The 72,089-nt window shown below is 38.5% G+C and overlaps 3 protein-coding genes across 3 annotated transcripts in view; 2 read left to right on the top strand and 1 right to left on the bottom strand.

Annotated features, from left to right (window-relative positions):
* Positions 1 to 10,041: 10,041 nt before the first annotated feature.
* On the bottom strand, positions 10,042 to 28,200 carry smim29 (small integral membrane protein 29). The gene is made up of 6 exons (XM_079803181.1): positions 27,975 to 28,200; positions 25,171 to 25,349; positions 24,882 to 24,907; positions 18,482 to 18,587; positions 13,852 to 13,928; positions 10,042 to 13,742 (listed from the first exon to the last, which is right to left on the bottom strand). Exons 2-5 carry the CDS (start codon positions 25,276 to 25,278, stop codon positions 13,860 to 13,862), a joined length of 309 nt encoding a protein of 102 aa, XP_079659307.1. The 5' UTR covers positions 25,279 to 25,349; positions 27,975 to 28,200; the 3' UTR covers positions 10,042 to 13,742; positions 13,852 to 13,859.
* Positions 28,201 to 30,510: 2,310 nt separating this feature from the next.
* nudt3a (nudix (nucleoside diphosphate linked moiety X)-type motif 3a) lies at positions 30,511 to 55,889 on the top strand. The gene is made up of 5 exons (XM_079803180.1): positions 30,511 to 30,828; positions 32,894 to 33,004; positions 38,295 to 38,339; positions 46,588 to 46,672; positions 51,941 to 55,889. Exons 1-5 carry the CDS (start codon positions 30,730 to 30,732, stop codon positions 52,111 to 52,113), a joined length of 513 nt encoding a protein of 170 aa, XP_079659306.1. The 5' UTR covers positions 30,511 to 30,729; the 3' UTR covers positions 52,114 to 55,889.
* Positions 55,890 to 67,585: 11,696 nt separating this feature from the next.
* Positions 67,586 to 72,089, top strand: part of pacsin1a (protein kinase C and casein kinase substrate in neurons 1a) — a 90,389-nt gene continuing 85,885 nt past the window's right edge. The window contains exon 1 of the mRNA XM_079803179.1: positions 67,586 to 67,688. The gene's annotated coding sequence lies outside the window, so the exon portion shown is untranslated. The remainder of the gene's footprint in view (positions 67,689 to 72,089) is intronic.

Genomic DNA, 72,089 nt, shown 5'->3' with positions numbered 1-72,089 from the left:
CTTAAATGAACTTTAAAGAGTTGTGAGGAAATGAGATGCGCGGGACCGCGCGTGAGATCCGCGGTTGTTCTTAAAGTGACAGGAGCACTGAAGATGCCTGTCATTAATGTTCATCAAAGAACAACGGGAACAGAGAAAATTGTAGCTTTAATGATGATTCATCTATATTTCATTTATTATTTATGCAGTTAAGGAAGGTTTGATAACTATTACATTTCTGTATAACAGGGAAGGCCATGGGTAAATATAACATTTATTATTTTGGGTTTATGTAAAGATTTTTTTAAGTTCACTTAAATTAAAAGTTGTTTTTTAAAGCCTAATAAATGTTGAAATTGGGAGCTTTCAGTTATACTGTAATGTAACGTCATTAATGTTTCATAGAGTAAATACTAAAGTAAATAAAGAGTAAATTTCATAGAGTAAAAATAAATACTATCGAGCAAAGATACTAATAAAATAAACTATGCTTTTCAGGTTTTTCAGGTACGTCTAACATTAGTTTTCAGGTACAGAAATTGATCAAATGTAAAATAACATTGCATATATGACTGTATAAATTAAAGATTAATCCCATTAAACTTACAAAAGTTATTCAATCAAGAGCAGTGAGTGATGCCCTTGTCTTTTGTTTGACATTAAACAGACAGCAGTAAAGGCTACTGCCCCTTTAAGACCTCGGATATGCGTCATCTTTTCTGGACTGTATAAAGCTTACTTAAGCCATATACAGATGTCTGCTAGAATACTCATCAATATGTTGACATACTTTTTGCGTGAGTTTGTCCGTTCAAGAGCAAGACTTGAAAGAGAACTCAATATTTGCGCGCTGAGAGACGTGTGCGCGCTCTCGGATGAGTGCACAGAAAATTTTCTCACAGTGCGCGCGACTTCTCATTCGCGTCTTCTGGCACTAAACCAGATAGTTGCGTGTTCTGAGTTAACACAATCAGAACGTAAAAATACGGGATATTTTACGGGAAAATACTAAAACGGGAAGACAGCGGGAAAAGAGCTAAAATATGTGAGAAACCTGGAAAAAACGGGAGGGTTGAACGGGTTATTTTTGAAACTCTCTTTCTCTCTGTGTGTGTGTGTGTGTGTGTGTGTGTGTGTGTGTGTGTGTGTGTGTGTGTGTGTGTGTGTGATGGGTAGGTTTAGGGGCAGGGGCAGTGTAAGGGGATAGAAAATACGGTTTGTACGGTATAAAAACCATTACGCCTATGGAATGTCCTCACATTTCACAAAAACAAACGCGTGTGTGTGTGTGTGTGTGTGTGTGTGTGTGTGTGTATGTTTGTGTGTCCACCAACTGGCAGCAGGAAGTGTGTCACTTTCAAAAATGCTAAATCACTGTCTTGTTTTCACCCGATTTACTTCAAACTTCATCAGTATAATGACAAAACATGGCAGATGTAGACATACGAATGGATTCCTGATATTTTACATACTGTTGCCATGGCAGTGTGTCAAAGTTTAATCATCTTTTGGCTGTTTTTGAGGCTCATAGCATGCTTGAAATTGCTTGAAACTCAACACACACATCAGAGATGTCAGTCAGTGGAAATGGGCAAAGCCTCAGAAATGGGTGTGTTGGAGGGGTGTTTATTACAACATAATCATGGTTTATGAAGACATTTCATGTGTCCCCGTAAATCAAAATAGCTTTAAAAGCATACTAAACAATGTTTTAATAAAAATGTAAAAATGCAGAATGTTTTCTGTGATGGTAGGTTTAGGGGTTGTGTGTGTGTGTGTGTGTGTGTGTGTGTGTGTGTGTGTGTGTGTGTGTGTGTGTGTGTGTGTGTGTGTGTGTGTGTGTGTGTGTGTGTGCGATATGTAGGCTTAGGGGTAGTGTAGGGGGATAGAATTTACAGTTTGTACAGTATAAAAACCATTCAGTCTATGGAATGCCCTCTGCATGTCTTTCCCCTTCCCCCTCTCTATCACTCTCTGTGTGTGTGTGTGTGTGTGTGTGTGTGTGTGTGTGTGTGTGTGTGTGTGTGTGTGTGTGTGTGTGTGTGTGTGTGTGTGTGTGTGGAGGGGGGGGGGGTCTCTCTCTCACCCTGTGAGTATGTGTGTGTGTGTCTTTCTCTCAGTCCTTCCCCTCCCCCCTCACTCTCCCTCTATCATTGTGTGTGTGTGTGTGTGTGTGTGTGTGTGTGTGTGTGTGTGTGTGTGTGTGTGTGTGTGTGTGACTTTCTCTATTTATTTTTTATATTGGACCACACATATTGATTTCAAATATATTCAACATATTTTTTTCAGAGAGTGAAATAAAAAAAACTTTCTCCCACCATTTAGATTTTATTTCTTTTTGTTGTTAAAATCTTGTGAACCTTGTTCAATGTGCAGAGTGCCTCTCTCTCAGTCCTTCCCCTCCCCCCTTACTCTCAGGCTCACCCTGGGTGTGTGTGTGTTTGAGTGTGTGCGCGCACGTGTGTGTGTGTGTGTGTGTGTGTGTGGGGGGGGGGGGGGGTCTCTCTCTCACCCTGTGAGTTTGTGTGTGTGCCTTTCTCTCTCGGAATGATAATTTACCCCTTTCGTATCATAGACTATCACAAAAAACTATCACTTTAGTGTGAATAAGTAAAAAAGAACTACAAACACCTTTAATTAAATACTGGCCTTCTGGACTTACAAAATTTTGAGCAGGAAAATATAACTTTTATTTATTTTATCCTATGACATTAAAATTAATCTAGATTTAAATTACATCATGGGTGTGGCTTGTGGTGATAGTGGCACCAGTTGCTGCGGTAAATGTGGCATATTCGAGCGATTCTAAAATATTCTCCTGTTTAAATGCATATTGCCTGCCGTGCACAGTTAAGCTGATGCCACCGGCGTGGTGGTGCCACCGGCTTGGGCCCGTCATCGCTGCTCGCAGCTTTAATTAGGGCTCAAGCCTGAAAGGGCGCAGAGCCCTATTGTTTTCCTTAGGATTATTATTATTATTATTTTTCTTATCGACTATTCGGGCACTTTTGGGGCCCTTACCATGCTCGAAAACTCTTGAAACTATGCAGATACATCGGAATCTGCGGCCATCAGAGCCGGGCTGAAGCTGATACCCGGGCGTGGTAGGGGAGCTCAACAGCGCCCCCTACAAAAAAATTGGTCCATATATTTATTATTATTTTATCGACTTCTCGGGCACTTTTGGGGCTCTTACCATGCTCAAAAACTCTTGAAACTTTGCACACACATCGGAATGCGCGGCCATCAGAGCCGGGCTGAAGCTGGTACCCGGGCGTGGCAGGGGGGCTCGACAGCGCCCCCTAAAGTGGTGTCTGAAAACTTGGTCTATATATCAAACACACTTGCACGTACATGTATGAAACTCGGTACACATATAGACCTCATCGGGCCAAACAACTTTCGTGCTCTAAGTTACGTGTCAGCCCAACAGGAAGTGAGCTAATATGGGTTGTTCTGAAAACACATGCTCTGGAATTTAATATACTCCTCCGAGGCCATTGTTTCAATCAGTGCCAAACTCGGTCAGCATGAAGTCAAGACACAGAGGATGCTAAATTGCGAACGGATTTTTGATATCTTAAACAGTTTGGCCGTGGCGAAGCAACGAATTTATGGCGAGAAAAGGTAAACAGGAAGTGTGTAATAACTTGTGCAAACATTGACTGATTTGGATGAAACTTCAGCTGTGTGTTCGTTGTAAGAGGCCGATCACATGGATATGACTTTTGTGAGTCAAAGTTATAGCGCCACCAACTGGCAGCAGGAAGTGTGTCACTTTCAAAAATGCTTTGAATCACCATCTTATTTTCACCAGATTGACTTCAAACTTCATCAGTATAATGTGAAAACATGACAGATAGAGACATATGAATGAATTCCTGATATTTCAAATAATGCTTCCATGGCAACATGTCAAAGTTTAATAATGTTTTTGGCTGTTTGTGTGCCCTCCCCTCTATCACCAAAAGGTGGCAGTGTTGTATTATTTTTGAAACTCCCTTTCTCTCTCTCTCTCTCTCTCTCTCTGTGCTTGTTTTTGTGATTTATGAGGACACAAATGTGTATGATGACATACACTGGTATTACAACGTAGTGGTTAATGTGGACATGAACTATGACACTATATCACTACTAATACAGGACTAATTTTCTAAATGACATTTGAGTTCCAATTCTTATCATCTGACAGCCGTGATTTCATGTACTCATTCAGACAGAACTCTTTTTTAAAACAGTGTGTGAGTGTGTTTTCTATACATGTGCTTTACAGAAGGTCATGTGCTGTGTTTGCAAAGATCACTTTTGACACATTTGTCTTTAAATTCATTATTTACTGACATAGTTCAAATTTATTTTAAAACAAAATTCACATTATTTTCTACAAGTGTCTGTTTATAAGTGTCTTTTTTCACAGAAAGTTTTTGTTTGAACGTGAATATTTGTATAATTCAGGGTCTGAGTTTTTACGTTCTCTTCGTAGGCGATTTATTCAATCTCAACCAAACTCGGTCAACGTGAAACGGAAGCTTAACGCATTAAAAATATTTAACGCAAATAACGCAGCGTCCGTTATTATATCCATTTTTGCTTAGCGTTACATGATCACCACGCTCCTATTCATGTAAATTCTTCCAAGCGCAACAAGACACAGGAGAGCGCGCTGTATGCCAGTGTCCTGTCTGTGTGTGTGTGTGTGTCAGTGTCCTGTCTGTGTGTGTATGTGTGTGTGTGTGTGTGTGTGTGTGTGTCAGTGTCCTGTCTGTGTGGATGCGTCTCATGTCAGCTAATCAAGGGACACTGACACACACACACACACACACACACACACACACCAGGCCCGTCGCGACAAGGCAGGCAAACCAAGCAATTGCTTGGGGCCCCGAGCTGGCCTGGGGCCCCAAGACAGCGACAGGTTAAGAATAAAATGAAACGACAAACTGTGTGAGCGCCCCATTGATAGTCAATGCAGTAAAGTGCAATGACACTGTTATCGGGATCCCCCTTAAAAGGCCCCCTCTCAGTAGTCGCTGACAGCAGCCAGCCAACCACGCGATCTCTGCTGCGGCAAAATACAAAACATCCTCGGATTTGAAGCGGAATTTTATGCTTCAGGAAGCCAGAAAAGAAAATAGAGAAAGGAAGAGGAGGATAAGAAAAAAAACAAGATAGTGGTATGTGATAAATTACACTGGATAAAATAGCTCTACTTGTCTTGTACAAAAATGGTGTAAGTTTGCAGCAGGTAGGCTAGCAAAAATATGTTTATGTTAGCTATCGTTACCTGCCTGACGGCAAATGCTGCTTATAACGAACAGTTAGAGCAACTTTTTTTTTTCGAACAGACGAAATTACATGAGATTGCTATAGCTTTGTAATATGTTTTGATGAAAGTGGCATAGCATGCTATACTAACTATTATTTATGCTATGCAAAAATAACCTGGAATAGTTAATATAGCATGCTATATTAACAATTATTATAAACATTATTTAACCAGAAAGAGGCAGAGGAACATTATTTTTTTCATAGCTTATCTTAGTGTGCTAGTGTCGGGATATATACGGTAGTGACAGTTTGCAAATATGACATTATTTTTTATAAGTTACCAATGGATCTTGAACAATTACTTTATTCTGTGGCAATTTTTACACTGTTACATTTTGAAGTACAGTATCAGGACAACCCACATGTTTTACTGGTACTGTTTATTAACTATTTATCAAGGTATTATAGTCATCTGTTGCAACTTTATAATAACCATCTAGATAATGTTTATAGACAGTTTACAAACCAACTAGTAACCCTTAAGTATTCCCAAAGTGTTAGGAATATCTGGTCCGTCTATCTATGTAATGTTTATAGATGTTTTAAAAATGGTTAAAGGTTTACACATTTTTTTTTAATGATACAGTGGTGTTTTTTGCAAATGTTTTCAAATTTTATGGACAGTATATGCAACAACAGTATTTGCACTGTCTCTATGTCCATTTTGCTTGGGGCCCCCAAATTTCTTCAAACGGCCCTGTGTGTGTGTGTGTGTGTGTGTGTGTGCGCGTGTGCGCGTGTGTGTGTGTGTGTGTGTGTGTGTGTGTGCGCGTGTGCGCGTGTGTGTGTGTGTGTGTGTGTGTGTGTGTGTGTGTGTGTGTGATATGTAGGTTTAGGGGTAGTGTAGGGGGATAGAATGTAGTTTGTACAGTATAAAAACTAGGGGTGTAACGATTCATCTACTACATCGATGTATCGATTTATTTTCCTATGATCGAACTACATCGATCTGTGCTCGGCAAGTTGTCCTTCCGGACGACATATATCGATCTAACATCGTTTTAAAAGGTAATCAATCGATTGTATCGATCATAGGAAATAACGCATTGGATTTAAGCACGTCAGACTTTATATTGATGTTTTTTCTTAGCACTTTTAATGATAAAGGCGTTAAACGTTACTCGATTCAGTCTGCCTATCTGTGACATCATCGCAACGCACCAGCAGCAGCGCTCATTGAAATGAATGGGATCGTGTCGCTTTGTCGCTGCGTGTCGCTGGCGGTGTGAACAGGGCTTGAGAAAACAAAACATAGCATGGCGGATGGCAGAGGAGAAGCCAACGAGCGAGAAATTATCAAGCCACCAGGGGAAAGCGCTACCTGTACTTTCAACCCTTGCTTGTTACCTGTGCATTCCTGGCACCAGTGTGCCAGCAGAGCGAGTTTTTAGTACTGCTGGCGACATAGTGAACGCACAGAGAAGTGTTCTGCGGTCAGATCATGTTGATATTTTTGAAAAAGAAATCTGTAGAGTCATTGAAGAGTAGTTGGTTACATTTTATCTTTTGTTAAATATTGTTTGTTTATTAAACTGAGAGTAGTAGCAGGCCAGTTTATTCAATCTGAAGAAATGTTGGTTGCACTTTATTTTTGATATTAATATTGTATTTGTATTATTTTAATGTTGAAAAACAACAGCAAAAGTAGCAGGTAAACTTACTATTAATTAAACCTGAAGAGAAGTTAGTTGCACTTTATTTTTTATATTAATATTGTAATATTTTTATGTTGGAAAACAAAAGCAGAAGTAGCAGGTTAACCTACTGTTGAAATGTTGGTTGCACTTACTGTGCAGGGTTTTTCCTGGGTCAAAAATGGTCTTCGGTGGTGGCTGACAGACATGGTCATCCACACATACACAGTAAAAAGTACCCTACCCACGTGATCTGCGATCGCAATACTGACAATAAATTTAAAATAAATTCAAAGAAACAGTTTGTAATTTTTGCTTATCTTATTTCGATACCTTGATTTTTGTTTCTTTTTTTCCTCATTTTTACACTATTTACAAATAATTGTTTTGGTATATAACCATATCAATATTAAAAAAATAACAAATAGCCTAATTTTCTTCCATATACAATTTCTTAAAATTATCAGCTAGCTAATAACTTTGTTCTGGTTTCACCTCACTCCAGTCTAAACTAAATGATTTTAGGCTATCTATTTACTACACATTGTAAACAGAAATAAGCTGAAAGACTGTGGATAATTCAAACTAATTCTTACTATCCACTCTTGCTAAATTGTGTAAGCACACTTGTGTTCTCATTTCAGATGTTCTGAGTAAATTATTAAACTGATTCGTGAGTTCAGTGTTGGACAGTTCAGTTGTTCTAACCAGTCGTTAAAATGATTCGGTTCAAAGGAGTCAGGTCGCGAATCGGACACCAGCAGACGCTTTGTGTGTGAATCCCGTCTGTTAGAACATCGCGAAAGATTTGTCAACACACAGAAAACACTTCATAACTGGATAGGATTTGTTTCCCGTTTATTGAAAGTATGGTTTATGTCAGCTGGTCGGTGAAGAGTTAGCGTTTTTTGAGCGCAATTCACATCCAGCGGTAGTTCAAGGAAAAAAATGTCCGAATTCACCACGTGCAACATGGATTCGGTCTTCCGACCTTTTGATTAACGTGATATGTGATATATTAGAATGCTAAAACGGTGCTTATTTTGAAGACCGAGAGCGTGCGCGCGGGATAGGGCTCTCCGCTCGTTCTCTCTGTCATCAGTTAACATGCGCCGATCACAAGCGCAGTAGATCTACGTCACTCATAAATCACAATAACTGATCAAATAAGGCTTTGGCGGGGCAAAAATTTGTTTTGGCGGCCGCCAAAAAATTTTCAATGTAGGAAAAACCCTGCTGTGCTTTTATTGAATATGTATTGAATATTGAAAATGAGAGCAGAAAAGGTTATCTTCCTGTTAATTCAACCTAAACTGTTGGTTGCACTTTATTCAAATAAAATTTTAATGCATTTGCCATTAATTGTTGTTTACTTGTTTGTTTATATCCATAATTAATTGATATACCGGATTCCCTTACAAGAAACAACAGGAATCTTGGAAATTTCACCTGCACTGACCAGTATCCAGATATTTATTTCAGTCACACAATTTTTGGCTAAAAAGTTACTGAATCGATTTCAAGTCACTGAATCGTTTCGGATCGTATCGTTCTAAATTAACCAATATCGTCCTTGAATCGTATCGACAACCTCAAATCGTGATACGAATCGTATCGTTGTTAAAACGAATCGCTACCCCCCTAATAAAAACCATTAAGTCTATGGAATGCCCTCTGCCTGTCTTTCCCCTTCCCCCTCACTCTCACCCTGTGAGTTTGTGTGTGTGCCTTTCTCTCAGTCCTTCCCCTCCCCCTCTCCCTCACTCTCACTCTATCACTGTGTGTGTGTGTGTGTGTGTGTGTGTGTGTGTGTGTGTGTGTGTGTGTGTGTGTGTGTGTGTGTGTGTGTGTGTGTGTGTGTGTGTGTGTGTGTGTGTGTGTGTGTGTGTGTGTGTGTGTGTGTGTGTGTGTGTGTGTGTGTGTGTGTGTGTGTGTGTGTGTGTGTGTGTGTGTGTGTGTGTGTGTGTGTGTGTGTGTGTGTGTGTGTGTGTGTGTGTGACTTTCTCTCTTGATGATGATAATTTAACCCTTTTTATATAGGCTATCACAAATAACTTTCACTTGAAATAAAACATCATGTGATGTGTTTGCCAAGATCACGGATGATGCATATGTCTTTAAATTAATTATTTACTGATATAATATAAATGTATTAAAACATAAATTTCACATGATTTTATAAAAGTGGCTATTCATAATAAACTTCCATAAAATGTAGACACGCATCTTACTCTTACCTAACACTGATATTAAAATCATCTTTGCTGTTTCTGTGATTTAGTTCCATTTATTAATTTTGTCATTTATTTTTTATATTGGACCACACATATTGATTTCAAATATATTCAAAATAATTTTTTCAGAGAGTGAAATAAAAAAAACTTTCTCCCACCATTTAGATTTTATTTCTTTTTGTTGTTAAAATCTTGTGAATCTTGTTCAATGTGCAGAGTGCCTCTCTCTCAGTCCTTCCCCTCCCCCCTTACTCTCAGGCTCACCCTGGGTGTGTGTGTGTTTGAGTGTGTGCGCGCACGTGTGTGGTGTGTGTGTGTGTGTGTGTGTGGGGGGGGGGTCTCTCTCTCACCCTGTGAGTTTGTGTGTGTGCCTTTCTCTCTGGGAAAGATAATTTAACCCTTTCGTATCATAGACTATTACAAAAAACTATCACTTTAGTGTGAATTAGTAAAAAAGAACTACAAACACCTTGAATTAAATACTGGCCTTCTGGACTTACAAAATTTTGAGCAGGAAAAGATAACTTTTATCTATTTTATCCTATGACATTAAAATTAATCTAGATTTAAATTACATCATGGGTGTGGCTTGTGGTGATAGTGGCACCAGTTGCTGCGGTAAATGTGGCATATTCGAGCGATTCTAAAATATTCTCCTGTTTAAATGCATATTGCCTGCCGTGCACAGTTAAGCTGATGCCACCGGCGTGGTGGTGCCACCGGCTTGGGCCCGTCATCGCTGCTCGCAGCTTTAATATAATGTTATTTTTAAATTCAATCTAGGCTACATTGATTATGAAAAGTGAAAATATGCGCAATATGTCAGAAGACAGAAAGTCAGAAATAATTTTGAACTAAATTTTTTATGATTTTGCTTAGAAAGCCTTTCTTTAATGGGAATTTCGTTTCGTATAAATTGTATCTTAATTGTAATCAATGTTTAATCAGATAATTGCCTGGATTTAATAAATAAGAAGCAAATAGTCTATATAGCAGACAATAATCGCGGGAGCGATCACATGCTTTACACATGAACTGAAGCGGGTCTCAAATAAACCCAAACTCAGCAGATACTCGTCTCACAAACATGTGAAGTATGTGTATATAAAGCTTGAAATGTCCACTTTTAAACGTAACGGATAAAAAATAGTCAAGCAATGCGCACTGTTCAATAGTGGCGGTGATATGCGTCCGTTCATTCTTGTCAAAGACGCTGACGTACGTTTATAAACCAATCACAGTCCAGATGCCACATAGATGAAGACGAGTGGACGCAAGTGCGTCATGTAAAGTTCTTTAGTCCGCTCACATAATTGCAATGTGAAACCAAACCAAAACTAACCGAATGTATAAAAAGTATCAAAACATGAACTTCGGTTCGGACCTTGGTGCGGACTTTCAGGTGTGAAAACGCCCTTAGACCCCGGTTCCTGTGGTTGAAACACGTTGAGTACCAGCCCAAAGTCCCTAGTTCCTGGGGAAAGTGGAAACACGGCTTATGAAATAAATGCTTTTCTCCAAAACACGTTGGCCACAATTATTGGCACCCTTTTATTAAATACTTTTTGCAACCTCCTTTTGCCAAGATAACAGTCTTCTCCTATAATGCCTGATGAGTTTGGAGAACACTTGACAAGAGATCGGAGACCCTTCCTCAATGCAGAATCTCTCCAGATCCTTCAGATTCCCAGCTCCATGTTGGTGCATTTTCTATAGGGTTCAGACTGGAACGGCCATGGGCATGGGGTGCTTTTATTCCTGTTTGCACCAAACTCATCTGGTGGGTTTGCAGCCAAAAAACTCTTTTTATAGTTTCATCTGACCACAGAACAAGGTCCCGTTTGAAGCTCCAGTCGTGTCTGACACTGAATCTGCTGGAGTTTGTGTCTGGATGAGCGAGGAGGATTTTTCTTGAATCCCTCCCAAACAACATGTGGTGACGTAGGGGCTGTTTGATCATTTTTTGGACTTTCTGACCCCAAGATTCAACTAATCTCTGCGATTCTCCATTTGTGATCCTCAGAGAGTCTTTGTCCACTCAAACTCTCCTCCTCTCGTGCATTAGGATGATATAGACACACGTCCTCTTCCAGGCGGATTCATAACATCTTTAGTTAACTGAACTTCTTAATTATTGCCCTGATGGTGGAAATGGAGATTTTCAATGCTTTAGCTGTTTTCTTATGTGGCATTCACACCGGACGCGATTCGCACGAAGGTGGACGCGTGTAAATTTTGAGTTTACTCGCGCGAATCGCGTGTGAAATCACTGCACAACAGATGCGAATTCGCGTCATGGGCGGGGCTTCCGCCAGCAGCTCGTCTCGTTGAGAAATGGCTGACATGGGCTGTGTTTACATGTCTTTTTTTTGTTAAAATCTACTGTTAATGTGGGACAAAACGTAGTTTTAAGACTTTTTCAGTCGATAATGTAGTTGTTTAAAGCTCAAATCTGTGGTTTATTTATATAAAGAGTGCCTATTTGAACATTTTATCTGCCGTTGTCGGAGTTGTGAGCTCCAGCGGATCAGCGGCGGTCAGCGCTCGTCAAAGCCGGCGAGGGCAACCTTTCCTCGGCCAGTCCTTCTGCCGTCTGCCGCTGGCTCTGATGTCTCTGTGGTGTCTCGAGCTATAATTCGTCTTGTAATGGCCGATCTTTGGTCTCATGGATCTATAATTTGTTCCCTGGCAAATCGTTTAGGCTGAGGGCAAAGTGAAGTTTCCTTACTTTATATTTTTAGGCTATAACTGTATGTTGCAGTTGTAACGTTAGCCTACTAGCACTGACTTTGAATGTTTGACTGCATTGTTTGCTTTATTTCATGTATAGCTTGTTATACATTACTTATACTTTTGTATTATTGATCATACATAAACTTGCATTTAACAAAAAGAGACTGGGTTGTGTTTCATGTCATTTAATGTTATCACAGTGATAATCATATTGTCTGAACCAGATATTAATATACAGATTTTCTCCTCATTGTTGTCACTACTAGAGCAAGCTCCTGATTGGTTAACGCGGCGCGAAATATCCGCCAAAGTTCAGATTTTTCAACTTGAGCGATTCGCGCGAATCGCGTTCAAAACGCTCAATTCGCGTCCTTCGCGCCGCCTCAATCGCGCGAATCGCGCCGCAGAATGCCATTTCGCGTCTCTGCATTGACTTAACATGTAAATCACTCGCGCGAATCGCGTCCGGTGTGAACGCACCATTACAGCTCAACAATCTTTTTCTGCACATCAGAGCTATATTCTGTGGTTTTACTCATGATGAATGAGGGAATTTGGCCTTTGCGTTTCGTCATATTTATACTCGTGTGAAACAAAAAAGTCATAGCTAGACGATTTCATGCTCCTAGTCACCCCGGTGTGCTTCACAATGTAAATATTAATGGGAATACACTTCCCATTATTTTACTCATTAAAAATTCTAGGGGTGCCAATAATTCTGACCACAACTCAGATTCACTCGCACACTGCACAAAACCTCACATTTAACAATCAGTTTTCTGACTGCACACAGAGCCAAAGAAGAATGCATAACAACAGAATTTGTGAATACATACTATCAGCAAATATATGTTTGCAAGTTATGTAATACGTGTACATTTTCCCAGCAAAACAGGCCAAAAAATACTGATGCACTCACGGGTATATTCACATTTTTGTCCAATAAAATGCTCTCTATAATGAGAACGTCTTTTGCTTCTGCTTTCCACTAGCAATGTGTTTGTTGGTTGTAAAAACGCTTACACTTCATTTCCTTTCCCAACCATCAGCTGCTAGAGGGAATGGAATTAACCCATTTTGAAAATGTCATCACCGCTTTTGCGCAAAGTGGTTTTGCAGAATTATGACATAAACTAAAGGCATTCTGGAAAAATGTCCCATTATTGTTATTATTATTTGAAATGTATTGTTTGGACTCCACCATTCTTCAAAATATCTCCTCTTGTAGTCCACAGAAGAAATAAATAGATACAGGTTTAGAACAACATGAATGTGAGTAAATGATGACGACGTTTAACTGCTTAATTTAGCCCTAAGTTCAAATCGAATGCAGGTGTTCTCACGAATTTCCCAGAGCATGAGTACGTCCAGCGTAAGGAAACAAATGGCGGCAAAATGCTTTGAACAAGTGGTGATTCGCTTGACAAACTCGTTTTCTTGGAGAATAAAAAAAACTATGCTATGATGGTTTAGCACGATGACCCAGTTTGGTCTTGGTTTACTCACAGCGAGCAATCACATTCATGCGTACTCAGTAGAATAAACGGCTCTAACAAAGATTTTATAGCACAGAACATCAGCAAAATACATACGACTAAAATAAATAAATAAATTGTAACAGTGGCAAATTAACATCCATTCTTGAGTCTTGCTATTCAGACAGCAAAGCTGCTCTTTAAATGCACTATGTTTGCAAGAGGAGACCTGAGGTGAACAAGTATGATCCCAGCGCTTGAGTCATTTCTCATTTCACTAAAGCTCTTCTAGGTTCATCGCTTCAAACTGCCGTGGAAAAATCAGTAGCTTATTGCTCAAAATTGTCCATCTTGTGAATCTGCAATACAGGACGACGAGACAACATATAAAGCGGCTAATTATTGACCAGGTCCAGAGATTGTGTGTAGAATCACAAAAAAAACGTAAAGTGTTTTTTTGTGGCAAACCTTCATTTTCATGCATCAGGATTCTTTGAAAGCAAGGGTCTGCGCTGTTGATAGGTCCTCATCCAACCCTGGACCACCTGGAAACACAAAAAAGAAAAGCGTCTCATATTTTAATGCAGCTTATTACAATAACTGTGTTGTGAACTTCTGTTGTTCCTTGAAGTAGAGACCAGGAGACGTCGGGATCAAACAGGAGATTGATTTAACAGTACACCTGATAGGTTATATACATTCCAAAGGGGGAGGGATTTACATTGAGAGGAGGAGACACTCATAGGTAAAAAGGACACACCCTAAACATTCCTGTCTCATCAGCCGTAATTCAATCAGCATAACAGTGTCATTCAAATGCATAGATGCTAATCCAATCACTCAGGCAGTATTGCTCTAAACTTGTCATGGTAAATAGTCAGGAAGTGCATAAAGACAAAAGACTTAATGTATCAACCACATACACGGTCTGACGTAATCTCCTTAGAATTTCCTCAAGTTTACTTCAAAATGTAAAACACAAATATAGATAATGTTTTCAGTTATATTCTATTACATTGGAACCTATATATAACAATGTATACATTTGTAATCTTACAACTGGGATTAAAGGGTTTATTACACTGGATCATTACAACATGAGACCAGGTGGCTGTAAATAATTGGAAATGTGTGTGAATCCACTCTCTCTGCGTTTCCATCTCAGTCTAAAGTACTGTGAAGATTATGCTAATACGCCGGTGACGTATGACTCCACGCGACTTTCCAGATCCCGCACCGCAACAGACTTTTAAAAATGCTGGTTGAAATAAAATGCTGTGTGAACTGAACCAATCAGCATGTCCAGCGCCCAAGTCCCACCCCCGAAAGTTCCTGAACGTTGAAAAAGTGCAATCTCGTGAGCAGGGACTTTCTGAGGGGAAATTCTTACCCAGAACTTAATTTAGACCCTGCGGTCGAAACACACCGAGTACCAGCTCAAAGTCCCTAGTTCCTGGGGAAAGTTCCCGCGGTGGAAACGCGGCTATAGACTGAATGGACATGATAGTGACAGAGCAAAAGACCTTTGGATCCATTGTTTAAAATCCAGTAAAGACATGACTTCTTTCTGAATAATAATGTCAGTTGTAAATCTTTATCATAGTACATTTATTGATAGGACACAGTCAAAATACTGTATGTGCTGTGCACACTGACCTTACTGTAGTTATTTTGGTTATAATTTAAAGGTCTTGTGTTGTGTGAGTAATCCGTAACCGTCTTACATTTACTGATGAAATGTAAAATCACTGAAGATCGGTAAGGCTGCGCATTTATAGGAGTGAAACACTATTGGCCAGTGTTTCAGTTTCATTGTCCAAACCCTGTAGTTGACCACATGTTGACAGTTTTTGTAAAGAATAATTCTGCAGTGCATCAAGTCAAGTATTCATTATTCGGGAGACTGTTGCTGCCATTAGACAGTTTATTGTTTGAAAACTTGAGAACAATCTCGGATGAATTTAACATTTTATTCTCTTTATCGCAATGGTACCAGTACCACTGCTGTTCAAAAGTTTGGGGTCGGAAAGAGTTTTGAACCAGCCAGTGTTCAAAACGATCTCCTTACTTTAGCCCGACTCACAACGATAAGCTTGTAATAATGTGTTATAATTTGAGAGGTACTTCCGCCGTTCGTCTTTGCGTCATTACGTCACATCTGTGCACATAAAGGAGGAGTCCGGCTAGTGGGCGATCGCATGTGAGGATGCTGCAGGTGGCGGATCATTTGTGGCCTGTTCTTACAGCAGCTGGAATAATTAAACTTGTCATTTTGATGGTGGATTGTAATCCAGAAAGTTCAAAATGACAATCATCGCTGAGGAGCCGCCAGGGCTTAATTTGAGCCGGAACATGTTCCGGCACCTCCGATGTTGGATCCGGAACCTTTTTTATTGAATCCGGCACCTCATATGTCACTATTCAAATTAATCGTCAAAAAAAATTTGTTCAATGTTATTGGTCGTGTTCGTATTTATTCAAATAAATAAAAATTGCCTTGAATAGGCTACACGCAGCTTTGTTTGTTTTGCGGTCTATTGCCGATGCAATGCTCTGCTGATGCGAGCCGCGGGAAAGCCCTGGTCTGTTGTAGAAAGGATACTGATCCATCCAATGCAACAAATATATTTAATGGCTAATGTATGCATAGGCCTATGCTGAGTTTAATTTATTTATGATTAGATGCGTTGTAGGTCACGCGCAATGCAAGTGAATGTTATTATATTGTCTGTTATATTTGCTTTTTATTTATTAAATACAAGCAATTAGTTGATGCAACATTTACTAAAATTAATATACAATTTATACAAAACAAAATTCGTTTCAAAGAAAGGCTTTCTACAAAGCAAAACTTAATGAAAGTGGTAAAAAAAATCATGTCACCCGAATTTGCGCATCTTATGATCCTATCTTTTATTACAATTGTTTTTTATAGCAAAAATGTTATAAACACATCTATATATCTACCCCAGATCTACGTCATATTCTCGCGCATGCGTCGTGGAGACACACACGGAAGACAAGAACAAGTTGGATAAAGGTGTTATTTAGATTTTTTTTTCGCACAAAAACTATTGTCGTCGCATCGTAAAATTATTGTAGAGTCACTGTGGTGAGATGGACTTTGTAACAACGTTTTAAGTGCCTTTTATGGGTCTTGTGAGTGTAAATGTACTGAATGCCAATGGAGGCCTATCTGAAGCCTTTCTCAGCATCAGCTTTACACTAAAATATCTTCATTTTCATTTTTGGGTGAACTAACCCTTTAATTCCCCTCAGTGTCATGGATGTTTACAGAGCAGAGGTCAACTCTCTTTAATTCCAAAGGGAGAGATGGACTTTTGTCTTCATTATTATTTTGTGCAGTATTATTTGGTTACTGTGTTATTTCAGGTTCAAAAGGTAGCAAAAAATAACACTTTAAAATCTAAAGAGTGTTCATGTGATTTTATGCAATGTGAAATTAATGAATACATAATAATCGCAAAACCATGATTATTAATCAGACCATAATCGTACCAACAAAGTCTATAATCGTTGCATCCCTAGTGGTAAACATAGCACTGGCATCTCACGTGTTTGGAGAAATATTACAGTGACAAAAGACTCCTTATGTTCAGCCATTTCAACTAAAGCACAGTCGACGGAGGTGTTGTGTTTTGCTTATGCTTGGAAAGGCTGATTCACTTATTATAAGCGTTTTTAGGGTTGTTGTTTAATTAACTGTCACCCCCCTTTTTGAGAATACACATGAAAATGCACTATCCAAACTTAAGGGCTGTAATTCAAGAATGCTTTGGAATATAGACCAAAGTTTGGTCTCGTTTTAAAGACGACATTCTGCAGATTATTGCTGAAGTGAAAGCAATTCAAAATATGAAAGTTTGAAATAGTTATGGAAGTTTAAATTTACTGTAAATGAAAAATACTGTACTAAATATTTTTTATTTCATATAAAATATATATTTTACAAAAAAGAATTTACTCTAAAATTACTATAAAATCAAAGCCATATGTCTAACCAATTTGTGTTCCAAATTTGAAGTTGATATCACAAAAATTGAAGTCCCCATGAGATTTTGTTTAGGGTGCTGTACCAAAAATAGCCACCGGGTGTCATTCAAATTCCATTTATTGTTGTTTTGATGCATTTTCCTGTAAATTTCTGTCCAAATATTACTTCCATCACAAAACAGTCACCAAATATGGACCCTTGAGACTCAGACCTTTCCGACAATATGCGTTTTGTCAAGATTGGAAAAGATTTTGAATATAAAGTAGTTAAAATAATTGTTGTAATATGAAACATGACAGCGCCCACTAGGGGAGGAGCCCGCTAGAATAATTTAGAGTAACGTTTCCATGGCAACACAATGTCCGATTTCAAAACGGTTTTTCACAGGATGAATTTTGAGTTTGTAAGCTTTCAAATGATACCTAATTTGTGATAATTACTTAAATATATGATATGAAAAAAAGGCGATCAAAAAAAGAGCACCAGGCGTCCCACCTGTGGGACGGTGACAGTTAAGAGGTTAAGCTCGACTCATACAGCGATCGAGTTTACAGAGTTATTATGCGAGCAGGTGCGGGTCATGATATTTTGGTCTTATTTTCAGCAAAATGTAGAAGAAAACATTGTAGAATGCGGTTGTTAATCCCGTAAATGACTGAACTGTGTGTGTAAACAGAACAAGATTAAGCACTAAAAGGAGAAATTAAACTCTATTTAGCTGCAGTGTGTATGTGGCCCATGACATGATCCTTCAGAAATCATTCTAATGCGCTGATTTGCTGAGGCAATAAACATTTCTAATCATTATCAATGTTTAAAAACAGTTTTGCTGCTTCATATTTTTGTGGAAACCGTGATATGCTCTTATTCGTGGTTCTATGATGAAAAGAAAGTTCAAAAGAACAGCATTTATTTTAAGTAGAAATCTTTTATAGCATTATAAATGTCACTTTTGATCCATTATTGTGTCCTTGCTGAATAACAATATTAATATTGGTAGTGTATATGTTTACAATTGCTTTCAGTAATTTCAGTAAAAAGAGTCAGCATCAGCGTTTTTCATTTCATAACAGGATGGATTACCTTTGTGTCTTCCTCTTTCCAAAGAATTTCCTGTTCTGCCTCGTTGAGCTCTTCGGTCGGGTCATACGTGTAGACTGGAAGCAGCTGATGCCGCAGTCTATCAATCCTAAACGTGCATCAGACACACAAGCAGCAAAGAAGAAGTCATTCTGACCCAGTATTATTTCCTTCATCACCCACTAACCTTGTATTGAAAACAGAGATTCAGACATTCTGCCTAATATCTGCTGTTGTGTTTCTCAGAAGAAAAACACATGGGTTTGCTCATTTTTAAGTGAACTACACTAGTGGTCAAAAGTTTGGAATAATTATAGCATTTTTGACAAAAGCCTCTTCTGCTCACCAAGGGTACATTTGTTCCATGAAAAAAACACTCACATTGTGAAATATTATTAGAAAACTTAAAATAAATCTTTTAAATGGTTCTAGTGATGATAGAAGCTGCATTTTATGCATCATTACTCCAGTCTTCAGTGTCACATGATCCTTCAGAAACCATCCTAATATGATAATTTGATGCTCAAGAAACATTTATGATTATTATCAAAGTTGAAAACAGTTGTGCTGCTTCATATTTTTGTGGAAACATAATTCAAAAGTGTGGTTTAAGTCACATTAAGAATCAGCAAGAAGGCATTCATTTGATCAAAAGTGGCAGCAAAGATATTTATAATGCTATAAAAGATTTATATTTCAAATAAATGCTGTTCTTTTGAACGTTCTATTCATCAAAGAATGCATCAGTTTCTACAAAGATATTAAGCAGAAAAAAACTCAAAAATTGATAAAACTAAGAACATATAATAATATTTGAGCACCAATAATAACTGATAATAACTCAGCAGCAAATCAGCATATTAGAATGATTTCTAAATATAATGAATATTATTTATTATATTTAGAATACAAATAATATAATATTAATTATAATACACTTCAATCGTCTTCATTTGTTACTCAGATTAAAGTCATTTCACCTTTGAAAAAATATTCTAAATAATATCTAATATATCTAAATTATATAGATTAATATTAGCACAGAATGCATCTACCCACCTAAAAGAAAACTTTTGAATTTGAAGATCAAGGTTAAATTGTACTTAATTTGTCTTCCAGGAAACATTTCAAAAATGTGGACATCTTCATCCTGTTCATAAGTTTTCCCCGGCTCTTAATGCATCATGTTTTCTTCTGGAGCATCAGTGAATGTTTCAACCTTTTTTAATAGTTGTCTTTGAGTCCCTCAATCGTGAATTTTTTATAAATTCAGCATTTTTTTTGTCTTGTGGACTCTATGTAGACATCTTATGTAAAATATCTTAAGAAAAATAACATGCATTTTGTAATTATGTAACTTATTTTGTTAATATAACTGAAATAATAGAACAATTTTGCAGATTCTACAAGGGGTGTGTAAACTTTTGAGCACAACTGTAAATTAAGTACAATATATATATATTTTTTTACGTATGTAGAATTTAGACACACCTGCTATATAGAAGAATTAATTTAAGGGCATGACTTTATATTTGAGGTATTAATGTCTGTAATTAATTTTTGTAACTTTTGTAAATTGCAGATTACATTGAGTAACTTGCAGTATGTGTTTTGTTTTATTTCTTGTCTTCTTTTTCCTAATTTTTTTTGCCAAATTGTCTAACAAATAAATAAAATGTTTTCTTTGATTAATAATTCTAATTTACAACTTCAATACAAGACCATGCATGTATGCATATTACACAATATAAAATAAACAAAACAAATTTTTCTAATTCACCTATCTGTGTCCAATGTCACCTTGACAGCCCGGACACATATTGCCAAAAGTATTGGGACACTCCTCCAAATCACTGAGTTCAGGTGTTCAATCACTTCCATGGTCACAGGTGTATATAAATCAAGCTCTAGACATGCAGACGCTTCTACAATCATTTGTGAAAGAATGGGTCGCTCTCAGGAGCTCAGTGAACTCAAGCGTGGGAACGTGATTGGTTGACACCTGTGCAATAAGTCCATTCGGGAAATTTCCTCACTACTAAATATTCCACGCTCAACTGTTAGTGGTTTTATAACAAAGTGGAAGCAATTGGGAACTAAAGCAACTCAGCCATGAAGTGATAGGCTACGTAAAATCACAGAGTGGGGTCAGCGCAAGCGCATACAGTGAGCAGAAGTCACCAACTTTCTGCAGAGTCAATAACTACAGACCTCCAAACTTCATGTGGCCTTCAGATTAGCTCAAGAACAGTGTGTAGAGCTTCATGGAATGGGTTTCCATGGCCGAGCAGCTCATCCAAGCCTTACATCACCAAGTGCAATGCAAAGCGTGGGATGCAGTGGGGTAAAGCGCGCCGCTACTGGACTCTAGAGCAGCGGAGACGTGTTCTCTGGGAGGACCAATCACGCTTCTCTGTCTGGCAATTCGATGGACGAGTCTGAGTTTGGCGGTTGCCAGGAGAACGGGACTCGCCTGACTGCATTGTGATGAGTGTAAAGTTTGGTGGAGGGGGGATTATGGTGTGGTGTTGTTTTTCAGGGGCTGGGCTTGGTCCCTTAGTTCCAGTGAAAGGAACTCTTAATGATTCATACCAAGACATTTTGGACAATTTCATGCTCCCAACTTTGTGGGAACAGTTTGGGGACGGCCCCTTCTTGTCCCAGTATGACTGCGCACCAGTGCACAAAGCGTCGGCCCATAAAGACATGGATGAGCGAGTTTGGTGTGGAGGAACTTGACTGGCCTGCACAGAGTCCTGAGCTCAACCCGATTGAACACCTTTGAGATGAATTAGAGCGGAGACTGAGAGCCAGGCCTTCTCGTCCAACACCAGTGCCTGACCTCACAAATGCGCTTCTAGAAGAATGGTCAAAAATTCCCATAAACACACTCCTAAACCTTGTGGAAAGCCTTCACAGAAGATTTTAAGCTCTTATAGATGCAACGGGTGGGCCAACTCCATATTAAACCCAACGGATTACGAATGGGATGCCATTAAAAGTTATGTTGTACATTGTTCTTAAGATTAAAATACCATCATCCCCTTCTCTTTGCTTATTAGGAGAACATTCAGAGATTGATGCTGCAACGCATTATGTAAAATCTGTTGATACTGCTCTGATATTTGCCACGAAAGCTATTCTTCAACATTGGAAAACTAAACAATTATTAAATATTAATCAGTGATTAAAATTACAACTAGAACCCATGGCAATGGGACATAAATGCTGCCGTAGCAAGAAAGAGCACTAGAGTCTGTTTGGAAATCTGGTCTCATATTAGCTTTTTAGTAGAGGAGTGAGTGAGTCTCCTCCTGACATTTACTTTTGTGAAAACCCTATTCAAACCCTATATATAATTGCATTTAATTTCATTGTATGTCTTTGTTTTAATATATAATACAATTGTGCTCAAAAGTTGACATACACCTTGCAGAATCTGCAAAAATGTTAATGATTTGAACAAGAGTCCACAAGACAATTAAAAAAAAACAGCTGACTTAAAAAAATTTATGTTCAAAAGTTTATGAACCCTTGATTCTTAATCCTGTGTCGTTCCCTGATGACCACGGCTGTGTGTGTGTGTGTGTGTTTTGTGATGGTTGTTCTTGAGTCTCTTGTTTGTCCTGAGCAGTTAAACTGACCAACGTTTTTCAGAAAAATCCTCCATTCTTCAGTTTTCCAGCATCTTTTGCACATTTGAACCCTCTCCAGCAGTGACTGTATGATTTTGAGATCCATCTTTTCACACTGAGGACGATTGAGGGACTCAAACACAACTGCTAAAAAAGGTTGAAACATTCACTGAAGCTCCAGAAGGAAACGCGACGCATTAAGAGCCGGGGTGAAAACGTTTTGAATTTAAATATCAAGGTAAATTTACTTAATTTGTCTTCCGAGAAACATGTAAGTATCTTCTGTTGCTTACGAAGGGCAGCACTAAATGAAAAAACTTTTGTAAACTTTTGAGCACAACTGTAAATTGAAGTACAACATATATTACTTTTTTACGCATGTAGAATTTAGACACACCTTCTATATAGAAGAATTCATTTAAGGGCATGACTTTATATTTTAGGTATTAATATCTGTATTTTTGTAACTTGTGTAAATTGCAGATTACATTGAGTAATTGGCAGCATGTGTTTTGTTTTATTTCTTGTCTTCTTTTTCCTCCTCATATTGAATTATTATTAAAAAAAAAAATAACAAAAGAATGATTTCTGAAGGATCATGTGACGCTGAAGACTGGAGTAAAGATGCTGAAAATACAGCTTTGATCAAAGGAATAAATTACATTTTACAATATATTCACATAGAAAACAGTAATTTCAAATTTTAATAATATTTCACAATATTACAGTTTTTACTGTATTTTTGATCAAATAAATGCAGCCTTGGTGAGCAGAAGAGACTTCTTTAAGGGGGGGGGGTTGGGGGGGGGGTCTATGCTATTTCATGCACTCTGACTTTTTACACTGTTGATTCTCATGCTAAACATGGTCAAAATGGTTCAAAAAACGAGTTGGACGTAAGAGTATTTCTGTGCCAAATACACTCAGGATTCAAACAAGTTTCTGAACTTTTTTTTTTCCGATTATGGCCGTGTATGATGTCATAAAGGGCGGGATTCCTTATATGGGCATGTCTCCAGAGCGAGATCAAGAGCGCGCCCATCAACGAGCTTCGTTCGGTTACAGAGCCTTCGCCGGCGCTGCCATTTTGTTTTTAGACCATGAAATCAACAGTGTCACTAAAGACGTGTGTTTCTGGTTGTGAAGGAAACATAAACTTGTTCAGCTTCCCAAATAACCCAGCATTAAGGAAACAGTGGATGCAGTTTATTCTTTGGAGTTCTGCAAGTGTGTTTGTTTGTTCCCGGTCATGAGTGGAAACCGCAGGCGGTGAGTGAAACTGCATCAAATGTGTGTGTCTTGTTGGGAATCGGCACGTAAGTGCATATAATGTCAACAACACAAACGTAGAGGGATACGGAATAAGGAATAGGAATAATGCCATGATGAATTGTTTGTGTGTGTGTGCTCGTGACTCTTTAGCTCCGCCCACTGCAAGCCTTCACAAGTTTGACTGTTTTCAGAAAGCGTATCTGTCTTTTATAAATATGATTCAACTAAAGACTCTTCAGAGATATGAAGCAGGGCTGGACATTAAACCTGTTCACACGCTTGTCCTTCGGACAAGTAAATCTGTCATTCACTTGTCCGAGTAAAAAATTAGCTTGTCCTGATTTTTTCCGTAAATATAATCTATTCTGAAGTAATATTCTCACCAGTGTTCAATCAGCTTTGACATATTTAAATCGGAATATTTGTGCATTTTTCCATAATCTTATTAAATATAGGGTATGCTTCAGCTTTCCTTTTATATTCTTAAATTTGATCTATAAATTAAATTAGAAGAACACACTAATAGGGCCGTTACCAATCAAATTAAATCATTTACACTGAAAAATTACAACTGCATTAAATAATGTTATGAGATTATTTTAAATAGTTTTGAAAATACAAATAAGAAATGTTGGAAAGATGAAACTAAACCACCAGTAGGTGGCGGCATGTGACCGTCTTAATGAGCGAGTCATTGAGTCGATTCAGTGAAACGGCTGATTCATTCAAGAATTTGGCGTTCGTTTACGAACAGGTCATTGAATCTTTGATTCAACCGATTCATTAAACCGCTGAATCATTCACTAACACACACTGATGTTGTGAGATGCGTTACGGTTCTGCTGTGATATTTGTTTGGAACTATTTTCGCTGCTGAAATGGAACAAAAACAGTCCATATTACATCTAAAATGTAAGTGACTTAATGTTAAATTGTTTATGGAACTGGCGTATGAAATCAGTGTCATGTTCAGTCGTGATGGTATTCAGGAAAACAACACTCTTGTTAGTGTAATGTTGCTTAACTGTATCATATGTTATAAATATAAAAACTGCACAATTTTAACTGTGTATGTTAACTGAGTTTCTGTGTGTGAGCGGCGCTCATTTGTTTTCGATTTTTTCCTCGAGAGGCTGCGCGAGCTCAACCTTGTTAACGTCAGTTCGGTTTATATTATTATCCACTATCGATCTCCACTTACACTGAATGCAGAATCATTATTGCACTTTGGTGATTCCCTAGTTATTTTTTGTTTTGACATTTTACTCAGGATACTTGTCCGTCGGGCAAGTAAAATTATTTTTCACTTGCCCCTTCAAAAAATCCACTTGTCCCGGACAAGCGTTAATGTCGAGCTCTGTGAAGGATGCAGTACTACTCTACAGATGCTCAAGATTAACACGAGACATTAAAAAACAAGTAAAAAAAATCACAATTCTTCTAAACTTTTGAATGGTTGTGTATCTTTCAAAGAGTGCTGGGGTGTGTTTATTTACCTCCGTTTCCTCCTAATGTACATCACCTATAAAACAAAAACATACATTAGTATTTTCCTAGTAAGAATGAATAATGTCTGTATGAAGCCAGGAGAGATGCGGCTGAGAAACCTATTCATAACAGAATAAAGGCCTTTTGTCTTTCTGGATCATCTGCTCAATCAAATTACTCCATCATGCGACTTCACATTCTCCCCCCACACACACTAGCACACAGTCAGACACAGTTAGAAACGCCCTGGAGAGGTGAAGCAAGCTATAGTAAAACCGCTCCTCCTCCTCCACCTACCACTGCAGCGATGACCCCGATCACCGTGATGAGGAAGAAGGGGACCAGCACGTAGCTGACGGACACATCTCCGCTGGCGGGGTGAGGAGGCGGGGTGGTGCTGTTCATACTCAGGCCTGTTTACTGCTCATCTTCTGCACGCATGTGACTCCCACATGGTCTTTCTGACCCAGTGACGACTGGGAAATCCAAGAGAGAATAAAGTTATTTATGGATGAGGGAAACGAGCTAGAGGGAGTTAATCATTCTATGTCAAACTTGTTTGCACTTTATATCTACCAGAACCTTTTACAACATCTTTTTTACTGCCAGGTGAAACGTTCACTCCAACATCAAAAGGGAAAACGTTTATTTACCAAGAATTAAAGGGTTAGTTCACCCAAAAATGTCAATTCTGTCATTAATTCCTCACCCTCATGTCGTTGGACACCCGTCAGACCTCCGTTCATCTTCAGAAACACAAATGAAGATATTTTAGTGTAAATCTGATGGCTCTGAAAGGCCTCCATTGGCTCAATGCACGGTTCACTCTCAAGACCCTTAAAAGGCACTAAAGACGTCGTTACAAAGTCCATCTCACTACAGTGGTTCTACAATAACTTTATGAATCGGCGAGAATAGTTTTTGTGCGCAAAAAAACCCTAAATAACGACTTATATAGTGATGACGATTTCAAAATAATGCATCATGAAGCTTCGAAGCGTTATGAATCAGTGAGTCGAATCATGATTCGGATCACGTGTCAAACTGCTGAAATTTGCCGATTCAAACTGCTGAATCGACTCACTGATTCATAACGCTTCGAAGCTTCATGAGGCCGTGTTTTGAAATCGTCATCACTATGTAAGTCGTTATTTAGGGTTTTTTTGCGCACAAAAACTATTCTCGCCGCTTCATAAAGTTATTGTAGAGCCACTGTAGTGAGATGGACTTTGTAACGACGTCTTTAGTGCCTTTTAAGGGTCTTGAGAGTGAACCGTGCATTGAGCCAATGGAGGCCTTTCAGAGCCATCAACTAAAATATCTTCATTTGTGTCTGAAGATGAACGGAGGTCTGACGGGTGTCCAACGACATGAGGGTGAGGAATTAATGACAGAATTTTCATTTTTGGGTGAACTAACCCTTTAAAGATATGTAGAACCACTTTTTATTGTGCCAATGACATTTTCTTTATTGCCATCCGTGGTGGGTGTAACTAGTTAAAAAGTACTTAGTTACTGTAATTTAATTACTTTCCCTTTACTCTTATTTTATCTGTAATTTAAAGTGTGTAGTATTTCTAATCTGATCTAATGACAGAAATGCAATATAATATAGATAACTATGTTTTCAGTGGTGTATAAAGACCTTACATAATGAAGTGTTATGTTTTTATCATTTCTATCTACACACACCGCGGGTCCCATTACAGTGAAGCCGCCATTTTGTGCCGCCATGTTTCTACGGTAGCCCTAAACGGACAAACTTCTCTACAGAGCTCTAGTCACTCTCTGCTGTCTCAGACGACCACATCTTTGTCCTGTGTCGGCCACCGTAGCTTCTCTATGTGCTTCGAAAGGGAGGGATGAGCCGTAGGCAATTCACAACCTGACCGCTATGCTGCTAAAATTTACACACTGCACCTTTAATTACAATTACTGCTGATGTAATTGAACTAAATACTGTGTGTAGACTGTAGAACAATTATACATAATACAAAAACAATTAAAGTCGATCTTTAATATGCATTTTTTTAATGTATCCTTCTCACTTAATACTTTGATCAATTAATACGAATAATTTATGTAGTTTAAATAATATTTATTTGAATGAATTAAAAGAGCCGTTTCATGTCTATTTCTAGAATCACTGAACTAGTCGAGGTTGATATAGGATTTAGAAAGTAATTCAATACTTTTTGGAGAGAGTAAGAGTGTGAATTGTAGCGTCATCTAGTGGTGAGGTTGTGAATTGCCTACGGCTCATCCCTAGAAGCTACGGTGGCCAACACAGGACAAAGATGTGGTCGTCTGAGACAGCAGAGAGTGACTAGAGCTCTGTAGAGAAGTTTGTCCCTTTAGGGCTACCGTAGAAACATGGCGGCACAAAATGGCGGCTTCACTGTAAGAGGACCCGCGGTGTGTGTAGATAGAAATGGCTCATTCTAAGGTAATAAAAACATAACGCTTCATTATGTAAGGCCTTTATACATCACTGAAAACATAGTTATGTATATTATATTGCATTTCTCTCAATAGATCCTCATAAATACTACACACTGCACCTTTAATTACTTTTTAACTTACCCAACACTGGTGTGTCTGAATGTTTCATAGGTTTTTCCCCTTCTAATTTCCTTGAAATTTTGTATTTATCGCTTTTTAATTTGTATTACTGTAATACAGCATTACACATATCACAGTGCAACAAATAATTTAATACGAGTTTTTAGCATTGTATTCTGATTATGCTATATTTTTGAGGTATTCTTTATATGAATATCAAAGAGTCATGTGTGAGGGGTGAATTGTCCAAACACCCTTTCTGTCCAAAGACTTTTAATATCATACAAGCTGCAAAAAAAGCACAACTTATCTCGATTAGGTAGTGTAACATTTGGCTTAATAATACACATTTTACAATGACAAAGCGCTTGTGTCGCACATGACTCTGCGAAAAACAACGCATTCATGACACTATCAGCTCACATTTGTTTACATCCTGTCCCGTGCATTATTACGGAGAGCCGCACTGATAGCATCAATGTCGTGATGATTATTATGAGCTGTAATAATAATAATAACACTGGTGTCTGCTGACTCACGTGAAAACATCATGACCAGTCAAACTTCACCATCGAGGCATGAAAGTAAACCACCTGATTCAGTCAAAAGAGCAGAATGAGTGGCACTTAACTATAAGCCGACTCCAAATCCAGTTATTGTAACACGAGTCATGGGTTTGTGTGACAGTAAACCTCCACTGTCAGTGTTTACGGAAAGCAAGTCCTGCGATGATGGTGGAGCTGGAGGCGGAGTTACGCCGAGGTCAACACACGACTCTGGCCAGCAGATGGCGCCACTGCTATTACACTACTGCATCAGATCAGATCATATATCATCATAATGGATTAGGTCATAATGTTATGCCTGATCTGTGTGATTTCATATCATATTTGTAATTTCATATATTATTTCATTTCATATCATATCATCGTATATGGTATGATATGATATTAAATTTTATGATATGATAAGATATTAAATTATATGATTGTTATGATATGAAATTATATGATATGCAATTATATTATTATATGATATATGATTATGATATTATATGATAGGAAATGATTGATATGATATCAATCATTTCATATCATATAATTATATATCATATATCAATCATTTCATATAATATCATATATCAATCATATATCATATATCAATCATTTCATATAATATAATATCATATCAACCAAATCAATCATATCATGTCATGTCAATAATTTCCTATCATATAATATCATAATCATATCATATCATATAATATCATATCATATCATATAATCATATAATTGCATATCATATAATTTCATATTATATAATATCATAACAATCATATAATTGAAAATATTATGAATAATATAATATCCTTTCATATCATTTCATATCATATCATATAATATCAATCATTATCATGTCATATCATATAATCATATATCAATCATTTCATATAATATCATATCATCTCAATCATATCAATCATATATCATATATCAATAATTTCATATAATATAATATCATATCAATCATATCATGTCATGTCAATAATTTCCTATCATATAATATTATAATCATATATCATATCATATCATATAATCATATAATTGCATATCATATAATTTCATATCACATATAATATCATAATCATATCATATAATATCATAATCATATCATGTCATATAATCATATAATTGCATATCATATAATTGAAAATATTATCAATCATATAATATCCTTTCATATCATTATCATATCATATCATATAATCATATTTCAATCATTTCATTTCATATAATATCATATCATATCAATCATATATCATATATCAATAATTTCATATAATATCATATCATATCAATCATATATCATATATCAATCATTTCATATCATATAATATCATATCATATCATAACAATCATATAATTGAAAATATTATCAATCATATAATATCAATATCCTTTCATATCATTTCATATCAAAACACCAATAATACATATCCTATCATGTCATGTCAATAATTTCCTATCATATAATATCATAATCATATATCATATCATATCATATCATATCATATAATCATATAATTGCATATCATATAATTCCATATCATATAATATCATATCATATCATAACAATCATATAATTGAAAATATTATCAATCATATAATATCCTTTTATCCTTTCATATCATTTCATATCAAAACACCAATAATACATATCCTATCATGTCATGTCATTTCATAAAAGTTAATACAGGTAAAATAAATGTTATACATTCTTTACATAATTGATAGTCTATAACTGGTATTCTTTAGTCATTTTTTTTTTTTTTTTGCACATTTTAGGATTGGAGCAATAATGTTTAAAGTGTAGCACCACGCTATTTGCTTTTATCTATGGGATTTTGCAATCAAATTATTAGATTATTATTACCGATATTAGATTCACATAATGTATTTACAACAATATTTTCAATTTATTAAACCTCAACGTAATCAGACATTTAAAACACACACACACGATCTTTAAAATCACGCATTCCAAAGACATGCCAGCCAATCCGATGTCAGCAGTTCCAAACGCCCAAAGTGATTGACAGGCAGAGTGCGATCTCTGATTGGCTAAAAAGCGCAGGCCGCTTTATCTTTATTCGTAGCATGGGCATAGTTCACACACACACACACACACACACACACACACACACACACACACACACACACACACACACACACACACACACACACACACACACACACACACACACACACACACACACACACACACACACACACACACACACACACACACACACACACACACACACACACACACACACACACACACACACACACACACACACACACACACACACACACAGAGATTTCACAGAGAAAGGTTTCAATGATCTGTCAAATAAATATATAATATTTTCGGTACAAGTATAAAATAATTATTTATTTAAAAAAAAATAGAACGTAATGATAAAAAAAAAAAAAAAACAGACACTACGGTATTGTAATCAACACGTAAACGTTAGTGGCCTCTGAACCAGTTCCACCTCCACTGCGCAACGTCATATTCACAAAACTGGAGACGCGCTTCGGGGTTGTACATAATGCTACGCCATTTGCGCAGAGCTCAGAGTAATGGCGTCTGTGCCACACCAGCTCACAAGACTCACAAAATGAAGCGACGGAGGGAATACCTATGTTAGCAGAGGGCCTTTAGAAGGGTTTGCGGGAGCGGGACTGCAGTGAGAGGACGGGAGTTAAGGACTTTCATCTGTTCAGCGCGATGATAAAGCTGAAGTCCAACCAGACGCGCACGTATGACAGAGACGGCTATAAAAAGCGCGCGGCCTGCCTGTGCTTCAGGAGCGAGCGCGAGGAGGAGGTGACGCCGTCAATCACTGCTGTCTTTATTTACTTCACCAAATACATTGACTCTAAATGTAATCAGCTAACAAATGTAGATGTTAGAAGTAGAGTTGTACGTGTGTATATGATAGGATATGTGTATTGTAAGGCCACAGAGCGATATCTGCTCATGTCTGTTTGGTTTTCGACAGTCACTGCTGTACGGTAGTAAAACTTGAATTTCCGCCCATTTGACACGGTTATTGTTACTAACTTACTGTAAACACTTAAATTACGCCATCAAATAGTTGCTAACATAAATGGGATTAGCCTGATATTTTGGACATTCTGCATGTGTAATCTCATGTTTTTAAACTATATGGCAGGACCATGTAAATATCACATTGTTATCAGTACAATTGAATTTATTGTTTAATACTGCCACCCTAGTGTTTTGTGTAAGAAACTTTCTTTGTCATGTTGGTTAGCCGATGTGTTTATGGCCATGTTGGCTAACACCAGGATACCAGAGCTTCAGGAACAATCACAAAAGTAGCTGTAGTTTGAGTATTGAGTATAATTGAATATGAAACATTTAGTGTTACATAATGTATGGACACTGTTAGTCTCTCACCCTTTCGGTTGTGTTAAAGGAGTAGTTCATTACGCCCCCTCAAATCATCCTCTGTGTATAAGACTTTCTTCTTTCAGACGAACACAATCAGAGTTATATTAAAAAATGTCCGAGCTTTATAATGGCAGTGACGGGGCCATTGAGTTTGAAGCTCTGAAAAGTGGATCCATCCATCATAAAAGTGCTCCACACAGCTCTGGGGGTTAATAAAGGCCTTCTGAAGCAAATCCATGAGTTTGTGTAAGAAAAATATCCATATTTAAAACTTTATAATGTAAAATATCTGGCTTCCGCAAGACGTAGCGTAAGCGTTTTGAACTGCGAGAGGCGTTACACTTATAGCGCAAGTTAAATAAGTTGAATTTTTCTTAGACAAACGCATGGCTTTGCTTCCGAAGGCTTTTATTAACCCCTGGAGCCGTGTGGAGCACTTTTATGATGGATGGATGTGATGTTTAACTCAGTGGACCCGTCACTGCCATTATAAAGCTTGGAAGCGTCAGGACATTTATTAAAGGGTTAGTTCACCCAAAAATGAAAATTCAGTCATTAATTACTTACCCTCATGTCGTTCGACACCCGTCAGACCTCCGTTCATCTTCAGACACAAATGAAGATATTTTAGTGTAAATCTGATGGCTCTGAAAGGCCTCCATTGGCACAATGCACGGTTCACTCTCAAGACCCTTAAAAGGCACTAAAGACGTCGTTACAAAGTCCATCTCACTACAGTGGTTCTACAATAACTTTATGAATCGGCGAGAATAGTTTTTGTGCGCAAAAAAACCCTAAATAACGACTTATATAGTGATGACGATTTCAAAACACGGCCTCATGAAGCTTCGAAGCGTTATGAATCAGTGAGTCGATTCAGCAGTTTGAATCGCAAAATTTCAGCAGTTTGACACGCGTTCGGAATCATGATTCGACTCACTGATTCATAACGCTTCGAAGCTTCATGAGGCCGTGTTTTGATCTCGTCATCACTATGTAAGTCGTTATTCAGGGTTTTTTTGCACACAAAAACTATTCTCGCCGATTCATAAAGTTATTGTAGAACCACTGTAGTGAGATGGACTTTGTAACGACGTCTTTAGTACCTTTTAAGGGTCTTGAGAGTGAACCGTGCATTGAGCCAATGGCCTTTCAGAGCCATCAGATTTACACTAAAATATCTTCATTTGTGTTCTGAAGATGAACGGAGGTCTTTTGTCTGAAAGAAGAATGTCATATACACCTAGGATGGCTTGAGGGTGAGTAAATCATGGGCTAATTTTCATTTAAAAGTGAACTAATAATTAATTAAAGTCATCTCTGCACCTGGATAGGAGGAGGACGTATTTAAAAAAAGATCTTAAAAATGAAGCACATTGTGATGTGTACACACACGCCGTGATGTCTGAGTGATGAATAGCTCATGTTTCCTGTCGGCGGTGTGTGTGTGTGTGTGTGTGTGTGTGTGTGTTAGGTGCTGTTAGTGAGCAGCAGCAGTCATCCTGATCGATGGATAGTCCCTGGAGGAGGGATGGAGCCCGAGGAGGAGCCCAGTGTTGCTGCTGCCAGGGAGGTGTGTGAAGAGGTAGGCGTTCTTGAAGGACACTTATTTGTGCTTGTTATTGTGATAACGGACGCAAGGAGAATCACACCAGAGTCGCTCTAAATTATGTTTAATACTTTAAGAGCCAGGTTATGCAAAAGGTGCATAAAAACAGACACAAAATACAGCTTCTAGGTACTAAAGCAATATTTAAAGAGCACCTATTATGGCATTTAAAATGTTCCAAATATTGTTTTAGAAGTCCCCAACAACAGTTTTGCATGCATGCAAAGACAAAAAAGACTTTAGTTTTCATATAATATGCATTTATTTTAACCTGTTTTGACAGCGATTCTCAAATGATTCCTTTAGTGATTCACTTTTCAAAACCCCGCCTTTACGTGACGCTAATCTGCGCTGATTGGTCCGATGACCCAGTCAGTTGTGATTGGTAGAGTCTGTGCAGATATTTTCGGAAACGGAACGCCCATCAAAGTCTTATAGTGACAGTAATTTGTTAATATGTGTCAGGAGTTATGAATATGAAAACCGCGTCGGTACCGTTTGATTGTAATATGAGCCTCAGCTGATCTCATTCATAAAAAAACTCCTCTATTCTCCTCACGAAGACTCGCGACAAATCAACATCCCTCAGGGCTTTTAGTTCAAAAGTGTGCAGATGAGGAGATATATTGATAGATTCTCATATGTCTGTGTCAAATTTCTAAACAGGATAATTTTTATTCAATACTTCCTCACCTAATCATGAGCGATTGAGTCTCTTATGTGTGGTTTTCAGTTCATCCTGGCAGCCGGAGGGCGCTCTGAGCACATGTAATCCATATATGGTACAGACAGACGAAGAAGAACCATGTGCCATAATAGAAGTCCATCATAAAAGCTTCCTGAGATCGCGAAACATGCAAATAGAGACATTTGAAGACTAATAAACGCACAATCGCGACGATGTATGGTTTGTCTTCAAGCCACTTAGTCTTCAAATGCTCATCCTTGGGCAGATGAGAAAAGTTTGCTTTTGAGTCGCACTTCAGAAAAAAGCGTCTCGTCTAGTGATGGGCGATATTGACTTAAAAATTTATCCCGATATTTTCTAGTATTTATTGCTATAACGATATCAATGACGATAAATGTAGTATCATTCCCCATGTTTTTGGATACAAGTGAAAGCTGCATGCATTCTTATATATATATATATATATATTTAATTAATAATTTTTTTAATGTAAAATTCCACACCAGCCTTTTCAGAAATGGAAAAGTTGCAGATATAATTGTCTTCTGTAAAAGTGCAGGAAATGTTTAAATAGTGCAACTGTGCTAAAAAAACGTCACACAATACAAACAAAAATAATTTTTAAATCAATGACAAGTTTTACATGTAAACCGATTCTGTATTTATTCATACATGGTGCAAACAGTGGTAAAAATAGCAGAAACAGCAAAAGTAATTTTCCCAAAAATGTCTTCAGATTACAAAAAAGTTGCAAATAATGATTTAATGATAGAACTTCAGTAATTTGAGTTGATAATATAATAATACCACGAATTATTCTACTAATAAAAAATAAACTGCACTAAGGAATAATGAGCTTCTGGGTTCATGAATATTAATCACGTTGTCAGCGCTCATTCTAACTGATTTACTGAAATCAAAACAGGCACCGTAATAGGTGCGCGCCAGCCAATGAGATTCCCGTTTGTGCATTCCTTTCTTTCTGTTCACGAAAGGCTGAATAATTCCAAGTAAACGCCATTACTTTACAGGAAAATGCAACAAAGGATATTGTTTACATGTAGCACGTCAATTCTGTTTGGTATAAGACTCTCTCGCTCTCTCTTTGAGTGTGTGTGAAACACTGAGCGCTCTGTCGCGCGCCTCACACTAGTGTATAATGTGCGTCATATACACTGCGCATTCATTGAGATGAACTGAAATAGTGTGCTTTACCGATCGATTGAGAAAGAGCAAATCTCTTAAGCGCTCCGTCCAAGTGCTCAGCGAGTGAAAATACATCTGTATGGTTCAGATTGCCCTCAGGTAGCCCCTCGTTTAGCTATGAACTCTTCCGCAGCTTCCGCCATAGTTGTTTTCGTTCTGCACGTGAGATGCGGATTCAGTGCCACCGCTCCCATTGCGCGGCGCTTAGGACACAGAGTGGTGCGGGGGGCACCACAAGAAAATCTCTCTCTAACCCCCATTCAGCTATACAGAGTGACGAACGCAGCCACCGCGGCCATCATAGAGTAATAACGCTTAGGGCATCAAGACGGCCAGCGGTGGCACGGTGCGGATGGGTCGCGCCATCAACTAGGCTTTATCGTTATTATCGCGGGAAGGCAAATTCTTATCGTGGGGAGAATTTTTACCGGTATATCGCAAACGATAAGATATCGCCCATCCCTAGTCTCGTCTCCATGATGTTTTCTAGTTTTCACTGGCGTCTCGTCTCCATGATGTTTTCTAGTTTTCACTGGCGTCTTGGAGCAATAAGTGAGCGTATCGTTTTCAAATAACTTGACAAGTTGACGTCATCTAGTCAGAGAAAAAGCTTCGGTCTTCTAACGATTCTTAAAAATGACTCAGAGTCGACTCTTACCTTTGAAAGAAAATAACAATATATATACGGTGCACTGTCATATTTCAAACTTTGCAGGATGTTTTTGTTCATTTAGATCTATGTTACACACTACATGAAAGGTACATTTCAAAATTCCATGATAGGTGCTCTTTAAAGGATTAGTTCACTTCAGAATGAAAGTTTCCTGATAATCTACTCATCCCAACATCATCCACGATGTTCATGTCTTTCTTTCTTCAGTCGAAAATAAATTAGGGTTTTTGAGGTAAACATTCCAGGATTTTTCTCCATACAGTGGACTTCAATGGGGATCAACGGGTTGAAGGTCCAAATCAATGCAGCTTCAGAGACTCTGCACGATCCCAGACGAGGAATAAGGGTCTTATCTAGCGAAACGATTGGCCATTTTCTAAAAAAAGTAAACATTTATATACTTTTTAATCACAAATGTTTGTCTTGCGCTGCGCCACGTATTACGTAATACCATTGGAAAAGTCACGCGTCGTGAGAACCGATCAAGTGTTTACAAAGCAAATGTGCAAAGACTAAGTCAAACACCCTTCACAAATAAAGGTAAAACAGCGTTGTCGGACGATTTTGAAGTTAGAGGAAAAATGATAAGATGAGTTTTTCGCCCTACCGCTGTACTTCCCCCTACAGTGACCTTTCCAACTTAATTACGTAATACATGGCGCAGCGCAAGACATACGTTTGTGGTTAAAAATTATATAAATGTTTTGAATGACAGATGGCTTCACTAGATAACACCCTTATTCCTCGGTTGGGATCGTGTAGAGCAGTGCTTCCCAACCTTTTTTCAGACATGGCACCCTTTGAAAATGTTCTCCATTTTGTGGCACCCCCTCGCATGCGTTACGCTAGGGGTGTAACGGTACAGATTGCTCACGGTTCGGTTTGTATCACGGTTTTAGGTTCACGGTTTCGGTACGGTTCAGTTTTTGCTATGTTCAGGGACAAAAGGACTACTGTCAAATAAAAATAAAGAAAATAATAAGAACAAATAATTTAAATACAAGCAGCAGCACAAATAAATACTATTGAGCAAAGATACTAATAAAATAAACTATGCTTTTCAGGTTTTTCAGGTATGTCTAACATTAGTTTTCAGGTACAGAAATTGATCAAATGTAAAATAACATTGCATATTTGACTGCATAAATTAAAGATTAATCCTAATAAATGTACAAAAGCTATTCAATCAAGAGCAATGAGTGATTGTTGTTTGACATTAAACAGACAGCAGTAAAGGCTACTGCCCCTTTAAGACCTAATGCTCGGATATGCGTCGTCTTTCTCGACTGTATAAAGTTTACTTAAGGCATATACAGACTATGTCTGCTAAAATACTCATCAAGATGGACAGGTTGACATACTTTTTGTGTGAGTTTGTCCGTTCAAGAGCGAGCCTTGAAAGATAACTCAATATTTGCACGCGGTGAGACGTGTGCGCGCTTTCGGATGAGCGCACAGAGACAATTTTCTCACAGGTTTCTCGACAGGTTTTTAAGGCTGCTGTCACTTTAAGAGCGAATGCACGAATCCAATACACTGAGACACATCCACTTTACACCCAGCTGTAGCATTTTGACATCATTGTGTGTGTATTTGACTATTCGAGTGTATTAAGACGTAAAAGAGAACTGAATTGCTGACAGACACGGCTTTCCTTGAACGCGCTTCAGCTGTGTGTCAGCACACCGCATTGAGTTCTTCTTCATGACTTATTGCGATTAATAACTCTCTTTAACATCAAGCAGGCACATCCTGCTCTCTCATTCATGCATTTCTAAAGTGTCAATAGTGCTGTGCTATGTGTATACATTTACATAGCACGATATAACCATCTCTAACAATTCAAAACAACCGTCTGCATGTCTTCATACACCAGCTCTAATAAGAACAGGAAGGACACCATTTTGAAATCTAGGGATGGAGAAACACCCCATCGGTTCTCCACAATTATATATAGCCTGTGTGTGTCTATTCATTTAGTCTCTGTTAATTACAATCCTCAGAGTTTTTAGTTTAGCAGTCCTGGTTTGCAATATATGTTGGACTGAAATATCCACACAATAAGCTTCAATTCAACATGTGTTAATGTATTGACCACAGCCTTAAGTATGTGAAGTTAATGTTAGTTTGTAAATATAATTGTTCATTGTTTACTTGTACAATGGGAAATGCTACAACACATTAGTATATGTAAAATGAATGTGTTACCTAGATTAATAAATGCTGTTTAAGTATTGCTTCCACTGGTGGCCAGTGCATTAACTAATGTTGGCAGATTGAACTTTATTGTTAGAAATACCGTTTTAAAGGATTTGACTTTCTCTGCTCTATTCCTTTTTACAGTTTCCCCATCTGCAAACACTCACATGATGTCTGTAAATCATTAGCAACGCAGTTCTCACATTTATAAGATTAGTCAAATAATAGGAATTGTTCCAAATATGAGGATTACTGGTCAGCGCCACAAACACAAATAATCTTATGTTTACTTGACAAACACATTTGTTTGAATGTGTTGTTTGCTGCAGTATATGCAGAACATATAGGGCTGAATCTTATTTTAAACATGTTGTGATTTAGATGAATTGCTTCGCAGTTGGCTCACATTAAACTTCAGAGAGCTTGTTGTTTCGTGACTGTGACATGCTATAAATGTCCTGAATTCAGTGTTTCACTCTATATTGTTTTCATTCCCACAGGCAGGAGTAAAAGGCACATTGGGAAGATTGGTAGGCGTTTTTGAGGTGAGCATTTTGTTATAGCAAACAGAAACTGTCACCATGACCGTGAATTACAGTGGTGCTTTAGTGCAAGCTGAAATTAAAAAGATTTGGAGAGTAAAGTTGTAATGTTTTGAGAATAATCTCATGATTTCACAAGAATAAAGTTTTGAGATTAGTAGAAATTTTTGTGACCCTGGAGCACAAAACCAGTCCTGCGTCTCACGGGTATATTTGTGGCGATAGCCAACATTACATTGTATGGGTCAAAACTATCCAATTTTCTTTTATGCCAAAAAACATTAGGATATTAAGATCATGTTCCATTAAGATATTTAGTACATTTCTTACTGTAAATATATAAAAAATGTATTATTATTAGTAATGTGCTTTAATGAAGGACTTCATTTGTACAACTTTAAAGGCGATTTTCACAATATTGAGGGGTTTTTTTTTGCACCCTCAGATTCCAGATTTTCAAATAGTTGAATCTCGGCCAAATATTGTCCTATCCTAACAAACCACACATCAAGATTATTTATTCAGATGATGTATAAATCTGATGATGTATAAAACAATTTTTTTTTTTAATTGACACTTATGACTGGTTTTGTTGTCCAGGGTCACATTTGGTAGTTTTTAGAAGTAAAAATTACAATGATGTTGCAGCATTATAGATTTTTATTTGAATTAGGGCAGCAACAACTAATCGATAATGGAAATAATCAACAAAATTGATTATCGATTAATCCTGTCTGCATGTTGAACAGAAACCATCCATCAGCAGCACCGTCACTTTACAGTAGTGAATAATGCATTTCTATGGACAAAAGATTTCTGAAATATAGTGAAAGACAGAGTGAGCTGTTTCTTAAACATGCTTTATATCAAACACTTCAAACTAAAGTGTGTTGTTTCATGTGGCTTGCCCTGTCAGGTGCTTTGACTAATGACTGCGCTGTTTACTGCGTTTTGGGATGTTTGTTTTTTTCTCAGCTTATATTTGACATTTATCTGTATGTGTAAGAAAGTCACACAAGTATTTCTATTTTTGACAGCAAGTAAACGAGGGCATGCGCATCAGACGGAGCACAACTTAAATACACATATTTCTTGTTAGACATTTAAAGGCACAACATGTAAGATTTTTGGATTAAAATATCAAAAACCCCTAGAACAATGTTATATATTTTTTTGTCTTGTGTACTTGCATTATCCCAAATGTTTCCCAGAATGTTTAAATTAGGGGTGTAAATCGGACGGTTCAAGAGATTCAAGAGATTCAAGAGTTTTATTTGTCACATACACAGTTATATACACAATATACAACTGGCAGTGAAATGTAAACAGGTCCGCTCCATGGACAGTGCAAATAACAGTTACAAGAAATTAAAATAGAAATAGAATAGAATTAGAATAAAAAGTATTAACATAAGTAGAATTATAAATAAATCAAGTAAAAGATAAAAATAGGAAATAAGATAAAAATAAAAATATAAAAATTAAAATATAAAAATATAAAAAAATAAGTGGATATGATAAGTGAGATAAACTGTAGACTTAGAAATAAGTGGTTAACATAAATATATATATATGTATATATAAAGAAGTATAATGTGCAAGGTTTATTACAGGTTGTTACGCAGTAACAATAGGAAAGTAAAGTGCAGTGCAATGGCAGTATGTGGATGTTAATGTTTAAACTGGATGTTTATGCGTGTGCGGGGTGAAGTGAAGTCACGTGACTGAGTTCAGGAGTCTGATGGCCTGGGGGAAGAAACTCCTCTTGAGTCTTTCAGTCTTTGCCATCAGGCTACGGAAGCGCTTACCAGATGTGAAGTGAGAGTTTGCAGGGTGATTAATGTCTCTGATGATTTTAGTAGCTCTACCTCTGCATCACGATTCGCTACAATATCCATTCTCATGGCCAGCGATATACAATATTTTCTAATACCTTAAAGTTCTGCGTTACGATCCGATTCAGGGGTATATCGATTAATATTTCAAATATTATGTGCCTATTTTACACAGCCAGTTACATTTTTATTAATGCACAACTGCAACCAAAAAGTTTGTTTACATACTATATCTGTGTTCTGTGTATAATTATTATGTATATATAAATACACACACATGCATGTATATATTTAAGAAACGTATATTATATTTTTATTAAAAAATTATATTTATATACATGTTTCTTAAATATATACATGCATGTGTGTGTATTTACATATACATAATCATTATTCACAGTACACACACGTATATTATGTAAACACAAACTTTTATTTTGGTCGCTATTAATCATGATTCATTTTTCCCCAGCACTAAAATAAGCATTTATTTAAAAATTTCTTGGACACTTGGTAGAAAGTAACATGATTTAGTGATGTCACTAACCCGGGAGGAAGCTTGTGTAGTCCCTACCAGCCGTTTGTTGGTCCTTAAAAAGGGATTTCTGTAAAAGAAAATATCTCGCTTTGCTCTGAAATTTGAGCGTTGTGACTTTGCAGACGTTGTTTATGCCCAAACGGCGACATCACACACTAACTAAAGTTAAAAAAGTAAAATAATAATCAAACACCCCTTTAAAACAAATGTGCCTCTTAAATATATAAATATCCTACAGGTATGATTTTTAACGTGGTGCATTGATGCATCGTATCTAGGGCTGGACCAAAATATTCGATATATATATATATATATATATATATATATATATATATATATATATATATATATATATATATATATATATAATAGGGCTGTCAAAAGATTAATCGCGATTAATCGCATCCAAAATAAAAGTTTGTGTTTACTAGGGATGCCACAATTCTCAATATAATATTGAACCGTTCGGTACGGCATTCACGGTTCAATACGCGCTTGTGAATTGCGTTTTTTTCGGTTCCGCATTTAATGAATTATTTTTCTACAAATTCTATCATTTGCCTCCATCCCAAGACTGAACAACGCGACATACATTCACATCACACGTTAGTGGTGGAGTTATACTCACAGAACACTTTAGTTATTCACAATCACGAAAGTTCATTATTTGCATGCGTTTTAAAGCCTTGCCGGCTCATTCGCGTGCGCGGTTTTAACATGCGCTTCTCAGAGCGCGCGCACTAAAAGCCTGTCAAACACGTGAATACTGGACTAGTCATCTTACTGCGTTCATACTGTCAAATAGACACAAGGTTAACATAAACACAGTCGGTTATGTCTAAAGTGAAAGTAGAATCGCAATCGTGTCTGTATATTAGATGTGTAGAGGTCTTAAATTGACAGCAGCGCAGACAGTGAACACGCGTCCTTAAAGGGACAGTTCACCTATAAAATTATGTCATTATTTACTCACTCTAATATTGTTTCAAACCTGTATTCATTTCTCGATTACATAATTTTCAGTTTTGAGTGAAATATCCCTTTAATGTTAATACAACAACAAAAGACAGAGAAAATCACTCACTGCTCTTGACTGAAGAACTAATACAGCTAAGAATCAATGTATATTTTATTGTGAAGTCTATTTAGTGTTTTATTTTTACATTTATTCATTAAATTTCATACTTAAATGCTGCTGTACAGCTCTGAGCTGCCAGTGTAAATCTTTATATATATTTATTTTATATTATCCAATACACTAGGAATGTGTAAGGGTTTTTTTTAAGTAAAGTTTTAAGTTTAAGTAAGGTTTTTCAATAAAATAAAGAAAGAGTATTGCAATAAAAAAATAGTCTTTTTTCTCTTTAACCTCTTGCGGTTCCTGTCGCCTAAGAATAGAATAACAAAAAGCCATCAGAACCGAACCGAACCGAAAACCGTGGGTAAAAACCGAGTTATGTATTGAACCGTGGACTAACTGTATTGTTGCATCCCTAGTGTTTGCATAATATATGTGTGTGTACTCTGTTAATTATTATTTATATATAAATACACACATTCATGTATATATTTAAGAAATATTTGCATGTATATACTGTATATACATTTATATAATCTATAATATATATAAATGTTTTATATATCAAAATATTTTTTTTCTTAAATATATACATGCTTGTGTGTGTATTTATATATAAATAATAATTAACAGAGTACACACACATATATTATGTAAACACAAACTTTTATTTTGGATGCGATTAATCTTTTGACAGCCCATATATATATATATATATATATATGTAAGGAATAATTGACGACGGGCCGTTCAATTATTAGAATGATAATGCACACCCGAGGTGGTGATGCGGTCACGACGCGAAGCGGAGTTACACCTCGGGTGTGCATTATCATTCTAATAATTGAACGGCCCGTCGTCAATTATTCCGCTTATACTACGGTTACCACACCTCAAGACATCGATCCGAAGATATATTTAAAGGGATTCGTCCGGTTTTTGTACTTAAATCGCTATTGTGAGTAGGACTATTTCTTCCGCGTCTCATCCAATGGCTCTTTTGTTAGTTCCGAAACGTCATTTTAAAGCTGTTAACGAAGGCTTGAGCCATTGATAGCATTCTACTGCAGTTATTAATAAAGTTATTAGAAAGAGAGCGAGAGCGAGAGCGAGAGCGAGAGCGAGAGCGAGAGCGAGAGCGAGAGCGAGAGAGAGAGAGAGAGAGAGAGAGAGTGCTTGTGTGAATTAGGCTGCCTCTGTGCGTCTCTAAACAGCTGTTATTACCTCGCTAGTGAAAAAACTATATAGGCTAACTGATCAAATCGTCAGAGCAGCGCTGACAGCTTTCTGTGCAAACTGTAGTGCGTGTGCGAGCATGTGTGATTTCAGTAATGAGACAGAAAAGCTTGCCTTTGGTGTCTGCTTCCGTCTGTTGGTTTTCATCTGGACTGTCTAATACTGCTGCCGCCCAGTTGCTGAACGTTTTATATTCACCGTAAATATTAAGATTTACTTTAGGAAAATCGTCTGTCATATTGTTGTTTTTCAGTCCTGTAATTTCCGTTATTACAGTTAACTATGCGAAGTGATATGGAACTGTAATGCGGTCAAGAGAGCTGCCTGGAACTACGTTCGCTGTGCGTCTCCCAGAAAATAATTGCACACCTCAGAACGTTCATCAGCCAATCAGATTCAAGCATTCAACGGCCCCGTAGTATAAATATATATATAAAACTGCTAGACAATAAGATAACTGTAAAAGAAAAAAATAATTATATATATATATATATATATATATATATATATCTCTATATCAGGGTTTTTCCTGGGTCAAAAATGGTCTTCGGTGGTGGCTGACAGACATGGTCATCCATACACACACACACACACACACGCACGCACAGTAAAAAAAGTTCCCTACCCACGTGATCTGCAAGTGCAATACTGACAAAACATTTTAAATAAATTCAAAGAAAATTTGTAATTTTTGCTTATCTTATTTTGATACCTTGATGTTTGTTTTTGTTCCTCATTTTTACACTATTTACTGATAGTTGTTTTGGTATATAATCATATCAATATTAAAAAGTAGTATTAAAAAATGAACAAATAGCCTAATTTTCTGCTATATACAATTTCATAAAATTATCAGCTAGCTAACCACAACTTTGTTCTGGGTTCACTCCAGTCTAAACTAAATGATTTTAGGCTATTTATTTTACTACACATTGTCCAAATAAATAAGCTGAAAGACTGTGGATGATTAAAGCTAATTCTTACTATCCACTCTTGCTAAAGTGGGTAAGCACACTTGTGTTCTCATTTCAAGTGTTCTGAGTAAATGATTCAACTGATTCATGAGTTCAGTGTTGGACTGATCCGTTCTAACCAGTCGTTAAAATGATTCGGTTCAAAGGAGTCATAATGTGGCGAATCGGACATTGGCTGACGCGCTGTGTGTGAATCCCTTCTGTTAGAACATCGCGAAAGATTTGTCAACACACAGAAAACACTTCATAACCGGATAGGATTTGTTTCACGTTTATTGAAAGTATGCTTTATGTCAGCTGGTCAGAGAATCAGTCAATGTTTTTTGAGCGCAATTCACACCCAGCGGTAATGAAAGGAAAACATCGTCTGATAGCGCCACGTGCAACATGGATTCGGTCTTCCGACCTTTTGATTTTGATTAACGTAATATGTGAAATATTAGAAAGCTAAGAATGCTTATTTTGAAGACAGAGAGCGTGCGAGCGAGGGAGGAGCTCACTGGTCGTTCTCTCTGACACTCAGTTAACGCAAGGGCAGCGGTCATCTATTCTACATCACTCATAAATCACAATAACTCATCAAATAAGGCTTTGGCGGGACAACAATTTGTTTTGGCGGCCGCCAAAAAAATTTCAATGTAGGAAAAACCCTGCCTGGGTCAAAAATGGTCTTCGGTGGTGGCTGACAGACATGGTCACCCACACACACACGCACGCACGCACGCACAGTAAAAAAGTTCCCTACCCACATGATCTGCAAGCGCAATACTGACAATACATTTTAAATAAATTCAAAGAAAGTTTGTAAATTTTGCTTATCTTATTTTGATCCCACATGAAAAAATACTATAGTATATTATAGTAAAATTACTCTAGTAAATACTATAGTGTTTTTGAACTGTACTATAGTAAATATACTACAGTAAATTAACAAAGTGTAGTAAATACTATAATATAATACAATATACTACAATTTACTGTAGTATCTTTACTATAGTATGGTTCAAAAACACTATAGTAATTTTACTATAATATACTATAGTATTTTTTCATGTGGGATACCTTGATGTTTGTTTTTGTTCCTCATTTTTACACTATTTACCGATAATTGTTTGGTATATAATCATATCCATATTAAAAAGTAGTATTTAAAAAATGAACAAATAGCCTAATTTTCTGCCATATACAATTTCATAAAATTATCAGCTAGCTAACAACAACTTTGTTCTGGGTTCACCTCACAGTCTAAACTAAGTGATTTATAGGCTTTTTATTTTACTACACATTATGAACATAAATAAGCTGAAAGACTGTGGATAATTAAAACTAACTCTTACACCCACTCTTGCTAAATTGTGTAAGCACACTTGTGTTCTTATTTCAGATGTTCAGAGTAAATTTAAACTGATTCGTGAGTTCAGTGTTGGACAGATCAGTTGTTCTAACCAGTCGTTAAAATGATTCGGTTCAAAGGTGTCATTAGGTGGCGAATCGGACATTAGCAGACGCGTTGTGTGCGAATCCCGTCTGTTAGAACATCGCGAAAGATTTGTCAACACACAGAAAACACTTCATAACTGGACACGATTTGTTTCCCGTTTATTGAAAGTATGCTTTATGTCAGCTGGTCAGAGAAGAGTCAATGTTTTTTGAGCGCATTTCACACCCAGCGGTAATGAAAGGAAAACATCGTCTGATAGCGCCACGTGCAAAATGGATTCGGTCTTCCGACCTTTTGATTTTTATTAACGTAATATGTGAAATATTAGAAAGCTAAGAATGCTTATTTTGAAGACAGAGAGAGTGCGAGCGAGGGAGGAGCTCTCTGATCGTCCTCTGTCACTCTGTCTATTCTACATCATTCATAAATCACAATAGCTCATCAAATAAAGCTTTGGCGGGACAAAACTTTGTTTTGGCGGCCGCAAAAAAAATTTCAATGTAGGAAAAACCCTGTATATATATATATAAATTATTTTTTTCTTTTACAGTTATCTTATTGTCTAGCAGTTTTTATAGGATGGACAGTTGAATAGGAACCCGACTTCGTTATACTTAATAATATATTTGCTTCTTCTTGGCCTAAGTGTTCCCTGCAGCTCCGCATTCTCTGTCTAGAGCGCACAACTGCATGAGCTTATAAGGAAGAAGCGCGCGCATGCCTGAGCTTGCATTTTGGGTTAAGCTGTGTTGGTTTGACAATGGGGAAAATAGAATAATAGAATCTAAATGTATTAGCCTTTTTACCCGTTAGGGATGTGACAGTGAGATAATTTTCCCTCACCGTCACATTACAGTGCTGCACCGTGCGGCCGTGAACGAATGATAGCGCAGCTTTTAGCTTCGGTTTGCCAATTCGGCTGCGGGTTGCTTGAATAGTGTTATAACCGGTGTGTGTTAATTTAAATGTTAGATTTTTAATAATTCATAATTATTTTGTTTTTCATCTGATGAATGAGTTGCTGACCAGATGAATTGATTATCAAACGTTAGTTGAAGCCCTCCTTTTAATTTGTCACTAAAACATTGCACTTATTGCTTGTGATTTGATATTTTCTGTGAGGCTGAAACGAGTTGTTTGTCTTTACAGAACAGAGACAGAAAGCACAGAACGTACGTCTATGTTCTCATCGTAACCGAGGTTCTGGAGGACTGGGAGGATTCTGTAAATATTGGTAAGAATTTGAGAAGAACTAATAGGTTAGCTTGTGCCAAAGTTATGCTGCGTTCACCCTACTTACAACTTAGTAGTTGAGCCTGGCCGTTTTTTGGGGGCCGGTATTAGGGAGTAAAAAAAGTCTGATATCAATAAATCAGCTGATATTGTTTATGTGAATATTATAGTGCAGTACCAGTCAAAAGTTTAGACTCACTTTCCCATTGGTGTGTCCAAACTTTTGACTGGTACTGTATATAGAATATATTTAAACACATTTTTTGCAATGATCACTCAAATGTAGTGAATATGTAATGGAGGCAGGGTATTTAACAATTAACTTTATTATCCAAAATGAATACAACACATAACCGACTGTCAGGGTTCCCACTCATCCTGGAAAACCTTGAAAACACATGGAAAATTATAGAAAATATAAAATGTCCTGGAAAATCTTTTTGTTGTCTGGGAAAATTCTTTTAAAAGTTATTTCTTTAGCCGAGTATAAAGATTTTATCGCTGGCCCAAACAATTAGCGCTAGTTGCAGAAAGCACATGTTCAGGAATGCTGAGTTTGATGCGTGTGAGTAGTATTTGAATAATAATGTTTAATAGCTAATGCTATAACTGGTCAAATGTATGCAGTGAATGTTAACTCTTAAGCTGCTACCTAATCACGTCATTTTGATATAAAGTCAGAATTGCAAGAAATAGTCAGAATTGCGTGATATAAACTCGCAAGTCTTTTCTTCACAATTGACTTTTTTTGCGCAGTTGCGAGTTTATATCTTGCAATTCTGACTTCTTTTCTCAGAATTGTGAGATCTAAACTGCAATTTGAAGTTATAAAGTCCAATTCTGAGGGAAAAAAAATTATATCACAAATATGTAAACTCGCAATTGCGAGAAAGTCAGAATAGCGAGATAAAGTCACAATTACCTTTTCTTTCTATTCTGTGGTGTAAACAAGCTTCCATAGTCATAATGTATGATTAAGAGCTCATATTGAAAAATGCTGGATTGTTAAGTAATGCCAATAAACTGTACGGCTTTTAAAGACTTAGAAAGCAATATTTGGCATGATCCTTGTCTTTTATTCCCGCCGTAGTAAAATTGAAAATGTCCTGGAAAAGTACTGGAAAATGGTTGCTGAAAAAGAGTGGGAACCCTGCGAAGCTCCAGAGTGCGACTAAATGGTCGCATTTTGCGACTAAAATTTGAGCGTGTGCGACTGAATTTTGCATCCAGTTGCACATGTGCGACCAGTAAATTTGCCTGATGTCGGTACTGGAGAAATTAAGAAAATACACTTACTAATTATAATTGATAGACGTTATGTCTGGCAAATTCTATCTTTGCCAGCCGTTTCTATATGAGAGAATATTAAACCATTTGTCCGTGATGCATTTTTGCCATTCGCAATCCAGAAGAGAGAGAAAGCGAGCGAGCGCTCACGTGGAGCTACAGCGAACAGAACACACAGTCAGCTTAATGAGGGACGATGGCCAAGAACTAAACAAAAGTTTAGTCTGCTTTAACTTTAGGGATGTGCTGTGATATTAATCTAATTTTATTTTCGATTTTGGCTTCCAAGAATTATAAAAAGATGGTATGAGGTAAAACTATTCAAAACTAGTCATTTCTCACTAAACCTAAACTATACGTCAGATTCAGTGATTGTTGTAAACTGCAGTCTCTACTGTTGCTAAACTGCGGGATGTGTTTCATAATAAAGAGCTATTAAATGCACAATAATCCGCGCAAGAGACGCTGTTTCCAACTTCAAGGCGGCTTATGTGTGTGTGCTGCGAAATGGACCGACTTGCACTTAATATTTTAGGCTTCGTGTGCGCGTCTGAACCATCAAATAAACAACAAATAGCCGGTGTCAAAATGACCGGATTGGAGAGTAGTTATTTTAACAGTTTATATCTTAAATGGTCGTAAATAGTTTGGAGAAATAGGAGAATATGATATTAGTTCTACATTCGATCGGTCTTAAAGGGGCAGCGTCTAATAAACCTGCTGACGATTGAGCCATTAATTCGAATAGAACAAAAGGCAAATAGAAAATATTCACATCTCTTCAATTAATAACTTTAGCTTTTATAAGCATTAATCTATCAATTTATACAGTGAAAACTATGCAGTGTTATTTTACATTATATTACTTTATTAGATTTCTTTGTAGGTTTGTTCTTTACTGTAATATTAATGTCAGCAGACCTTCCGAATGCACACTGGTCCATTTACAAATAGATATTTTATATTTTTGCTATAGATATTTTACTTTTCAGATTATAAAGCCATGTTAATTATGTTCTTAATTATGTTTTTTTTATATAGGCCTATAAAAAAAAATATATAAAGTATAATAAAAAGAATAAGAATACTGTTAAAGTACCGGATCGATAAGCAGTATCGGTAAGAGTAGTAATACCATTAAAACCTTAACAATACCGATCCCTATTAGTAATACAGTGGAAATTAGTAGATTTGGTTAGCATGTTGATTTACGGTGTGGTGTGCGCCCCTAAAATTTCTGGTTGTGCCCCTAAAATTTTCCGTTGGGGGCCACTGTGCTCCTAGTGAAAAAAGTTAGTCTGGAGCCCTGCCCTGGACTGTGTTTACGAGGAGACTCGCTGAGACAAACATTTTGCATGCACTTGTCCGTTTAAGCTCAAAAGAAATGGAACTGAATTCGGTTCAGGTTTTAAGTTACTGTCCTCTTGCGCTTGGTGGGTTAGGGATAGTTCACCCAAAAATTTAAACTAGCCCATGATTTACTCCCCCTCAAGCCATCCCAGGTGTATATGACATTCTTCTTTCAGACGAACACAATCAGAGTTAAAAAATTCAAAATTTGTGTCAAAATGACATCTAAAATATATTATTCTATTTTGCCTGGAAACGCTTCCAACACGCTTGCGTGTCGCGTGAAAGATAGGCTTCGGTTCTATTTCTAGCATGCACGTGTTTTCCGCGCGTCTCGCGCAGGCAGTGTGCACGCTCTAACCTGTTAACATGGGAGCCAAAATAAAAATGGACACGCCACGCAGCTGAGACGCTCACGCCACGCTTGCAGTGTGTAGCCGGCCTAAAGCAGTTTCTTTTTTGCCCATTCTTCTTTGAACTGCCAGTCTATTTATTAACTTGCATCGTCTTCGGTGTAGCAGAATAACCCATCGTGTCATCGCGGTCGTGATCAAGAGTACAGCTGTAGTATCAGTGTCCTTGTTTTCACATATATTTCATTTGAAGAAGACGGGAAGAAATATGTGCGCATACTGGTTCACGTTTACAGCACTAGAGTATATGAAATATGTCCTTAAACGTTAAACGCGCTCGCTCCGGTCTGTATCAGACTAATATGATCCATGTGGAGAGTAGGGGTGTAACGGTACACAAAACTGATGGTTCGGTACGGTAGTTTTAAAAATGGCTTTTTATTTATTTTTTATTAAACAGTGGTTTATTGAAAAAATTATGTCTGTCCTTAAATTAAAAAAAAATTATAACTAAAAGTTTCTTAAAGATAATGCTGTAAACTATATAGGGAGCCCTTACTTATACTAATTATTAAAGGTTAACAACAGAGCCCAAACTATGAGCCTATATTCAGCTGATATTCATGTTTAGATATAGAATAACCAACACTCAAATAACACACTTATAAAAGATGAGAGAGGCCTGTAATTTTCATCATAGGAACACTTCAACTATGAGAGACAGAATGAGAAAATCACATTGTCTGATTTTTAAAGAATTGATTTGCAAATTATGGTGGAAAATAAGTATTTGGTCAATAACAAAAGTTAATGTCAATACTTTGTTATATACCCTTTGTTGGCAATAAAAGAGGTCAAACGTTTTCTGTAAGTCTACACAAGTGTTGCTGGTTTTACACACTGTTGCTGGTAGTTTGGCCCATTCCTCCATGCAGATCTCCTCTAGAGCAGTGATGTTTTGGGGCTGTCGCAGGGCAACACAGATTTTCAACTCCCTCCAAAGATTTTCTATGGGGTTGAGATCTGGAGACTGGCTAGGCCACTCCAGGACCTTGAAATGCTTCTTACGAAGCCACTCCTTCGTTGCCCGGGCGGTGTGTTTGGGATCATTGTCATGCTGAAAGACCCAGCCACGTTTCATCTTCAATGCCCTTGCTGATGGAAGGAGGTTTTTACTCAATCTCACGATACATGGCCCCATTCATTCTTTCCTTTACACAGATCAGTCGTCCTGGTCCCTTTGCAGAAAAACAGCCCCAAAGCATGATGCCCCCCCCCCCACCCCCATGCTTCACAGTAGGTATGGTGTTCTTTGGATGCAACTCGGCATTCTTTCTCCTCCAAACACGCCAAGTTGAGTTTTTACCAAAACGTTTTATTTTGGTTTCATCTGACCATATGACATTCTCCCAATCCTCTTCCGGATCATCCAGATGCTCTCTAGCAAACTTCAGACGGGCCCGGGCATGTCCTGGCTTAAGCAGGGAGACACGTCTGGCACTGCAGGATTTGAGTCCCTGGCGGCGTAGTGTGTTACTGATGGTAGCCTTTGTTACTTTGGTCCCAGCTCTCTGCAGGTCATTCACTAGGTCCCCTGTGTGGTTCTGGGATTTTTTTCTCACCGTTCTTGCGATCATTTTGACCCCGCGGGGTGAGATCTTGCGTGGAGCCCCAGATCGAGGGAGATTATCAGTGGTCTTGTATGTCTTCAATTTTCTAATAATTGCTCACACAGTTGATTTCTTCACACCAAGCTGCTTACCTATTGCAGATTCAGTCTTCCCAGCCCGGTGCAGGTCTACAATTTTGTTCCTGGTGTGTCCTTTGACAGCTCTTTGGTCTTGGCCATAGTGGAGTTTGACTGTTTGAGGTTGTGGACAGGTGTCTTTTATACTGATAACGAGTTCAAACAGGTGCCATTAATACAGGTAACGAGTGGAGAACAGAGGAGCCTCTTAAAGATGTTGTTACAGGTTTGTGAGAGCCAGAAATCTTGCTTTTTTGTAGGTGACCAAATACTTAATAATTTGCAAAAATTATTTCCGACAATGTGATTTTCTGGATTTTTTTTCTCCTTCCGTCTCTCATAGTTGAAGTGTACCTATGATGAAAATTACAGTCCTCTCTCATCTTTTTAAGTAGGAGAACTTGCACAATTGGTGGCTGACTAAATGCTTTTTTGCCCCACTGTACTATTGCGGTATCATCAATATTCATATCATAACAAAAATAAACTGGTACACCGCCCAGCACTAATTTCTGGTTTCTTTTGTTCACAGGTAGGAAAAGGGAGTGGTTTAAGACAGAAGACGCCCGGCGTGTGCTGCAGTGTCATAAACCTGTGCAAGCGTCTTACTTCGAAGCCCTTCAGCAGGACTGTATGGCCAGCAACGGCACGGCACTGGTGGCCACATATAACATTAATCAAAACTCTCTCTCCAGCATCAGATAACCACCACAACTAACACAGAAGCCTCTGCAAAATTCTCCTCAATTTTCTACCTTTTCTGAACTCCTCCTGCAACCACTATCACATTTTTTTTTTTTTTTACATTAGCACATTAATGGCAACATTGAATGAAATCTGATTGCATTTTACCAGCCTTTTTAGTGTTCAGATAAAGAGTACAGCCTGGGGATGTGTGAGGATGAGAGAAAAGTCGTAGAGTAGTTTGTTTGTCTTGCGTTTTAATGAATACTTGCATGAGACTCTCATTTCCTAGCATCAGGTTTATTGAATGCAACTACACTTTTCTATCGTGTCTTGAAACAAGTGGTGTTTAAAGAGAAAGCTGTCCGAAGTGTTCGTAGTAATGATGATGTTGTGGTAACGGTTGGCCCTTTCGTTCTGCAGTGTTTGCTGTTGTATAGAGTGGGCTGGATTTCTTTTGCATGAGCATGTCACGCATTAATGATCTTAAAATACAGGGAGTCTTAGGTTTTCGTGATGTGAACTAAACCGAATGTAGATGTTTTCTTGGTAACAGTGACGGACGGGGCCATTCGACTATTGTTGGCGTTTGTGTAGCGTGGTAAAATCGCATAATCATCGTTTTTAGTTCTTCGAACTGCTAAACAAAATGGGTCTCATGTCTTAAAGTGATCAAAGTAGTGTAAATCAGTCTTATTGCCAATATTACATACCCATGTTGGGAATTCTCACAAACGCAGGTACTTTTTCAGGAACACGTTTGCAACATGCTCTAATGCTGAAGGGGTTTAGTGGTTGGTACTCCACCACTTTTACCGTTGAAGGAGATTTTGATGGAAATTGAAGGAAAGTCTAGTGCGTTGGGTCTGCAATCCTAGATGGAAAAGGTTTTGACGTCAGAATTGAGTCATTTAAATAAGTGGCTTAATGCGACGCTGCTCAGTCCAGTTCACTGAGTGCACTTGTTTTGTTGTGGTATGGGATTGTGTTTAAGAGAGAAGAGAGCTGTGGAAGGACGGTCTGAAATCGAGTCAAGGTCAGTATCATAAATCTCACGGTCCGCTGATGTCTGATTCCTCCTCACTCTTCTGAGGGTTTTGCACCGGTAATCATAGCACGATAGCAACAATTTACAAATGTTTTAGTTTTGATCGTTTCAACTTATTGTTCGTCCACTCATTAACTATAACCATAGATTGTGTGCGCGCGCGTGTGTGTCTGTGTACAGTATGTGGGTTTGTACGTTTGAAATAATGTGAATAGTCGAATAAGACTTGTGGCCAAGGTTAGCTGTCCGCCTAATAAATCGCCTCTTGCATAAGGAGATGGATTTCATTTGAACTGTTTACAACTTGATTGTAGTTTCTCTTCAGACACTGGATATTCATTGACCTCTTTTCATTTGTTGTTGATGACTGTTAATAATGGTGCCATTTTCATTTTTGAAAGGCGCTCTTCTAGGTCTTAATTGAATCTGTCCTAAGTATAAATTGTTGAATTTTTTTTTTTTTTTTTTACTTTCTGATTTTATATACTTTCCACAGACACATACTTCAAATGAGAATTGGTTTAGCTCTCAAGTAAACTTGTCTTATCAGTATTTCAATGTATTTTTCTAAATATATTGTATTGTAATAAGATTAGTTGGCTAAACCCAATCCAAAGTTGGTCCTCCAATGTATGTATAAAGTGATTCTTATTTCCATAGTGAACTTCAAACCTGTGGCACAACAACAGCACATTTCTGAGAAACGCTGCTGAACTTGAAATCAAGCCAAGCAAACACACCACCCCTCCCTTCATTGCTTCGCCCCAAAATTGCACAAACACGCAATGCAATTGTGGATGTGTCTTTATCATAGCTGATGCCAAGCAAAATAAGCAAACATAATGAACGTACGACTAAGATCAAACAATTGAACACCATACACAAGAGTAAATACAGGCAGGCGTTGGTTGTTAGTCGCCAGCAGCTCCAGACAAACAATGACACTTAAAACTGCCCTGTTACTAAAGCTAACATTACAACACCAGCGTATCTTTGGTTCGGTGAAACGGCAAAACCGATGTTACTCGCATATGGAGCAGAAACGAGCCTCGGCATCTGTTTTCAGGCCTTCCCGCTCTTTAACGTCTCTCCAACGCTGGAAAGCTTTACTAATATTAACGCTGGTCCTAAAGCTCTTGCCTGATTATAGCCCTTCTTTTTCCAATGACATTCCTCTGTGCTTTTCTCTTTTGCAATGTCTTTCAGCCATCTCTCTTTCTACAGTTTTTCTTCACATCTCCCTCTCGTTCACTCTTTCCTCCCCAATAACGAGAGGACATGCCCCCTACTGCTGATTGGCTCACTCTCTCCTCCCACATCATGAGTGGATACGCCCCCTACTGTTGATTGGCTCACTATCTCCTCCCATATCAGGAGTGGATACGCCCCCTACTGTTGATTGGCTCACTCTCTCCTCCCACATCATGAGTGGATACGCCCCCTTCTGTTGATTGGCTCACTATCTCCTCCCACATCATGAGTGGATACGCCCCCTACTGTTGATTGGCTCACTATCTCCTCCCACATCAGGAGTGGATACGCCCCCTACTGTTGATTGGCTCACTATCTCCTCCCACATCAGGAGTGGATACGCCCCCTACTTTTGATTGGCTCATTATCTCCTCCCACATCAGGAGTGGATACGCCCCCTACTGTTGATAGGCTCACTATCTCCTCCCACATCAGGAGTGGATACGCCCCCTACTGTTGATTGACTCACTATCTCCTCCCACATCAGGAGTGGATACGCCCCCTACTGTTGATAGGCTCACTATCTCCTCCCACATCAGGAGTGGATACGCCCCCTACTGTTGATAGGCTCACTATCTCCTCCCACATCAGGAGTGGATACGCCCCCTACTGTTGATTGGCTCACTATCTCCTCCCACATCAGGAGTGGATACGCCCCTACTGTTGATAGGCTCACTATCTCCTCCCACATCAGGAGTGGATACGCCCCCTACTGTTGATAGGCTCACTATCTCCTCCCACATCAGGAGTGGATACGCCCCCTACTGTTAATTGGCTCACTATCTCCTCCCACATCAGGAGTGGATACGCCCCCTACTGTTGATAGGCTCACTATCTCCTCCCACATCAGGAGTGGATACGCCCCCTACTGTTAATTGGCTCACTATCTCCTCCCACATCAGGAGTGGATACGCCCCTACTGTTGATTGACACTCCCCTTACTGCCCCTTACGATCAGTGTGTTGTGCTGATCCACTTTCAACAGCGTTTCTCAGAAATTGCTCACTGCACCTTTAACAGCTGTTGTGGAGACTGGCGATGGTCATCTAATGCTGATTCATAAGATCTTTCTCTACCCATTCATTACAGTCATTAGTGGAATGGAAATAAGTAATGATCAAGGTCTTTGTACTGAAATTATGCCACATTTCTCCCTGAATTGTAAATGAGTTTTTACGCTTGTGTTGTAGAGAGAGATTTTTTTTTTCACTCCCCTTTTGTAACATTTCAAGCACACTGTTTACCCTGTATCTCTCTGCTGTATCTGATATTCGGGAAAAATCATTTGACTCAAGACCGTATAACAGTTGTGTCAACAATCCATCAATAAAACAAAGATGCTACATGCATATCATGAATCACAGGTGCAGTGGTTGTTTCTTCTTGGTTCACTTCACAAAGCAACATTTCTCAACGGACCACAATTTACAAAGTCACTTGTGTGTGCCTGTATATATGTATGTATATCATTTATAACATGAATCAAGACTTCGCCTGGACCATTTTTACCATGCACCTATTTGGGAGAAGAGCAATTAGCAGCATTTTAAAATGAAAAGGCTTTATCTTAGCTTCAGGTTCACTCATGATTCATTTTGAGATGATTTAGCAAAACAAACACTTATGCAACATGCATAATTACAGCGTGTTCCCTTAGTCCTTTGGGTTGGATTGCTTTTTCACCACAAGCAAACCTCTCCAGAGTTTGTTTTCAAGTGGGTCGAGACCACCTTGTTCAGGACCACATTTTTTTTTTGTGGTGCGGATGTGAGCGTGAATGCCATATTCATGCATGCCTAAATGAAGCAAGCTAAGGGAGAAAATTTGCCAGGTTTCAAAACAATTTCTCCAAATGAGCTAGGTGTGAAAACGACCTAAGAGACTTTGGAAGAAACTAGTGCTTGAAGAACAGAAGCATGACACTTTGGCCGGCCTGGTGGTATAATTACTCAAACGAATGGCAGTTCTTCTAAATCTCTAGTGAACTTAGACAAGGATAGCACTGTTGGGCACAGGAGTCGTAAATATTTGGCATAGAAGACCTTAGTTCAGTTTGGGGTCTGAAAGAGATAATGAGCAATGGAGCGACTATGAGTCAGATCAAATAATAACTCAACGGGGAATTGAATTAAAATGAGAGCGACTCGAATTACACTATACTTTATAAATAATTCAGAATTAATGTTTACACCTTAACTTATTCATCCACTGATATATAAGAACTTAGAGGGGACTCTTTTAAAGGGAAACAGGTCTATTTAGCTCAAATTAATAAATGAATGAATTCATAGGGAATTTTGAAAGAGTCTATTTTACGGGCTGTAAATATCAAGTCTGCAGCGGATATTAATATCCGAACAATAGTGAAACGCTATTTAACAGCCAGGTAACTTAGATCGGCAGTTCAAGACATTAAATTGATAAGCACATAACACAAGAACAGTTATCTTTGAATACAAACGGAACTTTATTGATTACTCTAACACATCAAACTAATATCTAACATAAACACACGCACTCGCACATTCACACGTTGCAGAAAGGAAGAAGGTGAGGAAAAGAATAAGTTCTAAGAGAGAGAAAATATGAAATCCCAAGCAATATATGCATTTATGACACATGACCTGAAGAAACCATTGATCAGTAATTTAACCTCCTATCGTTTCTTAGGCAGGGTTATTACATTTGATCTAATGCACCAGTTCAGCTGGGAATCTAGAGGTATTACTTGCGTTTGTGTCTCGTGTGTCGTCTGACAAGGGGGATTCCCTTTTCCTGGCTGGACAGGGGTTTTCCCGGATCTTTGATTCGCTGAAGTTCTGGTCCTGTCTTGGATCGACGTCTTGGGAAGCCAATCACGTGGCGTGTTGGCGGCTGGATCGAAGTCTTGTGGGCGTTGTTTGAAGTTGAAGCGCGCTTTTGGAGACTCGTTGAGAAACTTTTGCGGCGAAATTTAACAGAACCCGAGACTTAACGGAAAGAAAATAAACTTTAAGTAAAAGTAAAGGAAAGTGAGAGAAAAGCAGATGGCCTGAATGAAATCGTTGTTTAACCCGTTTTCTCTGATCTTGGTCTGCCACGATCGTCAGATCGTCTCCTAGCTCTCCGTTCAGAACTCAACTCTGGTCAAACTGCTAGGACTCAACTCATCTCTGAATGAACAGGCCTTGAACTGCTGGCTCTGAACAGGCCGCGCACTAGCTGTGACGTGAACTGGAACCGAACTAAAACCGACTTGAACTGGATACTTTGTTCGTGTTCTGAGATTAAACTCAAATATTTGCCCATCCCCTGGATGGGTTCTGGCCAATTAGGCTTCAGGGGTGACTGTGTCTCCACCCCTCCCATAAAATTGGGTTATCTACGGTAATTTAGTTTCCTGCTCTTCAGCAGAGAGTAAATTTAGACCTAATTTCTTTCTATAAGGACATGATCAATTCTATAAAGATTTCATTCAGCTCATCTGTTGGATTATACCCATACGAACAAAAAGATATCAAACACGGTGCCTTTTCATCCACTCATTCAATAGCTACATAATTGCATGAATTGGGAGTGACATACATGCGTAATAGTCACGTGTATCAGTTGTAACACACTAACAAGCTATGTCGAAGGCTATTTGAAAGAAAGTCCAATAATCAGTGATTTGATGCACTCCATATGTAACAGTTTCTGTGAGTTTGCTTGGAGTTTTAGCTGTGTCACGTGGAGTTCATTTACCGGTCATTGAAAAGACAGAGATCTGGTTTGTTTCTTTGTCTTGTGATCACGAGTCTTTTGTCCTCTTTGTCTAAGATTTGGTCAAAAGGCAATCAAGTAATTTATTATTTAAAAGTAGTAGCTCTGGGCAGAATGGAGCCTCCATCTCTGGTGATAGATGGTTGATTTCCTGGGGTCTGGAGCTGAATTGGGCTTTGTAAAAGGGGCCATTTCTGATCGAATCATTTGGAAGATTCATTAAACTATGTGTCTGCGTCCACAATTCCTACAGGCGCTACAGCAAGCAGGCATCAACTCTGAACCAATGTAAACAGCTGCTAATATGGTTGAACTGTCAAGACCTTACACTGCATGTGAGTATCTGACCCTCAAAAGCATGTTCCCTAGACAGAGGAGAGGAAATGCGGACATTTATATCGAGGTAAAGCAGATGGCGGATCTCCCGTAGTGGAAGAGGGAGCTGACCTAGCTATGATGGCCTACCTAAGAGTGAAAGACAGGTTTCTCTTCAGCACACCTGATTCCTTTATGTTAGACAGGCAGTGATTCTACAGCTCGCTTGTGTTGGTTAGATGCAAGCATGAGCATAACTGCTCAGTGACAACAAGCATTTTAGAGACACTAAAAGAGACACTTGGTTTAATGGTCACTGTCCCGATGAGCACACTTCAGCAGCTACACAAGCGCAACATCGGATGAAATGGGGGAACGGTTCTCACCTGAAATTACTGTTCATCAACAGAGAGGATGAAAGGAATAACAATTGGCAGAGACTTTTTCCTTAATGCTTGGGGCCAATCAGAGTTTTGTCATGAACTCAAAAAGGACTATTCTTATTTTTCATATTGCAGTATCTATTATAAACTAGATTAAAAGAGTGTCTTTAAAATCTTGAAGCATGAAAGTTTTCAGTTTTAAAGTATAGATAGATAGATAGATAGATAGATAGATAGATAGATAGATAGATAGATAGATAGATAGATAGATAGATAGATAGATAGATAGATAGATAGATAGATAGATAGATAGATAGATAGATAGATAGATAGATAGATAGATACTGTTAGTGGGTGGGATATATTAGGCAGAACCTCAAAGTTGATGTGTTAGAAGCAGGAAAATGGGCCAAAAAGGAGTTTGACAAGGGCCAAATTGTGACGGCTAGACAACTGGGTCAGAGCATCTCCAAAACTGCAGCTCTTGTGGGGTGTTCCCGGTCTGCAGTGGTCAGTCTCTATCGAAAGTGCTCCAAGAAAGGAACAGTGGAGAACCGGCCACAGGGTCATGAAGGACCAGTGGAGAACCGGCCACAGGGTCATGGAGGACCAGTGGAGAACCGGCCACAGGGTCATGAAGGACCAGTGGTGAACCGGCCACAGGGTCATGGAGGACCAGTGGAGAACCGGCCACAGGGTCATGAAGGACCAGTGGAGAACCGGCCACAGGGTCATGAAGGACCAGTGGAGAACCGGCCACAGGGTCATGAAGGACCAGTGGAGAACCGGCCACAGGGTCATGAAGGACCAGTGGAGAACCGGCCACAGGGTCATGAAGGACCAGTGGAGAACCGGCCACAGGGTCATGAAGGACCAGTGGAGAACCGGCCACAGGGTCATGAAGGAACAGTGGAGAACCGGCCACAGGGTCATGAAGGACCAGTGGAGAACCGGCCACAGGGTCATGAAGGACCAGTGGAGAACCGGCCACAGGGTCATGAAGGACCAGTGGAGAACCGGCGACAGGGTCATGAAGGACCAGTGGAGAACCGGCCACAGGGTCATGAAGGACCAGTGGAGAACCGGCCACAGGGTCATGAAGGACCAGTGGAGAACCGGCGACAGGGTCATGAAGGACCAGTGGAGAACCGGCCACAGGGTCATGAAGGACCAGTGGAGAACCGGCCACAGGGTCATGAAGGACCAGTGGAGAACCGGCCACAGGGTCATGAAGGACCAGTGGAGAACCGGCCACAGGGTCATGAAGGACCAGTGGAGAACCGGCCACAGGGTCATGAAGGACCAGTGGAGAACCGGCCACAGGGTCATGAAGGAACAGTGGAGAACCGGCCACAGGGTCATGAAGGACCAGTGGAGAACCGGCCACAGGGTCATGAAGGACCAGTGGAGAACCGGCCACAGGGTCATGAAGGACCAGTGGAGAACCGGCGACAGGGTCATGAAGGACCAGTGGAGAACCGGCCACAGGGTCATGAAGGACCAGTGGAGAACCGGCCACAGGGTCATGAAGGACCAGTGGAGAACCGGCGACAGGGTCATGAAGGACCAGTGGAGAACCGGCCACAGGGTCATGAAGGACCAGTGGAGAACCGGCCACAGGGTCATGAAGGAACAGTGGAGAACCGGCCACAGGGTCATGGGCGGCCGAGGCTCATTGATGCACGTGGAGAGTGAAGGCTGGCCCGTGTGGTCCGATCAAACAGACGAGAGACTGGAGCTCAAATTGGTCAAGAAGTTAATGCTGGTTCTGATAGAAAGGTGTCAGAATACACAGAGCATCTCAGTTTGTTGTGTATGGGGCGGCACAGCCGCAGATCAGTCAGGGTGCCCATGCTGACCCCTGACCCCGCCCAAAGCACCAACAGTGGCACATGAGCATCAGAACTGGACCACGGAGCAATGGAAGAAGGCGGCCTGGTCTGAGGAATCATGTTTTCTTTTACATCACAACATGACATCATGACTTTACGTAAACATACACGCCACTTTCAAAAGCCAAATGGCGTGTTATCTGTACATATTTTGAGCTATCCGCGTGTATGTGTACGCCGTGTGATTCCGCGTGAATGTAAATGCATTTATAAACATACTAAATGATGCTTTTTTGAAAATGTAAAAATGCAGAATGTTTCTTGCGATGGGTAGGTTTAGGGGCAGGGGCAGTGTGTGTGTGTGTGTGTGTGTGTGATGGGTAGGTTTAGGGGCAGGGGCAGTGTGTGTGTGTGTGTGAGATGGGTAGGTTTAGGGGTAGGAGCAATGTAGGGGGATAGAATGAAACAGCGTTGATAAACAAGCTAAAAAGAAATTATGCGTCTTGATAGCACGCCAAAATGGCATAGCGAATTGCCGTGTCATACATACGCTATTTCATGAGATCAGTCTGTACTTCATGTGGATGGCCGGGTGTGTGTGTGTGTGGCTTCCCTGGGGAACACATGGCACCAGGTGCACTATGGGAAGAAGGCAAGCCGGCGGAGGCAGTGATGCTTTGGGCAATGTTCTGCTGGGAAACCTTGGGTCCTCCATCCATGTGGATGTTCCTTTGACACGTTCCACCAGCCTAAGCATTGTTGCAGACCATGTACAGCCTTTCATGGAAACGGTATTCCCTGGTGGCTGTGGCTCTTTCAGCAGATAATGCTCCTGACACAAAGCACAAATGGTTCAGGAATTGTTTGAGGAGCACAACAACGAGTTTGAGGCGTTGACTTGACCTCCAAATTCCCCAGATCTCAATCCAGTCGAGCATCTGTTGGATGAGCTGAACAAACAAAGTCCGATCCATGGAGGCCCCACATCACAACTTACAGGACTTAAAGGATCTGCTGCTAACATCTTGGTGCCAGATACCACAGCACACCTTCAGGGGTCTAGTGGAGGCCATGCCTCGACGGGTCAGGGCTGTTTTGGCAGAAAAAGGGGGACCAACACAAAATAAGTCATAATTTTATGCCTGATCTGTGTATATGTGTGTGTGTGTATTTATGTATATAATTTAGTTTTCTTCAATTTATCATTTAGTTTACTTTTGTATTATGTAAAAAGAGAAAAATTTAACAGCAGGGAAATATGCTACTACTTCTGATTTTATAATAAATGCTGTTGTCTATGCTGCTACACCAAAAAGAAAAAAACAGTACCAAAGGGTTCTTTGGCCTGTATATCAATAGCAGAACCTTTTTGTTACTAAATAGAACCCTCTTATAGGACCTTAATGGTCACAACTGACAGTAAACATGATATATAGAAGCCCAAGCTCCAGTGAAATATCTTCGCAATCCTCTATGATGTCTTTCTGTCCTTCATTATGTGTGTATTCTGAGTGGCAGTTTCTCTGAAGGAGGTTATGGTACGTGACGGCCTCTGAAATACACAATTGAGTTTAGAGTGACAACGTGTCTCTTCCAATTGATTATGTAAAAACAATTATGTTCATGAAGGCCAACATTAGCAAAGTATGTGAGCCCTTTACAATATTAAAAGGAAAAAGTGATATCAAGTCATGGAATAGCTTTAATGTTTTTTTTTTTTGTTTCGTGACTGGGCATGTTTATGCAAAAAATTATAATAAAAAAATGTATCCAACAATATGGATCATAATTTCAATATCTCTACTTAGTGGAGAAGAGAAGTAGCCAATCCTTAAAGGGATAGTTCACCCAAAAATGAATATTCTGTCATTTACTCACCCTCAAGTTTTTCCAAACAAACCTGCATACATTTCATTGTTCTGCTGAACACAAAGCAACATATTTGAAAGAATGTTTGTAACCAAGCAGATCCAAGCGGCCATTGACTATCATAGTAAGGAAAAAATATATATACTAAACTCTCAGGGGCGCCGCTAGCAATTTTGGGCCCTGTGAAAGAATATGAGGTTGAGCCCTCTACCGCACCAAACATACAAGGCAACCTAGCTATTCAAAATCTTTGTCTGCAATTTAATAATACTGAACTATTAAAGGGTTAGTTCACCCATTACTCATTAATTACTCGCCCTCATGTCGTTCGACACCCGTAAGTCCTCCGTTCATCTTCAGAACACAAATGAAGATATTTTAGTGTAAAGCTGTTAGTGTAAAGATAGGCCTCCATTGGCATTCAGTACATTTACACTCACAAGACCCATAAAAGGCGCTTAAAACGTTGTTACAAAGTCCATCTCACCACAGTGACTCTACAATAATTTTACGATGCGACAACAATAGTTTTTGTGCGAAAAAAAAAATCAAAATAACGCCTTTATCCAACTTTTTCTTGTCTTCCGTGTGTGCCTCCACGACGCATGCGCGAGAATATGACGTAGCGTCGGCGTTCGGGAATCCATGAAATGCACACTTTAGCCCCATTTTGAGAACTACGCCGAGACCTAAAGCACGATCAATGTAGAATTCAACAGCTTAGACACACGCGTCTTCCTCTGCTCGTAAACAAATCGCTTCTGGGTCATGTGTCCGAACGCCGGATCTGCGTCATATTGTCGCGCATGCGTCGTGGAGGCACACACGGAAGACAAGAACAAGTTGGATAAAGGTGTTATTTTGATTTTTTTTTGCGCACAAAAACTATTGTTGTCGCATCGTAAAATTATTGTAGAGTCACTGTGGTGAGATGGACTTCGTAACGATGTTTTAAGTGCCTTTTATGGGTCTTGTGAGTGTAAATGTACTGAATGCCAATGGAGGCCTATCTGAAGCCTTTCTCAGCATCAGCTTTCAACTAAAATATCTTCATTTGTGTCTGAAGATGAACGGAGTGTCATGGCGGTGTCGAACGATGACGGGTGTCGAACGACATGAGGGTGAGTAATTAATGACAGAATTTTCATTTTTGGGTGAACTAACCCTTTAAGCTTCGCTCGCTCAACCCAGAAATGCCCTTTGTGACATGCCTGTTCAAAAATATGTGGAATAGGTAGGGCTGCCCCCGACTAAAGTGTTTCCTACTGGACTAATTGTTCATTTAAGCCATTAGTCGACTAAGCACTTTTATTAATTTAATTATATAAATATATATACTGGAGAGAATTCTAAACCATAATGAGCATTTACGTTATATATTAGCCTATTCTGCATTAAAGCGCACACATAAAGCTTTTTATTTTATTTTTAATAGACATTTTAATTTTTTATTAATAAACTAGAGTTTTCTGTGTCAGTGTCGGCTGCAAAGATGAAGTGGACGATGCTGACTCGCAATCTCCGCAGTGAACGCGCGAGAGAAATGCACCTTTCATACGGATTACAATCAGAGCAGCCTATTTCTTTTCGTTTTGGATTGTTAATAAACGTATTAATTTCTATAGAGAAATATGTCATGTCTGCGAGGCAAGTAGTAGAGTTTTGGTTCACTATGAGATGCGCTCTAGTCCTGCAGTGCAGGCGATCGCGCCGGCGCCTCATGTCATGATTATTGTCTGCTATATTTGCTTCTTATTTATTAAATCCAGGCAATTGGCTGATGAAACATTGATTAAAATTAAGATACAATTTATAGAAAACAAAATTCACTTTAAAGAAATGCTTTCTACAAAACAAAACCATGTCTGACCTAGGGTTGGTTACCGAAACCCGGTGCCAATATGGTTATATATTATTAATATTTCAGGTTTCAGACATTTAAATGCTCATAAGTAGGCTACTAGCAAAAAACACACACTGATGTCTATGAAAGCGGTTATGACAATCCTTTCAGACGGTTATAATTTGACTAACGTTACGTGTTTTATTCACATCAGATAAATGCACATTATATAGTAACTATATAGTTTACTCTATTCTTCTTCCAGTTCACTGGTCACTTACTTTCATGTATTTCGTGAGACGAGAATGAACTCAAGTGTTGTAAATCCGACAGATCCGATTCTGAGGCGCAAACTAACATGGCGCCGCCCATTGCGCTTTATAGATCAACTAACACACATTCACTCACACATTTGAATATCAGATAGTTCGTGACACAGTTAAGAAGTTTGTGAATATTTTGAATAAAAAGAAAAAACGAAATAAACCCGATACAGCTGAGCTGTCAGCGCTATTGCGGCTGCTGTGTGTCATGTGAGAAACATGACGCGTCGCCATGGAAACATTAAGGCGATGCGTTCAAAAATATTTAGCCAGAGAATATGATCATATTTCAAAATAAAGCTGAAGCTTGAAGCTGGTTAGTAGCAGAGCAAGAATACAGACGACTGCTGTTATTACTGTAACTGTTATTTAGAGTTATATTAGGCTTGTTGTAGTTGGGTGGCTTAGGTTTTACTGTGAATTTGTAAATAAGTCAATTATAATTTGTTAATAAGTAAATTGTGTTTTGTATTTATTTATATTCATACATTTTAAGTATGCATTAAACTTTTAATAAATGGTTCAATTTAAATAGAAAATAAATAAATAAAAAGCCATTTAATGTCATCCACCTCGTTTTGTGGCCTTTTTTTTTTTTTTAAGTATCGGTTCAGGAACCGTTTAGGCACCGGAACCGTTTTAAAAGTATCGGTTTGGCACCGGAATCGAAAAAAACCCAAACCTAGTCTGACCCCACTCCATGTCTCACATTGCGCATCTTATCCTATCTCATGCTGTTCACTTTTCATAATCAACATAGATGACATTAAAAAATAACATTATAATATCTAAACATAAATATGAAACTAAATACATTTTCTTAATGGCTACAACAAGTATAGTAGCCTACAGTACAGAAATTGTATATCGCACCAAAAGTGCGTGGGCCCTTAGAATTGTCCTAACTTTGCACATGATCATCGGCATCAAAACACAGCGAATCCAGCGCATTCGTGCAGCTCGCCGTAATTTGTATAGACTGAGATTACGATGGAGCAGCTGTTAACTCGATTAGCTGCTATTTCAAAAATGGCGGTCACAAGTTTGTGTTGGTCTTGTTGGTCACGGTAACCCCGGCCCCTGACGCAAGCGGTTCTTACTTCTGGACCAGCAATGTTTTGGTGCTACTTAAGAAGCACTTTTCCTGGTTCAGAGCTGGAGCTTTGGATGTGGAAACACAAAGATCTGCTGATTTAGGCTCTGGCTCCGAACCAGCACCAGCACCAGCACTGCCTTGGTGGAAAAGGGGTATATATGCTCTTGAATCTGATATTGGACTAAATCTAAAGACTCCAGAAGAAAAAGATGCTCTCTATTGGAGGTGGAAGTCGAGTTTTATCTAAAAATAATACTGCAATGTTTGACAGGAAAAAGGAATGAAGCATAACAATATAAAATATGAATAGATGTATCACCGTGACATAGAGGAAACAAAACAAAACAATTCTCAAACAAACGTGACCCTGGAGCACAAAACCAGTCCTGCGTCTCACGGGTATATTTGTGGAAATAGCCAACAATACATTGTATGGGTCAAAATTATCCATTTTTCTTTTATGCCAAAAAAATCATAAAAACATGTTTTGAGGCATGGCAGCTGGTTTGAGCTGGAGCTAGTTTCTTAGGACCAGCTTAAACCAGTTTAAACGGGTTTTCAACAGGGTAGCCTAAGTAAATATCATGCTCCATGAAGATATTCTGCATATTACTGATAATTCTATATATATATATATATATATATATATATATATATATATATATATATATATATATATATATATATATATATATATATATATATATATATATATATATATATATAGAATTATCATATATCATATATATATATATATATATATATATATATAGAATTATCAGTAATATGCATTGCTAAGGACTTCAAATGGACAACTTTAAAGGCGATTTTCACAATATTTCGATATTTTTGCACCCTCAGATTCCAGATTTTCCTATAGTTGTATCTCGGCCCAATATTGCCCCATCCTAACAAACCACACATCAACGGAAAGATTATTTATTCAGCTTTTCAGATGATGCATAGGCCTACATCTCAATTTCAAAAAATGGACCCTTATGACTGTTTTTGTGGTATGGATAGGATTGTATAAATAAGCACCAGGCGCGTATATTTGTGGCAATAGCCAACAATACATTGTATGGGTCAAAATTATCCATTTTTCTTTTATGCCAAACAATCATAAAAACATGTTTTGAGGCATGGCAGCTGGTTTGAGCTGGAGCTAGTTTCCTAGGACCAGCTTAAACCAGTTTAAACGGGTTTTCAACAGGGTAGCCTATATCATGCTCCATGAAGATATTCTGTAAATATATATATATATATAAAATCAGTAAAATGCATTGCTAAGGACTTCATTTGGACAACTTTAAAGGCGATTTTCACAATATTTAGATTTTTTTTGCACCCTCAGATTCCAGATTTTCAAATAATTGTTTCTCGGCCAAATATTGTCACATCCTAAAAAACCACACATCAAGATTATTTATTCAGATGATGTATAAATCTGATGATGTATAAAACAAATAAAAAAAAATTACCCTTATGACTGGTTTTGTGGTCAAATAGTTGTATCTCGGCCCAATATTGCCCCATCCTAACAAACCACACATCAACGGAAAGATTATTTATTCAGCTTTTCAGATGATGCATAGGCCTACATCTCAATTTCAAAAAATGGACCCTTATGACTGTTTTTTGTGGCACGGATAGGATTGTATAAATAAGCACCAGGCGCGTATTTTCTCTCCTCCTTGGACCGCGGTGGTTCCCTGGCTGTCGTGTGTGAGTGACGGCTCCGGTTGGACCATCCCCCACCGGCGGAGAGCGCGCGTCGGGAGCGCGTCGCTGCGCACATCGTGATCTGGCGGATGCGGAGGGACACGGGCGCGCGGGGTCACCTTCTATCACTGCGAGCGAGAAAACCGCACGGCGCTCATACGGCATTCATCTCGGTAGGAAACTTATCTTATATTCATGTTACGGCACGGTGAATATTATTATTGAATGGTGCATATTTTAACTGGGTATTGCTCTGTGTGGAAGTGTTTCTGTTCAGACCTCTCTTCCTTTTTATACTCGAAATGCATGTATATTTCCACCCGTGTACATCATGGCACGATATCATGTTAAAATCCGACGTGTCCAAAATAAAATGAATATAGCGAGCGAGTCAGCAATGCGTCGTTAGGCATATTCCAATGCAATACTGACCTTACTTGTTTAAAATAATACATCCAGGCCATCCATCCATCGAGTAAATAAGCTTGTTTTAAATAAAACGTGAATGATTTCACGAAAAGAAAGGTCACGATGAATAGCCTACAGCACAAATGAATCATTTGTAGCCAAAGGGGGGGAAAATCATAGCAGGGCCATGTTGATAACGTTATGAACGTCAAACATAGATGTTTTTTCCTTCAAGAGCACTGCTGGTTTTACGCAGATGGCGAGGAGTAAACAAAACAAGAACATATCCCCAGTCTGAACTGTAGAAATATCAGTCTGCTCGGGATTATTTGATCCAATATTCGATGAAAATGAAAAGGCATCGCTCACGTTTGCTGTAAAACCTGTCGGAAAATCACACAATTGAAGGAAGGCATCTCAGCTGCTCGTTATGTAACAGCTAGCAACAACAACACAGTCATCGATGAAGAAAAGACATAACAGAAACAGCGCCAGCTGAGATATTTAACACACAGGAAGATATATCAGTCAAGCTATGCTTTTATTTTGATTATAGGCTCATGTTTTACATAGACATGTCTATAATACACGGAAAGCTTTGCTCATACACTGAAAGTGTCTTGTGTGTATCGATCAGAAGGTGTTGATGGACTTTGACGCGCCCCATTGCATGTTAATACGGATCATATTTGGGCTGCTTCATTTTCTCTGATGATTTTTTGGTTGTAAATATTATGCTCTTTCATACACATGTATCCTTGTGACAAAGCGACGAGGCTTCGAGTTGTTTGGTCAGTTAAAACAAAATGTTCATTCATTTATTTCCATGGAATTGTATGATGTTGTGGAGGTTAAAAACCATCAGTCCCTTAATCTTCTTTTTCTTTTCTTTTTTTCTCCAAATTAATTCATTGTCATATTTGCTACATCTGATGCTACATTTGATCACAAAACCAGTCATAAGGGTCATTTTTTTTCAATTGTAGATGTATACATGATCTGAAAGCTGAATACATTTTTTTTTTGATGTATGGTTTGTTAGGACAATATTCGGCCGAGATACAACTATTTGAAAATCTGGAATCTGAGGGTGCACATTTTTTTTGTAAATATTGAGAAAATCACCTTTAAAGATGTCCAAATGAAGTCCTTAGCAAACCATATTACTAATAATAATACACTTTTAATACATTTATTGTAGGAAATTTACAAAATACGGGTAAATGACTGACATTATATGAGATTAGTCACGGAGAATTGATGGCGATATATCGGTTAATGGCGATTTGCTAGCAGAATGACACGGCCGCTGTCCAGTACTGAAACCCATCTGAGGAAACACATTTAATATGAGCTTTAAGCAGTTCAATTCTCTCGTAAAACGCATATTTAGTAATATAACTAAATCTTTGTCAACAAAAAAGCACGTTTACATTAGTGTTGAGCGGTGATGGCTGTCTCGAAACCCAGTAATGTATCAAGACAGCATATGACCGTCATGTATGTGACCCTGGACCACAAAACCAGTCAATTTGTCAAATACAGCATCTGAAAGCTGAATAAATAATCTCTCCATTGATGTGTGGTTTTTTAGGAAATGGCAATATTTTGAAATGTTGAAAATCTGGAATCTGAGGGTGCAAAAAAATCTAAATATTGAGAAAATCGCCTTTAAAGTTGTCCAAATGAAGTCCTTAGCAATGCATATTCCTAATAATAATACATTGTTGACATATTTACAGTAGGACATTTACAAAATATCTTCATGGAACATGATCTTAATATCCAATGATTATTGGAATAAAAGAAAATGTGATAATTTTTACCCATACAATGTAATGTTGGCTATCGCCACAAATATACCCGTGAGACGCAGGACTGGTTTTGTACTCCAGGGTCACATTTGTTTTGCTACTTCTATTGAATCCTTTCTGTGTTGTGTTGTGTTGGTTGCTGTCCGCGGTGCTGAAACCAGAACTCTTTGTCTTTAAAAGTGTTGCATCCATGTCTAGTATACGATATTAAGAGTTTAGACAATTAGCTATTGCCATTTCGGTTCATATTTTGTTTAACAAAAAAAAAGAAAAAGAAAGGTTCTAGCTTTCTCACCAGCCAAAACAACATGTTCTGGTATTACAGACCAAGGCCTGGTTTCACAGACAGGGCTTAGATTAAGCCAGGATTAAGCTTTAGTTCAGTAAGGAAGTTAAGTAGCTTTTATAAATGTGCCTTAGAAAAAACACTACTGGTGTGTATCTTGAGACAAAACAATGGCACTGACTTAATTTAAGATTTGTAAGTTGCTTTCAGTTAAAACGGCTCAAACATTTTAGTCTGGGACTAGCTTAAGCCTTGTCTGTGAAACCGGGGGTAAAAAGCGCACGAATAAGAAATTGTCGGAAACAAGGTTTGTTGAGTTTTCTCACACATTGCAGAATTTCTGTGTGGCCGTATGAGGCACGTCAGGTTATCGCATTATATCATTATCTCCCTTTGCAGTTGTATTCAAATGGATTTTCCACAACACGACAGAGAGGAAATGAGCTTCACCCATTTAGAGTTTATGTTTTGTGATTATTTGACTGAATATGTCATTAAACGGCGCTGATGTCAACTGAGCCATGATTTGGTTAGATGTATCGCGATCACACAGCTAACAGTGTCTGAATGGATTTGATCTTTTAGACTAATGAATGATTGTAAATGGAAGCTTCAAGCTAATGAAGAGTGTAAAGCTTTCAATATGTCAGTCCGAGACCATCAGAACATCTTATAGCTCATCTTTTATTTCAAAAGCCTAATTGAAGAAGAAGAAGGGATGGGAGAAATGTGTGCAATTATCAAATCTTCATTCGTCACCGCTCCATCAGGGTGGGTGGGTTTTTTTTCCATGACTTTCTTGAACGCCATGAACTCTCAGCTTCAGTCCCTCTGGAGTAACCCGAGGTTGTGTGTCTCGCTCAAGGGCAAAATGGCTCGTCCCTCGCTGGGATCTTCCGGTTGCGAGCTTTAACCATTACACCACACAACACTCAACAACAGAAGTAAGCTAACCTTCGTAACACGTCATTGTAGCCACTTGACAAGCAGTATAGGCTGTACTTTGCTTCCTTTCCCCCCTCTCACAATATAATTATAATGAATGATTTGTTACATTTATATAGCGCTTTTCTAGGCACTCAAAGCGCTTTAGATAGAAGGGGGAATCTCCTCAACCACCACAAATGTGCAGCACCACCTAGATGATGCGAAGGCAGCCATAGTGTGCCAGAATGCCCACCACACACCAGCTGATTGGTGGAGAGGAGACCGAGTGATGAAGCCAATCGGTATATGATTAGGAGGCCATGATGGACATGGGCCAATGGGCAAATTTGGCCAGGATGCCGGGGTTACACCCCTACTCTTTTTCTGGGTAGCCTAAGTAAAGATCATGTTCCATGAAAATATTCTGTAAATTTCTTACCGTAAATATACACTCACCTAAAGGATTATTAGGAACACCTGTTCAATTTCTCATTAATGCAATTATCTAATCAACCAATTACATGGCAGTTGCTTCAATGCATTTAGGGGTGTGGTCCTGGTCAAGACAATCTCCTCCAAACTGAATGTCAGAATGGGAAAGAAAGGTGATTTAAGCAATTTTGAGCGTGGCATGGTTGTTGGTGCCAGACGGGCCGGTCTGAGTATTTCACAATCTGCTCAGTTACTGGGATTTTCACGCACAACCATTTCTAGGGTTTACAAAGAATGGTGTGAAAAGAGAAAAACATCCAGTATGCGGCAGTCCTGTGGGCGAAAATGCCTTGTTGATGCTCGAGGTCAGAGGAGAATGGGCCGACTGAGTCAAGCTGATAGAAGAGCAACTTTGACTGAAATAACCACTCGTTACAACCGAGGTCTGCAGCAAAGCATTTGTGAAGCCACAACACGCACAACCTTGAGGCGGATGGGCTACAACAGCAGAAGACCCCACCGGGTACCACTCATCTCCACTACAAATAGGAAAAAGAGGCTACAATTTGCACAAGCTCACCAAAATTGGACAGTTGAAGACTGGAAAAATGTTGCCTGGTCTGATGAGTCTCGATTTCTGTTGAGACATTCAGATGGTAGAGTCAGAATTTGGTGTAAACAGAATGAGAACATGGATCCATCATGCA

This window comes from Gobio gobio, assembly GCF_949357685.1.
Source record: "Gobio gobio genome assembly, chromosome: 21".
In the NCBI taxonomy this organism is placed as follows: Eukaryota; Metazoa; Chordata; class Actinopteri; order Cypriniformes; family Gobionidae; genus Gobio; species Gobio gobio.
The sequence above is the reverse complement of the archived record's forward strand: the minus strand, read 5'-3'. Positions and strand labels throughout refer to the sequence as shown.

Bases quoted from the DNA above. Each gene is read 5' to 3' on its own strand.
- smim29 (XM_079803181.1), bottom strand. From the start codon at position 25,278: ATGAACAGCACCACCCCGCCTCCTCACCCCGCCAGCGGAGATGTGTCC. The intron at 24,908-25,170 runs GTAGGTGGAGGA...TTTGTTTTATAG, and splicing joins TCGGGGTCATCGCTGCAGTG to GTGATGTACATTAGGAGGAA. The intron at 18,588-24,881 runs GTAAATAAACAC...ATGCACGTTTAG, and splicing joins TACATTAGGAGGAAACGGAG to GATTGATAGACTGCGGCATC.
- nudt3a (XM_079803180.1), top strand. From the start codon at position 30,730: ATGATAAAGCTGAAGTCCAACCAGACGCGCACGTATGACAGAGACGGC. The intron at 30,829-32,893 runs GTGACGCCGTCA...TGTGTGTGTTAG, and splicing joins GGAGCGAGCGCGAGGAGGAG to GTGCTGTTAGTGAGCAGCAG. The intron at 38,340-46,587 runs GTGAGCATTTTG...TTGTCTTTACAG, and splicing joins GATTGGTAGGCGTTTTTGAG to AACAGAGACAGAAAGCACAG.